This window comes from Lycium barbarum, chromosome 5 (genome assembly GCF_019175385.1).
Source record: "Lycium barbarum isolate Lr01 chromosome 5, ASM1917538v2, whole genome shotgun sequence".
Classification (NCBI taxonomy): domain Eukaryota; kingdom Viridiplantae; phylum Streptophyta; class Magnoliopsida; order Solanales; family Solanaceae; genus Lycium; species Lycium barbarum.
In genome coordinates this window covers 130,901,476-130,973,564 of record NC_083341.1, presented here as the reverse complement: position 1 = coordinate 130,973,564, position 72,089 = coordinate 130,901,476, and the positions used below count along the sequence as shown (strand labels likewise).

At 36.7% G+C, this 72,089-nt stretch overlaps 1 long non-coding RNA gene and 4 pseudogenes across 1 annotated transcript; 3 read left to right on the top strand and 2 right to left on the bottom strand.

The window, feature by feature from the left end:
- Positions 1 to 1,941: 1,941 nt before the first annotated feature.
- On the top strand, positions 1,942 to 14,773 carry LOC132641581 (F-box protein CPR1-like; annotated as a pseudogene).
- A 4,919-nt stretch (positions 14,774 to 19,692) lies between these two features.
- LOC132639822 (F-box/kelch-repeat protein At3g23880-like) lies at positions 19,693 to 20,946 on the top strand (annotated as a pseudogene).
- A 3,703-nt stretch (positions 20,947 to 24,649) lies between these two features.
- LOC132642736 (uncharacterized) lies at positions 24,650 to 27,571 on the bottom strand. The gene is made up of 3 exons (XR_009583315.1): positions 27,053 to 27,571; positions 25,879 to 25,946; positions 24,650 to 24,961 (listed from the first exon to the last, which is right to left on the bottom strand). It is a non-coding gene; the product is annotated as an uncharacterized LOC132642736 (long non-coding RNA).
- A 601-nt stretch (positions 27,572 to 28,172) lies between these two features.
- On the top strand, positions 28,173 to 29,366 carry LOC132641585 (F-box/kelch-repeat protein At3g23880-like; annotated as a pseudogene).
- A 93-nt stretch (positions 29,367 to 29,459) lies between these two features.
- Positions 29,460 to 34,190, bottom strand: LOC132639821 (F-box/kelch-repeat protein At3g06240-like; annotated as a pseudogene).
- Positions 34,191 to 72,089: the final 37,899 nt, after the last annotated feature.

The window sequence follows — 72,089 nt, the reverse complement described above, 5'->3', positions numbered from 1 at the left end:
TCAGATATCAGCAAATGATGGCACATACAAACTGATTTTTGGCAAAAACAGAGGCAGAAAGGTGACGGACTAAATACTTGATTTGAACACAAATCCGAAACAGCAACTATAATGACTGAGCTAAATTACAACGGTAAGCTAAACACCCGAACCAAACATGGATCGCAAATACAACCAACGCACTCAACACACACGAACCAAAGAACTGCTGAACATAAATGCTAGGACAACGTTTACATAAACAGTACCAAACACTTAAAGGACTACTGAAACCACTTCGCAAAATAGCTAATCACCACGTCGAATCAAAATCATACTAAATTAAGCGAATTTAAATACATCAATTTACATAGAACAGAACTAAAATAAAAAAACAGAGTGGGAAGGAGGATTTCTGACCTGTTTTGCGTACAGTGAAATGGGGCGTCGACGGTCACGAATCTAATCCCTCTTCTCAAGAATGAATTCGAAATTAGAGTTGGGTGAGTCGAGTATCTTTTCGCGGCTAAAGTTCATCGGAAAATGGAAACAAGATTTGGAAGACAGTTCGGTATTTCTAAAAAAATGCTGAGTAACGGTTTTTCGAAAAACGTTGAGCAATAGTTCCCCCCCTAAAAACGCTGAGTAATTCCCGGCTAAAGTTCATCGGAAAGGAGAAATCAAGTTTTAGATTGTTTGTGTCCCTCCAAAAACTGAATCATTCCTCTAAATACTCAAAATCCCTCCTTTCGGCTGAATTTCAAAAAAAATAATTTTAAACACGGTTGATGAAAACTGTCCGTTTCTCGGAAATTTGAGGTGGTTAAAACTTGTGTTTTGTAGGGAGATTTTATTTCCAGATCTTCCACTCTTTTTTCGATCTCCTTTGAAATTCAATTCGCCCCAGATTTATAGGGTTTCGTTTGGTTTAAGAAAATAGAGAGAGGAGCGTATGAGAGAGAAGAGCGGGGGACAGAGGAAGTGGAAGAGATAGGCATGGGGGACAAGAGGAAGTGGAGAGGAGCGTGAGGAGAAGAGAGAGGGGCGGCTGAGAAGGGATTGAGGAGAAAGAGAGAAAGGAAGGGGAGAGGGAAAGATTAGGGTAAAGGAGAAAATAAGAGGTTGGGCCAGTCGGGTCATGCGGTGTGGGCTGGACCGAATGGAAATGGTAGTGGGCTGATCTGTTGAGATATGGGCTGGTCTAATTAATTAAAGTATGGGATGGTTGGGTTGAAAATATTGTGTTTGTATTTTGGGCCATTAATTTGGCTGAAAAATATTAGTCCTTCCGCCTTTATTTAATTATTCTTTGGGCTTTTAACTTAATAACTAGTACAATGTATACTATGATAATTAGTGATAATATGTAAAAAATAAAAAACTTGATAAAGTATAATTAATTTAACGAGTACAAAGTCCAAAAATAAAATGATGACGAGCCATTTAAAATTTGTGATAAAGTAATACTAGTAATGTTGATAGTAAAATAGTGAAAATAAAGTGTTTAGCTCGTCAGTAAGTTTAGAAGCTCAAAGAAATAAATTGAAATAAAGGAGGGACAAAATTGGGTGTCAACAAGAGCATGTAAGGATCATATGAGAGGCATGTGACCTGGATAGAGACGTTACACTGGTCTTTTGCTCTTAGCAAGCTTGCAGCTGTGCTGCCGTGGTAAGGCCTGACAGAATAGTGCCACAGCTTTACAGCTGTCATGTAACGTACAGTGCTCAGGGAACCTGATCAAGGACCAAGTTCTTGGCATGTTTATCAAATCATCAAAACTATGAAATGTCGTAACTCATCATTGAGAAAAGGACCCAAATCCTTGTTGGAGACCTAAAATTTTTTAAATAGTAATATTTTGACTTATATGATGCTAAGGTCTTCCACTCCTACAATATTCACTGAATCCCTGGTCTGATTTCTTACAACATCCCCATCTGAAATCAGCAGCTCAAATTAATGATCCCTATTCTTCCCGATGAAATCATCACAGAGATCGTCTTAAAGTTGCCCCCGAATTCGTTGTTGAAATTCACGTGTGTTTCAAAATCATGGCTTCAACTAATCTCCAACCCGGATTTTGTGAAGACCCATCTGAAATTAACAGCTAATGACAAAGGATGCATCCATCATAGAGTTTTGTTTCGAGGCCTCGAAACAAATTTCCAATTTTGTTGTCTCTGTCACGCCCCGAACCATGGCCTGGACGTAACACGGCACTCGGTGCCTGACTGCATGTGACCGAGCGAACCACATGGCTTGCTAAATCATCATGATACATAACATAAGCGGATTATAACGTGAATGCATGATGAGCCTTTATAAAACATGGTAAGTCATAATACTTAATAAAATACTCGTTTAAACATGAGTGAGCCAAAATGGCTATACGACTCCAAATGTCTAACATGACATAACTGACTTGTCTAGTCTATGAAACCTTTATCATGAGTCTGACTGGAAAACATACTTACTGGGACAAGGCCCCCAGCATACCTTTACATGCAAATCTAAATAAAGAAATACAATGTCTAAACCCCGAATGAGATGGGGCTCACCAATAAGCTGGTACGTGCAAATCCTAATGAGCAGAAGCGTCGTCCTGTAAATCCGTACCTGCATCGTGAAATGCAGGCCCCCGGGCAATAAAAGGGGACGTCAGCACATTGAATGTACTGGTATGTAAAGTAACCGAAAGAAACAACATGGAACATAGAATAACATGATAAGAACTGAAACTGAAAACCTGGACATGAACATGAGCATGTGTACATACGTATATATATAACATAAGTAAAAACATGATAAGTAGAGAGAGCATTTTATAAACCGACACATGATATCACCACGTGGATATGTGGAGTCTGGTACCTCGCCGGACCAGCATAGCCCCTATACCTTGCCAGGGTATAAGGTGGTAACGTACCTGATGGATCCATTCAGTGTAAAATTAAGGTATCGTCCTAACTAGGCGGAGCGATCCTTGTCCTATGGTGGCTACATAGTTTCAGGCTATCTGAGCCTTCTCGGTAATTCGTGCAACTCCCAAAAACATTAACATAATATAGTTGGCTAAGAAGCCCATGATTTTTGTGAATTAACTTGTACTTATCTTGTAATAATGATTTCACGAAATAACTTATAAACATGGTTTCATGAAATAGCTTGTAAACATATTCTTGATTCATGAGTAATAACAATAGTTCATAATCATATATGTGTAATTGACTTGAAAACATGGCTGTAACTTGCAAAATAAAATCATAAGTTTCATATGAACATAATGAGAACACATGAGGAAGAATTCATGATTCATGGATTAAGTTAGGATTCCTAATGTCACGCCCCGAACCATGGCCTGGACGTAACACGGCACTCGGTGCCTGACTACATGTGACCGAGCGAACCACATGACTTGCTGAATCATCATGATGCATAACATAAGCGGAATATAACGTGAATGCATGATGAGCCTTTATAAAACATAATAAGTCATAATACTTAATAAAGTACTTGTTTAAACATGAGTGAGCCAAAATGGCTATGCGACTTCGATTATCTGACATGACATAACTGTCTGTTCTAGTCTATGAAACCTCTATCATGAGTCTGACTGAAAAACATACTTACTGGGACAAGGCCCCCAGCATACCTTTAGATGCATAACTAATCATAAGATAAAAGTTGACTAAACCCCGAATGAGATGGGGCTCACAAATAAGCTGATACGAATGCTGTCCTACTGAGCAGATGTGTCATCCTGTATATCAGTACCTGCATCGTGAAATGCAGGCCCCCGGGCAATAAAAAGGGGACGTCAGCACATTGAATGTACTGGTATGTAAAGCAACCGGAAGAAACAACATGGAACATGGAATAACATAGTAAGAACTGAAACTGAAAACTTGGACATGAACATGAGCATGAGCATGAGTACAAAATCATGAAATTTAAAACTGAAACTGCGTACTGGAAGCATGAGGTAGTCTGTAGTAATCTGTAATAATCTGTAATAATCTGTAATAATCTGTAATACCGACATAAACCACCACGGGGAGGAGCGTGGAGTCTGATCTCTGCCCGATCAGCTAAGCCATCTCGTACCTTGTCGGGGCACGAGACATGAACATAACATGAATGGATCCAAATCCCTCAATGGGGAACATATAAAGGAATCGTCCTACTGGGCGGAGCGATTCTTATCCTACGTTGGCATACGTAGTTTCAGGCTATCTGAGCATTCTCGGTATTATTACAACTCCCGAACATGAAAATAATATAGTTGGCTAAGAAGCCCATGACTTTAGTGAATTAACTTGTACTTGTCTTGAAATCATGATTTCACGAAAGGACTTGTAAACATATTTTCATGAAATAACTTGTAAACTTGATCATGAGAAATACCATAATGCATAATCATACGTTTGTAGCTGACTTGAAAACATGCTTGTAATTTGTAAAATAACATTTTACAATTTCATATAAACATCATGAGAACACATGAGGAAGAATTCATGATTCATGGATTAAGCTAGGATTCCTAATGTCCGAAATGGAGGTTTAGGAACACAATAACGAACATATATACGGAATTCATGTACATACATACATACATAATTACGGGCTACCAATACATTGGGTTTAATGCCCTAGGAGTTGAACTTCATAGAATTTACTAAACGGATCATGGGGAAGAACATAGAAGTTCCCACATGTGGATGGAAGTTCTACATACCTTAACCTTCCGCTTTTGGGCGTATCACAATGTCCTTCACCCCCTTCAACTTCAATCTATAGCATACAAGTCATAGTGATTCTATATTAGCAACAATATCCATGTTTTGTTCATCTAAGCATTTTATCAAACACTTAGTGGGCATGAAGCTCTATAACCCCCATTAATGGTGTTTTCTTCACCAAATCCCCATTCTTTTACTTCTAACAATTTCTACAGTCTCAATTAGATGAAATTAACATCATTCTTCATAATCCATATGAATACAACAATCCCAAGTCATCAATCCAACAATTCTAACATAGTTCATATAATCATCTTCAACAAACCCAATTATTATACTCCCAAGAATTCATCAATTCATAACTATAAATGATTGGGGAGTAGAAATATTACCTTTTGGGTAGTCACCACGAAATCAACACCCCCAAGTCCGATCTTGGGCTTAAAATGACGACAACGACTTGTACTACACTTTTTCCTTCACGAGCTTTGGGATTCGGGGCCTTAAACTTGGTTGATTTTCTACTTTCTCTCTCTAATTTCCCTTCTCTCTCACTTCCTCTCTCTAAAATCTGAGTTTTGGAGGAAAACTGGGCTGTTAGGGTAATATTTTCTTTATATACCAAGGGGAAAATGGGTTGACCCAACTTGAAAACGGGTTGGGACCTATCTGTCTTAAAACGTTCATATCTTCTTATCCCGACGTCTCCTGTGAACCCACAACCTATGGTTGGACAGGTTTTTCAATTATCTACAACTTTCGTTCTTTGAGTTTTCCCAAATTCCCAAGTTATGATAGGGTTATGGCCTCCCGAAGTCAGGTGACCCGAAACGTATATACGGACCAAGATACGGTCACTGTTACGGTCCCGTAACACGAGATACGGACCGTAACTTGGTACCGTATCTTGGTGAAACTTTCCAGTGAGTTTCTGGAAATTTTCGGGACGTTACGGTCCACTGTTACGGACCGTAACACGAAATACGGCCCGTAACGTCGCCGTTACGCTGGCAGAATTTCCAGCGAACAGGCTTCAGTAAAATGGGCATAACTCTTTGTACAGATGTCCGTTTGACCCCCGTAAGATACCGTTGGAAAGATATTTCAAAGGGCTACAACTTTCATCAAGGAAGGTTTCTCAAATTCCCAACGGATTTTCATGAAATTGGACTGGAAGTCAGACGTATCAAAAACTTAGCCGATTCTATAGGATTTCAAGTGCCTTACTATTAGCCATATTGAGACGATCATATCTCCTTGCTCCGATCTCTGATTGGCTTGATCCTTATATCGTTAGAAAGGTATTTCTACATAGTACAACTTCATTGATAGTACCTTCCAAAATTCCAAACCGATCAAGGAGTTATCGCTGCCCGAAATAGGCCTATCAACCATTTTCGCAAAACGTTCAAACCTTCCATGTTTCCACTAGAACTCTAATGATATGAGCTTAAACTCAGTCCTAAAATGCGGGGTGTTACAATATCTCCCCCTTGGGATCATTCGTCCTCGAATGATGGGTCATGGTTAAGAATATGGCTAGACATGGCTTGATTACATGAACGTGAAGGAAACATGACATGAAACATGGAGACTGAATTAACATGACATGGTTACATGGAAACGTGAATACTGAGACATGAACATGGGCACTGGATAGCTGACATGAGCGTGGAACATGAGACATAGCATGACATGGGGCATGAAAACTGACATGACATAGTTTCTTGAAAACATCAGTGCCCAAACATGAGACATGAATAGCGAATACATGAACTCGAACATTAAACGTGAGGCAGGAATACATAAGGGACATTATAACTCCTCTCCAAAATGTCATTAAGCCATCATTATGTCGATACTCGTAATTCTTGCCCGACACACAACGTATACCTTGCTTTCCTTAACAACTTTCGTCTCCTACCTCAAATGTCTTTGAAATCTCATTTAGAATCATTAAATATTACTCCTTACTCATCAACATGTCGTATACGTCATACCCTTCGTGGGTCTATTCGCGGTATGCTAACGGAGAAATTTCCAAGGTGTAACATCCTCCCCCTCTGTTGGAACATACGTCCCCAAATGATAACATTCAGGATTCTACAAAAATTTCGCCAGAGTTTCCCCTGTAATATGGCACTACCAACCTGTCACAACAGCCCATAATATCATTGCCTCACAGGGCTACATCACAATAGCATTATAAATTGGCCACACACGACCAAAAGCATGAAAAGAAAGCTTACATACCTCCAATTCTTGGTGCTTCATCATAAATCTCTTCTGTCTCACATTTGTGTAAAATTTCTGGAAATTCTGCGTCATTTTCAAACGCTTTTGTATCAACTTGACTTTCTCTATAACTTGGTAAGCCAAATCTGATCTTAACAACTATGCTTCACCCACTTCTAACCAACCAATTGGTGATCTACACCTTCGCCCATACAGAGCTTCAAATAGAGCCATCCCAATACTAGCATGGTAGTTATTTTTGTAAGTAAACTCAATAAGAGGCAGGTGGTCATCCCAATTACCATCGAAATCAAGGACACATGGTTACTGAACTGAATGAATACGTGACTACTAAACTGCTGAGATACTAAATTGAATGTCTATTGAACTGACTGAAGACTGGCTGACTGAATACTGAGCTAACTGAATACTGGATTAGCTGAATACTGAGCTGGCATAAATACGTGAGTACTGGACTGATACCTGAGTACTAAGCTGACATAAATATCTGAGTATTGAACTAGCATAAATATCATAACATGAGATCTGAATAGCGTATCTGTCTGAACATTTGTCTGAGGATGAAAAGTTGTGCTAAGGTTCACCTTCGTACCCAAATCCTTTCTGAAAGGATTTTCAGAAGTTCGCTGTGACTGAGCACCAAAATCTGAAATAATGGACACTAGGGTCCCATACAATCCGGAAATTTCATTAACATATGACTTGGCATAATCTTCTTGTTCAATCTGTGGTCTTAACTGGCAAGAAGTGCGCTGACTTCGTAAGTCTGTCCACAATCACCGAAATTAAATCATACCTCCTAGCTGAACGAGGTGGACCTGATACAAAGCCCATATTGATCATTTCCCATTTCCATACAGGAATATCAGCATTCTGAGCCAAGCCACCAGGCCTCTGGTGTTCGGCTTTCACCTGTTGACAATTCGGGCACTTAGCTACAAAATCTGCCACATCCTTCTTCATATCGTTCCACCAGTAAATATCCTTAATATCATGATACACCTTAGTGGAACCTGGGTAAATGGAATACCTAGAGTTGTGAGCTTCTAACATGATTCGCTCTCTAAGCCCATCAACATCTGGAACGCATAATCTGCCTCGATATCTCAAGGTACCATTATCTCCCTCCTGTTCAAAAGCTAAGACTTTCTATTCGTGAATCCCCTCTTTCATCTGCAGCAAGTAGGAATAACCAAACTGCTTCTCTCTAACTTAAATGACCAAGCAGGAATGCCATGTTTTGGGCAATAACTCCACCCACTTCGGAGTCTGAAAGTCGAATTCCTAGCTTGGAGAAGTAGTGAAATTCTTTCACCTTAGTTCTCTTGTCTGCCTAAATCATGAGTGGTACTTCCCATACTTGATTTTTTTTATTTTTTTTTTTGAGATATTTCCTAAAATACTCATAGTACTGTTGTGTGCTAAGTCTTTCACTAGAACCTTAAAGATTAGAGTCTTGTGCAATGGCACTACCCTTTTGACATATAATTGGGCATGATCTTATAGCTTTTCTGTGATCGCCTAATCGATAGTGATTGAACTTGACACGATTCGTTCGACGATCATTCTACTCACTTCGGGTTTCCTCTAAGATGAGGCATATTCCTCATGGAGACTATCTCATTATGCCAACTTAACTGAACTGAGGTTCTTCATATCTCATACTAACCATTCAGGTCTTCAATTATCTCGCTGGACTTACTAGCGATTTATGCATCTCCCCCTTAGACCAAGGCTAACATCTTATACTTATAAATTCTTCTCTTCTGATGGGATTGCAATTAACATTTCTTATCTTCTGTAATTTCTTTGTATTCTACAACACTGACGATTTTTTTATTTTTTTTTGACTCACATCTGAGCAATTTCTCATGGGGAAAAACTAAATTTACTTACATGAACGGGTTGCTACTGTATTCATAACTGGCATACTCCATCTTAACGACTTAACTCTGCTCACACTGTAAATATTAGGACAACCCCTTTTTGACAACTCTTAAAGGCTATTCTTCTGTAGTTTGCTCTTTTACGGCTTAGCTGATTTCTTCTTCCACTAATCACTCTACTCTGAACTTAACTTAAGCCCTTGCTTTCTAACACACATTCGGATGTATTCGAACTGTCACCCACTCAAGGTGTTCATCTGAATAGGAAATCAAATTATATTTGTCAAGGTCAGCCGTACTCGTAACTTAGTCAAATCTTATCATTACTGTTGACATGGCTTTTCCAGACATATTATTAATTTATATCTTATTCTCCTTCTATTTCTAGGAAAACATTTGGCAGAGTTTCCTATGTATTTCTTACTATCCCAAAACCTGCACGCAGAAAATACCAACAATGCCTCACAAGGCCAACATATATACATATATCATATCATATCGTAGCCACACAGGGCTCCCAATTTCGACAACAGTATAGAAATGATGAACTTACCTCATATGTCCAACTCAAACTGTACCTGTTACACTTTCTTGTTTATTTTCCATTCTCCTTTTTCAAGAACATCATTATCATTCAACATACCATTCATTCCACTACACCCCTTCTCTAGCAACTTACCTTGTATTCAACTTTCAATAGCACTTGAAGTCTCATTCGTTACCAGTAAGTACTGCACAATTGTACCCCTATGGGTAAACATCCTTACTTGGACCTTGAATTTTCTGTTCATCTCCTGCGCATTCGAAACTTACGTAATTCGAGAGGAAGAGAAGTTTCTTATTGCTCTAAGCTTCATGGCACGATCTAGAGTAGAAAGAAATGAGACAATCCTGAATGTCTTGGTGGTCAACTGTTTATATGTGTGGCGCGCACACACATATAAAAGTGACCCCACTAGACACGGTTTCATAGACTCCCTAAGACACTTGAACCTAGGCTCTGATACCAAGCTTTGTCACGCCCCGAACCATGGCCTAGACGTAACACGGCACTCGGTGCCTGACTACATGTGACCGAGCGAACCACATGACTTGCTGAATCATCATGAAGCATAACATAAGCGGAATATAATGTGAATGCATGATGAGCCTTTATAAAACATAATAAGTCATAATACTTAATAAAGTACTTGTTTAAACATGAGTGAGCCAAAATGGCTATGCGACTTCGATTATCTGACATGACATAACTGTCTGTTCTAGTCTATGAAACCTCTATCATGAGTCTGACTGAAAAACATACTTACTGGGACAAGGCCCCCAGCATACCTTTAGATGCATAACTAATCATAAGATAAAAGTTGACTAAACCCCGAATGAGATGGGGCTCACAAATAAGCTGATACGAATGCTGTCCTACTGAGCAGATGTGTCATCCTGTATATCAGTACCTGCATCGTGAAATGCAGGCCCCCGGGCAATAAAAAGGGGACGTCAGCACATTGAATGTACTGGTATGTAAAGCAACCGGAAGAAACAACATGGAACATGGAATAACATAGTAAGAACTGAAACTGAAAACTTGGACATGAACATGAGCATGAGCATGAGTACAAAATCATGAAATTTAAAACTGAAACTGCGTACTGGAAGCATGAGGTAGTCTGTAGTAATCTGTAATAATCTGTAATAATCTGTAATAATCTGTAATACCGACATAAACCACCACGGGGAGGAGCGTGGAGTCTGATCTCTGCCCGATCAGCTAAGCCATCTCGTACCTTGTCGGGGCACGAGACATGAACATAACATGAATGGATCCAAATCCCTCAATGGGGAACATATAAAGGAATCGTCCTACTGGGCGGAGCGATTCTTATCCTACGTTGGCATACGTAGTTTCAGGCTATCTGAGCATTCTCGGTATTATTACAACTCCCGAACATGAAAATAATATAGTTGGCTAAGAAGCCCATGACTTTAGTGAATTAACTTGTACTTGTCTTGAAATCATGATTTCACGAAAGGACTTGTAAACATATTTTCATGAAATAACTTGTAAACTTGATCATGAGAAATACCATAATGCATAATCATACGTTTGTAGCTGACTTGAAAACATGCTTGTAATTTGTAAAATAACATTTTACAATTTCATATAAACATCATGAGAACACATGAGGAAGAATTCATGATTCATGGATTAAGCTAGGATTCCTAATGTCCGAAATGGAGGTTTAGGAACACAATAACGAACATATATACGGAATTCATGTACATACATACATACATAATTACGGGCTACCAATACATTGGGTTTAATGCCCTAGGAGTTGAACTTCATAGAATTTACTAAACGGATCATGGGGAAGAACATAGAAGTTCCCACATGTGGATGGAAGTTCTACATACCTTAACCTTCCGCTTTTGGGCGTATCACAATGTCCTTCACCCCCTTCAACTTCAATCTATAGCATACAAGTCATAGTGATTCTATATTAGCAACAATATCCATGTTTTGTTCATCTAAGCATTTTATCAAACACTTAGTGGGCATGAAGCTCTATAACCCCCATTAATGGTGTTTTCTTCACCAAATCCCCATTCTTTTACTTCTAACAATTTCTACAGTCTCAATTAGATGAAATTAACATCAATCTTCATAATCCATATGAATACAACAATCCCAAGTCATCAATCCAACAATTCTAACATAGTTCATATAATCATCTTCAACAAACCCAATTATTATACTCCCAAGAATTCATCAATTCATAACTATAAATGATTGGGGAGTAGAAATATTATCTTTTGGGTAGTCACCACGAAATCAACACCCCCAAGTCCGATCTTGGGCTTAAAATGACGACAACGACTTGTACTACACTTTTTCCTTCACGAGCTTTGGGATTCGGGGCCTTAAACTTGGTTGATTTTCTACTTTCTCTCTCTAATTTCCCTTCTCTCTCACTTCCTCTCTCTAAAATCTGAGTTTTGGAGGAAAACTGGGCTGTTAGGGTAATATTTTCTTTATATACCAAGGGGAAAATGGGTTGACCCAACTTGAAAACGGGTTGGGACCTATCTGTCTTAAAACGTCCATATCTTCTTATCCCGACGTCTCCTGTGAACCCACAACCTATGGTTGGACAGGTTTTTCAATTATCTACAACTTTCGTTCTTTGAGTTTTCCCAAATTCCCAAGTTATGATAGGGTTATGGCCTCCCGAAGTCAGGTGACCCGAAACGTATATACGGACCAAGATACGGTCACTGTTACGGTCCCGTAACACGAGATACGGACCGTAACTTGGTACCGTATCTTGGTGAAACTTTCCAGTGAGTTTCTGGAAATTTTCGGGACGTTACGGTCCACTGTTACGGACCGTAACACGAAATACGGCCCGTAACGTCGCCGTTACGCTGGCAGAATTTCCAGCGAACAGGCTTCAGTAAAATGGGCATAACTCTTTGTACAGATGTCCGTTTGACCCCCGTAAGATACCGTTGGAAAGCTATTTCAAAGGGCTACAACTTTCATCCAGGAAGGTTTCTCAAATTCCCAACGGATTTTCATGAAATTTGACTGGAAGTCAGACGTATCAAAAACTTAGCCGATTCTATAGGATTTCAAGTGCCTTACTATTAGCCATATTGAGACGATCATATCTCCTTGCTCCGATCTCTGATTGGCTTGATCCTTATATCGTTAGAAAGGTATTTCTACATACTACAACTTCATTGATAGTACCTTCCAAAATTCCAAACCGATCAAGGAGTTATCGCTGCCCGAAATAGGCCTATCAACCATTTTCGCAAAACGTTCAAACCTTCCATGTTTCCACTAGAACTCTAATGATATGAGCTTAAACTCAGTCCTAAAATGTGGGGTGTTACACCTAATATCCGTAATGGAAGAGTAGGAATACAATAACGAACATAGATACAAAATTCACGTACATACATACATAATTTCGGGCTACTAATATGTTGGGTTTAATGCCCTAGGATTCGAACTTCATGGATTTTACGAAATGGATCATGGGGAAGAACGTAGAGATTCCCACATGTGGATGGAAGTTCTACATACATTAACTTCCCGCTTTTGAGCGTATCACAATGTCCTTCAATCCCTTCAACTTCAATCTATAGCAATACAGGTCATAGGGATTCTATATTAGCAACAATATCCATGCTTTGTTCATCTAAGCATTTTATCAAACACATGGTGGGTATGAAGCTCTATAACCCTCATTAATGGTGTTTTCTTCACCCAATCCCCATTCTATTACTTCTAACTACTTCTACAATCTAAATTAGATGTAATTAACATCATTCTTCATCACCCATATGAATACAACAATCCCAAGTCAACAATCCAACAACTCTAGCATAGTTCATATAATTCTCTCTATCAAACCCATTTATTTTTCTTCCAAGAATTCATCAATTCACAACTATAAATGATTAGGGAGTAGAAACATTACCTTTTATGAGTAGTCACCACGAAATCAACATCCCCAAGTTCGATCTTTAGCTTAGAATGACGGCAACAACTGGTGAGAGACGTCTCCTTAGGGAGAACAAAAGGGGAGAGGTCACAGGTTCGATACCAGCCGCTGCAGCGTATATCGAATCGTCTGTATCTCTTGCTCATACAATACCCAAGTATGTCATGTCATGTCAAGCATGCATGTGTGTCCAGTCGCAAGTGGCTGGCACAGGGGGTTCACAGTTGCATGTATGTGTTAACACCTGCTGTGGGTCCTCACAGTCTCCCTTCCTTGTTTTGTAAATAAAAGAGCACTGAGCTATTTGACATGGATTCTCCCGTGGAAAACCCTACTTTTCTTACTTGGATTGTGGGTTCCTCCAATGGATTGATTTTTTTGTTCAATCAGACACTGGAAGCATTTCTATAGAACCCCACAATTAGGAAGTCAAAGGAATTACCTACGCTACAAGTCTCTTCATTCTATAGCAGACATGGTTTTGGATATGATGAGTCTCGTGACGATTATAAAGTAGTAGTTATCGATTATAATGGTAATTCTTCGTATGATAGTCTGTTCAACATTTCCAGTGTGGTCAACATTTACAGTTTGAGGACTGGTTCTTGGTGAACAGTGCATGAGCTTCAGGACATCTTTCTAGTAAATTCTTTGGGTAAATTTGTCAATGGGAAGCTTTATTGGGTTTCCTCTACTGGGTTTGGTAACTACAAAGTGTGCGACATCATTTCTTTTGATTTAGCAGACGAGACGTGGGGAAGGTTGAAGCTTCCTAGTTGTGGAGAAGTCGATTCTCATTTCATACTAGGAGTTGTAGGAAGTGATCTTTCTCTGCTTTATACTTGCCGTCTAGATACTACTACTTATGATGTGTGGATTATGAAGGATTGTGGAGTTGACATATCTTGGACAAAATTGTTCATCATCAAACATACTCAAAATGCTTGGTTGTACATGTGTTCACCCATTCACACATTCTCTATACATGTTCGAGAGTCAAATAAGGGTAAAATTTTACTTTTGGCTCCCATTTAACATGATATATGTTGGTTCAACCAGACAACTAGAGCTTGCTGATGATGTTAAGGGATACTTTGCTGCAAAAATCTATGTAGAGAGCCTTGTTAATCCCCTATCGATATCTGACTGGGAACGTTGTAACCATGAAACCTGACAGTCACTTAGTTTAGCTGGTATGCTCTTTTTGCACTTTTTTTTTTTTTTTGTCAAATATAGGACAAGGCATTGAATATGTGTTTCCTGATAAGGTGACAAAATATTGAGTCTATATGAATCCATACATCACATTTGCTTGTATAGCTTGTAGTTCTTAGCAATTTCTCCTTTTTTATCCTGTCGTAATTCACAAAAGAAAAAGTTATTAGGTGGTCGTATATTGTTTTTCAATATAAGATACAGCAATATGGATATAAAATTTGTTGTCTTGCACAGCGTTTTAGGAATGAAATCAGCAATAATAATGAGAGAGTGAGATTACCATATCAGAGGTTTGGATCCTTGTCATAATGTAATTAATATATACGTTTTTATTAACACGTGAATATACAAGAAATATCTTAATAATGTCTAATGTTAGATGGTATATTTTGGTAGTGATGGTATATATATGGTGAAGGTGTTGGTGATTTTGGATAGTGGTGGAAGAAGAAGGGCTGGTGTGGTGAGTTGGCATGCCGTTTAGCTAAAATGGATGGGGTTAATGGAGGAAGGGCCAATGTGAGCAACTTTTATAACTTTAAGGGTAATATATAAACCCATAGAATAACATTAAGGGCATATATTGACTGATAGTTTAACAGAGGCAATATTAAACTTTTTTCAATAATAGAGGGGCAAATATTTCTATGATTATTTGTAGTTATAAAATCAGATTTACGTAATTTCAAATCCTTTATTTGTTATAATGCTCCTTTTGAATCTTTCGTCGTAACCCAAATGTATGAACTTGTGTATGCATTAACCCAAATGTATGTTGTTATGACCATTTTCTTTCTCATATTGTCGATCATTTTGTAGGTTTTACTAATTCGTTTATAATCGCACGAAGCGCAAACATATTCACTAGTTTTCAAATATTGTCCGTGCATCCCGCGGGTTAATACTAATAGACCAAAAATGAAAAGAGTATCATATGGAATGGAACAAAGGAAATAGAAAATAAGCTAGTAAGGAAATTGACGCCAGTACGTGGTTGTGGGAAGAAGATATATCCTTATGCAGTCCTAATAGATATGACCTTTGGCTATGAGGCTGTCGTAGCCGCTAAGAAATCTTCAGGGAAATTGTTGTGAGAACTGGATTTTGAGAGAGCATATGAATGTCTAAAGTGATACATTCTGAACTATATGCACAACAGAATGAGATTTGGAGATCTGTAGGTTATGGAAAAAATCTTGTAAGCTTTTTCAAAAGGCGTCCAGATGATGAAAATCTGTACATTATTCATGATATACTTTTGACTTATACCCAAAAATAGAACAGAACTGATGTGTTTATCACGGTGAGTTAGAGTTGTAGTAGGTTTGAAGTTTCAACATAGTGCTGCTTAGATGTCAGTTAAGGATTTTAGCTGAATGTATCTGTTCAGTTTCATTGCTAACCAGTTGATTGAACATCCTTTTACATTGAGAAATGATTCGCTTGCGTGTATATTGTTGCTTTTGCTTAAACTAGATGGCTATTTTTGTAGTGCTTACTACTGTTGTTTACCTTAACTTTTGTCAGATGTAATCTTAACTTGCTTTGTACTATTGAATTTCAGGAAGTGGAAGCTAGTGTTGAACACTAATCCGTACTTGCAGACTGGATGGATCGAAACGATGAAGCCTTGACATTTACTGTTTTTGATGTTTATTATGATACATTACTTATCTTTCTTGTTTGTCGAAGTTGAACAATAATCGTTTTTGCTTTCTCCATCATGTCTGTTATATTTGGTATCAGACTTGTAGTTCTATGTTGTTACCAGAATTACAATCGTCTGCATAAACCCGAATCCTGATAACAATTGCGTTAAGAACTTGGTTTGGTATAAGTCTTTTTATGTATAATTAGATATGAATATGTCTAGAATGTGACGAGAACTTGATATTGTTGAGTATCAGAATGAAACAGGTCCAGATGAAGTAAAATGTATATCAAGGATTCATATAACTGATTCCGACTAACTTGTACACAAACATCCGCACTGAAGACCAACAGAGTATAACCTGATTATTAAGAAATGAACAGAGGCTTCCTTGTGTATTCTTCCCCTGCTTTTCAGGGGGAAAGAGTATTATTAGCTCTTCTGGTAAACTAAGCAATTCGGCATTGGGAAAAAAATATATATATATAATAACTTCTCACATTCCATACAAGCTGTATTGTTTCCCTGATATCATAATCATACCCTTGGGTAGTTGGTGAACCAATGTAGCTATCTGCTCTTTTCTAGATAATGAGGCTGATCTGATTGTGACAGTGGTGGAGCCATACCTTTGGTGAATTATTCATGATATACTTTTAACAAAATCGTATTTCTATATATGGAAATTTCGGTGAGTTAAGAGTTGATACATTTAGACTTTGCTCGCTTACTATAACAATGCTCAAAATCTAATTATTGATATTTGGAACTTGAAAGAGTATGTTTGCACACTTAAATTAGATCTAGAATTTGATACACGAGTTTTTCGTCTAATATGAGATATTGAATGTTTCTAGGTATGGAGATTGAAGTTTCATATAACCAAAGCTAAATAGATATCGAGGATTCATATAACTAATTTCGAATAATGTGTATACGTTAGAAAAAATTTATGTACTAAAAAACGTATATTAGATTTTTAAGAAATGAGCAAAGGTTTCGTTGTGGCTTCTTCCCCTGGTTGACCCTTTTTTTTGTCATTATTTTGGTCTATTTGGTTTTTTTTTCCGTCATTTAGGTTCCGGACTCAATTATTTGTTGCAATTATGTCCAAAAGGGAACCCAATAAATCAATAAACAAGATCCTTTTACATAGCATAAATATATCCAAATTTCAACAGTCCCATCACAATACAAAATTACCAAAACTAGAAAGTGGACAAGATAATAGTAGTTAATTTCCAAATATTTTGTCTAGATAAGCCATTTCAGAGAAAATGATAAAAGTGGTCCCTCGTCTTTGGTAGTAAGTTCAAATTAATCCTTTAAGTATCACTTGAGCATTTTTGGTCCTTTAAGTTAGTGAAAACACTTTTAATCTCTGACATATATTTACCTAACTCTAGTTGTTAAATCAATTGAAAATGTGAATAAAATAATTTAACCATAAACACCAGAAATTCTTATCAAAACTCAAAATACCACAACATATTATTTAATTAGTGCGATACTCCCCATTGTACTTGTTTTTTTGGAATTATTTTCTTATTAATCTGTTCCAAAAAGGTATGTCACGACAAGCTTTTTCAGCTACATAAATGATATGATATATTTCAGACCATAAGTTCCAACGCCACAAGAATGTTATGATTGGAGTATTTAATTACAAATTTTAAAAATATTTGTTTCTTTATTAAACTTTTATCAAGTCAAACTATGAATTGAAACCGGTGCTACCTTGAAAATTGCTGCATAACAAAGCTTAGTTGTCAATTGATGCATCACCGGACTTTCATAAAATCTCTTTTAAATCAACATTTTTCATAAATAGTAGGACATTGAAGAAGAACTTATCGACCACAAAAAAAAAAAAAAAAAAAAAAAAAAAAACCGATATATCTATTGAAAGGTCCCTACACTCCAAATTAAATATAATTGAAAATATTGTTTATATAGTTATAAACATAAGGAGGCATACCTAAAATGCCACTAATCAATTTAACCATGGAACATAAAGCCTCGTCAGATATAAATTGTACTCCCTTCGGTTCAAAAAGAGTGTCCACTTACTGAATCAAGAAAAAATTAATCTTATTTTTTTCAAATTTACCCTTATTAAGTGTTAAGTGATCAAATCACAATACCTATTTAATTAAGGGTAGCTTCGTCAAATTACTTATTTTTATTTAGGAGTTAATATTTTTAAGGGATGTGCAAATAGTTAAGTGGACACTCTTTTTAAACCGAGGAAGTATTATTATAAGAAAAGAAGTCCTCGAATTAAGTGAAAAAGATGGAGTGCCAAAAATATGAGAAAAAGACCCAAATCCTTGTTGGACTTAAGTCCTAGAATTAGTACATTTTTTTGCACGGATCGCCCTTCAAAGGCGCTGGTCATTAGTTTCTGCCTCTCAAATTGCTGGTTTTTAATTTTTGCCCTTCGCTTAAAAAAGTCATCGAAAATACCTCGAGATTTTGGGTTCAAATCCCCGCTCAGTATAAAAAAATAATTTTGCAAGGCAAGGCTTAGTCTGCCTTATAAGACCAAATTTTAAGGCACATTCTGCCTTAGGGAAAAAGTTTATCTTGCAAAATTTTACAAGGTAGAATTGTTTTTTACTCTGCTCGAATTGTACAAAAGTTAGGCCTTAAGGCCTAATTTTGCTACGAAAGTTTTCCTTGCGATTTTTTTTTTTTTTTGACTGAGCCAAAGGTTGAACCTAGAACTTCGGGGTATTTTAGGTGAAAGGAAAAGATTAAAGGCCAGCAATTTGAGAGGCAAAAATTAAAGACCACCCCCGAATAAGGGCAATCGTGCAAATTAATAACTTTTCGGACATCCTATGATGTTTTGCTTTCATTCTTTTCTGGATTTACATGCTTTTAACATCATTCTCTCCTACACAATTCTTTCATGGTATCACAAGATTTTAAAAAAAATCTTTCTTGATTGAATTTTGTATCAAGTTAAACTATAAACGGAAAAGAGTGCTAGCTTGAAAATAGCTGCATAACGAAGCTTAGCTGTCAATTGAAGCCTGACTGCGCTTTCATAAATTCTCTCTTAAATCAGCATTTCGTATTAATAGTAGGACATTGAAGTAGAACTTATTGACCATAAACAAACGATATTCCTATTGGAAGCTCCTTGACGCTCCAAATTAAATAAAATTGAAAATACCGTTTATATAGTTATAAACAACGCGGAATACCAAAAATGCCGCTAATCAATTTAGTCATGGTAGTTCATCAAATATAAATATCACTATTATTTTTTCTAAAATAATGTCCTATAATTAAGTGAAACAGATGGACTGATGGAGTAGCAAGAAGTTTGAGAAAAAGACCCAAATCCACTGCGTGTCTGCTATCACTGAGAGTGTCTGCTATCTCTTACAACATAGCACAGACATCGGAACTGAACTCAGCTCTGATATTCCTATGAGATATCTCTTACAAAATATCTCTTACAACATATCAGGCTTTTAACATCATTCACTCCTACACAATTCTTTCATGCTATCACAAGATTTGCACTCCAACGTCCTTTACTACATTAATGGCTGATTCGATTTCGATAATCCCTGTTCTTCCCAGTGAGATCATCAAAGAGATTCTTTTAAAGCTGCCCCCGAATTCGTTGTTGAGATGCATGTGCGTTTCAAAATCTTGGCTTCAACTAATCTCTAGCCCTCATTTTGTAAAGACCCATCTGAAATTAACAGCTAATGACAAAGGATGCAGCTATCATAGAGTTTTATTTCGAGGCCTCGAAGGAAATTTTAAGTTTTGTTGTCTCCCTTCCTTGTTTTACAAAGAACAAAGCTATGAGCTACTTGACATGGATTCTCCCGTGGAAAACCCTACTTTTTCTGCTTACATTGTCGGTTCTACTAATGGATTGATTTGTCTGTTCAAGCAGAAGAGGGAGACATTTCTATGGAACCCCACCATTAGAAAGTCAAAGGAATTACCTAAGTTACAAGGTGATTTGACGTTGGGTTGCTCTTACTATTGCAAACATGGTTTTGGATATGATGAGTTACATGACGATTATAAAGTAGTATATATCGATTATTATGGTAATTCTTCCTATATCAACATTTACGACTGATTCTTGGAGAACAGTCAATGCGCTTCAAGACATCTTTCTAGTAAATTCTTCGGGTAAATTTGTCAATGGGAAGCTTTATTGGGCTTCATCTACTGGTATTGGTATTAACAATGTGTGCAACATCATTTCTCTTGATTTAGCAGACGAGACATGGGGAAAGTTGGAGCTTCCCAGTTGTGGAGAAGTCAATTCTCATGTCATACTGGGAGTTGTGGGCAGTGATCTTTCTCTGATTTATACTAGTCGTCTAGGCACTACTACTTCTGATGTGTGGATTATGAAGGATTGTGGAGTTAATGGATCTTGGACAAAATTGTTCACCATCAAATATCCTCAATCTGATGGGCTATATATGTGTTCACCCATTTTCACATTTTCTATACATTTTCACGAGTCAAATAAGGGTGAATTTTTACTTTTTCTTCCCCCATTAATCATGATATATGATTGTTCAACCGGACAACTAGAGCACGCTGATGATGTTAAGGGATGCCCTGCAAAAATCTATGTAGAAAGCCTTGTTAATCCCCTAACGATATCTGGCCAGGGACGTCGTAGCCTTGAAGCCTCACAATCACTTAGCAGATAACTTGTAAGAGTTCTGCTTAGTTTAGCTGGTATGCTCTTTTTGCATTTCTTTTTTTTTCAACATAGGACAAGACATTGAATATATTTTTTCCTGATACGCTAACAAAACATTATATATATATATATGAAAATCCATTCATCATAGTTGCTTGTATAGCTTGTAGTTCTTGTAAGTGTTTCTCCTTTTTATTAGATCATAGTTCATGAAACAAAAATTTATTAGAATATAAAATTTTGTGGACCAAAGGTCGTGCTATACTCATCGCCGCTAAGTGTTGCAGTTCGTGCTATACTCATTAGCTGCTAAGTGTTGCAGTTAGAGCCCTTTTTGTACCTTTTATCCCATGCCTTTCTGTGTCAAATCAATGGCTAAATCCCTTTTTACACAATAAATTTTTTAAGTCTCAAAAAATAAAAAGATTTGTGGAGCATCACAACTTTAGCAGAAAGTTAAAGCTGTGATGGTGCTGAAATTTGTCCTCCTCAACAGTTTGGACATTGTAAATCATTTCAAGGATCCTTGAAAATTACTCTTGATACTCCAGCTCTTCCTTGTTCTGTTCATAGTGCCTCTTTGTTTTCGGCCTGATAATCTTGTTCTCTTCCACTGTCTGATGATGCTTTTCACTCACTAGAGTAAGAGTCTCTTAAAAAGCTTTAGCTTTCTTTTGGCTCGTAGCTGCTTCGTTCTCGAACCATAAGAGCTGTCGGTTATCCTCCGACATCTGCATCGCCAGATTCCCAACAGTTTAATTATACGACGTCATCTCGAATTTCAACCTTGATTTCCCATGTAAATGCTGGTTGAAGTTGTCTGTGTATCATTTCTCTGCCATGTAACCATAAAGCTTAAATATCCCCCCAGGATAAATGTGAACCGCATTGCGTTCCAACGCGTCTCTCTCTTCCTTTTTGAGAAAAATGCTCACTGATGCCACAATGGCCTCATGGACCATATGAATGTCAAACAGCCTGACAGCAGCATAATAGCTGAAATAGTCGTGCAGCTCCTGATTTCCCATTCCAATCAACTTGTCATTAACATTTTTCTCTTTGTATAATTTAACCCTTGATCCACCTTTCGTTTTTGTGTCGAACACCAATGAGTGCAACCCTGTAAACCACAGAATTGCACCCGGACCACCTTTGCAGGCAGGGCAGTGCCACTGTCTTTTAGGATCATTAATCTCAATAACAGTCAAACTGTCGAGACATTCAAAAAGTTTCTTGAACCAACAAATTTTCTTTCGCGCCTCGCTAACTCATTTCATTCACATCTGAGTGATCATCACAGTCGTCATCACTCTGATATTCATCTTCATCACTGTCATCATCAGGCAAATCCAATTCATCAGACTCGCATGCCTTAACATCATCTGTGACGGGGGAATTAGAGGAGTATTGTTGCTCAATCCCAATTTCCGAACTATGACCCAAGTACTATTCTTGTTTCTACAAGATTCTGAAATGGGATTCTGAGGAACCCATTGCTTCTTCCCAGCACCTAAAAATATCTGGATGACAGTCCAAGTAAAGGAAAAAGCTTCCAAAACTGCGTTTCTAAAATACCCAGTTACAACACCTACACATGCCTGATTGATATTTCTCAATCTCCAACACCTACATTTATCTCATCAACAGTACTTGTTTCAGAGATAGCTTTTTGCTTTGTTGATTTATTATAAAACTTTCCAATCCCTTTATTGCTGGAACTCATATTTGGATGAAATCAAAATGACGGTACAAATCAGCCTTGCTGGTCTCACTACTTCCTCTTATATAACTCTTTGGGTGTATCACTCTTAAACAAATTAACTAATCCCCTCAACTACTTGAAAACTTAATTCACAAGACCACAAATAGTAAATTATGTAGAATTAAGAAAGGGAATGTTATAAGATTTTGTAAACCTAAAGCTAGCGTTTAGTCTACTCTATGTTTTCATAACGATAATATACGGATCAGAGGCAAAAAAAAAGAAAACAATATATGTATAATACATTAGAAAGGATTCCCATAAAACATTAGTCTTTTAATTGATTTTTTCTTTTCATGACGCACAAATTATGTAAACTTTTAAAATTTCCTTTTTATTTTCTCACTTCTTTGACTCCTATAAAAGTAACCTATTTTCACCGAATTAAGATTTATTTTTGTTCAACAACCATATCTGTTGAGAAATATTGTATTATCTCGCTTTCATATTTAGTGTAAATCTATGTGAATTCCATTTTCTTTTCTTTAGAGTTTTACCTGATGTATTAGTTCACATCTTCCTAATTAATTTAGTTCAAGAAAGATTAGTGATTATAGTGTCGTGAATACAATAGAGACAATAACAACTTTGATTCGGTTTCAATCTTAAACAATGGTAATTGAAAAGAAAAAATGTACAACAACAACATACCCAGTGTAATCCCACAAGTGGGATTGGGAAGGTAGAGTGTGTGCAGACCTTACCCCTACCTTTGTGGGGTCGAGAGATTGTTTCCGATAGACCTTCGGCTCAAAAGAAGTGTAGTCAAAACAGGATTGAAAGGAAAATAATGACAACAGAACATCAAAATAAACAGAACAAATGAAGCAACAAGAGTAGTAAAAATTGAAGAACAAGATAATACACGAATATTAAATAATACTACCAAACCCGAGGAAAATGAGAAGAGGAGACTAGCCTCTGCCTCCCCACATAAAAGTAGCTCAACACTCGACTACCTACTACACTTATACCCTAATCTTCGACCTCCATACCTTCCTATCTAGGGCCATATCCTCAGTAAGCTGAAGATAAGTCATGTCCCGTTTATCTGCTTTTGACTAACTTTTCTTGATTGTTCAATGCGGCTACATGAAGAGCATTTTGGCCGCTGCTGTTATGCATTTCCCAGAAATCTTGGCAGTGCGTTAATAGCTCATTTATCATGTTTTCATCACCTTCACTGGCTGCAATGTGAATTGCAGTCGTCCAGTCATTTTCACTGCCTGCTGGAAGGTAGGCTAAGAATTTCTTCCACATAACAATATTAAGGTAGGGTATGGGGATTTAACCGAGTAGGGATAAATATGATTTTATTTAGAGTACAGGGGTAAATATGACCCTAAAGATGGATGACAAGGGCAAATATGTTGAAAAAATATAACGAAGGGCAAATATAACTTATTTGTGTGAGTACAAAGGCAAATCTGACTCTTTCCGTATTTATTGCACTTTAAAATAGTTTGAAGGGGTGGGGGGAAGGGGTAATAGAACTTTCGAAAAGGAAAGGTGTGTTCCTCTAACTTCAGGTATAGCTGAGCGGTACTTACGCCTTTTTCTTTAAAAAGATGATATTTCTGTTGCAAAGTCCCCGACGCTCCAAGTTAAATAGAACTGAAAATACCGTTTATATAGTTATAAGAAAAGTGGCATACCAAAAAGGTTGCTAATCAATTTAATCATGGAATTGTCACGACCCAACCCCGTAGGCCGTGACTAGTGCCCGATCTGGGCACCCGAACCCATCTATCAAATATTATCTCAAATTCTATCAACTCATTCTAGTATATGGCGGAAGCCGACAAGGCTTTATTTCAAATTTAGGTAATTTCCAGAAAAATTTCGGCAGAGTTTCCTTTGTTTTACGGACTATCCAATATACCGTGCACGTAGAAAATACCAACAAAAGCCACACAGGGCTAACCAAGCAATATATAAACATATGCGGACCGGCCGCCTCGGCGTATAGGATCGCCCAAACAACATATGCGGACCGGCCGCCTCGGCGTATGGGATCGCCCAAACGACATGTACATACATCCATACAGAAAGACCCTAACCCACAAACATGTCCACAGACCTCTAAACAGACCGACAGAATCATATGACGGGACAGGGCCCCGCCGTACCCATGAACGAATATATACAAATGCACTAATAAATATATATACCAAAAGTATAAGCTCCGGAAAGAGAGGAGCACTCCGCATAGCAGAAAGGGTGTCCTAAACAGGTGGATCACCAGGCTGTGCGTCTGTACCTGCGGGCATGAAACGCAGCCCCCGGAGAAGAGGGTCAGTACGAAATATGTACTGAGTATGCAAAGCAGAAGGTACAGAAATAAATCTGAATAATAATCGAATCAGATATATAGAAAATAATACATATCAAAATGTTTATTTCCAAAGTATAAATTATACATAGGGCACTGGAAAATGTGGTCGCCCGCCTGTCGATGGCGCCACAACACAGCATAACACCAGAAAGTTTCAAATCTCCGAATCCCCGTCACACATCACAACACAGCATAACGCCAAACACAGCATAACGCCAAACATAAGTGGAACCCGGCCCTCGAGCGAGGAGCACGGTGAACCATAAACACAACATAACACCAGAATGTATCAAAAAGCGCACGACAACAGAACCGGCCCGGGAACCGGCGAACGATATCATAGTAGGCACGAGCGGAGTAGTGAGGAATCATATGCATAAAATCATTATTATAAATCCGAAGGATAAGTAAAAAAGTCATATTCGAAATCGGAATGATAATTATCACTTTTTGATTCAAAGTTGTCGAATTTACATAAAGGGCGTCGCGGGACCCACGGACGAGTATAGACCCGAACTGAGCCCGCCTATGAAAAACAGACCCATTATACATCAAGCAAACTCCTATAAAAATTATTGGAGCGATCCGAGCCTCTATGCGAAAAATATGGCATTCAGAGATTACAAAATTCCTTAAAGTGAACATTTTCTATGCGAATTTCGGAAAGCGATTACTTCAAATACATCATGGTTCATATTTCATAAAAACATACATAAGAGTGCCAAAGAATATATATATGGATCATAACATGCTCGGATCTCGAATTTGGAATTCCCTTAAAGCTCTAATCTAGCCTATGTGAAACTAAGGCATGCCAAAAGAAGGAAGGTTGCTTTACATACCTCGTACGCACTTCCAAAATAGCCAATCTAAAGTAAATTTCCAATCCACGCCTCGGGCTCCCCAAGGTCTACAAATACGCCAACGAATACCAAACATTAGTTAAGGGCACTTGAGCCATTCTTTCCAACTAATCATTAAATTCTACAGAAAATTCGGCAGCACTTCCCCTATAAATAGGCCATCCCGAGAATTTATCTCGCTCAAAATCAACAACAACAACCACAATAACCAACCTAGCAACATCAATAATCAATTCGAAAGGCAAAACAACAGTAATAGCTCTCTTTTACATCTTTCAACAACTTTCCAAATATTCGTTTCAACGGCTTACTTTCAAGCCACAATATCGTTCGTACATTCGATTATTAACCCAAATCCATACTAACAACATTCAAGAACATTCTAAACAATTCACATAATTTTTCCAACAAGCCAAGAATTTTTCTCTATGTTGCCCGAAAACAGTCCCCTTAGCCGAGCAACCCCTTTTTTTTCACTTTCCTCATTTTCAAGTCATGTTTTGTATCACAATCCACAATAGAACGATATGATTTTCATAAAATATACAACTTACGTCAAACGCACAACTAACCTCAAAACAGCCCACAAATTCTCAACATCAATCTTGAGTTATTAATTGCTCATTTCCAACTAAAATTCATAACAACGACAACTAAAACGTTAAGCGATACTAATGCGATCTTCGACATATTATACGACCCACATTCGTCCACACTACACATACATACATATTAATGGTTCTCATATATAAGGATTGCATTCAATGCACAAAGTTCTCCAAATCAGTCCGCACATTTACCATATCAATTTCGGGGTATTTAACTCTCATTTCCAACACAAAAGTCATCACAACAACCATTTCGACGCTAAGCGATATTAATTCATTCTTTGCTACAAATTGGAGGCCATATACATGGCTACATACCCACCTATATACATACATCGATAGTTCTCATTCATTTCTTCACCCTACAACAATCAACATACTAAATAGAGTTAATTCTTCACTTAGTCACAACACCCATTTACACAACTTCACACACCATACACGACCCAACTTCCAACATACTACATTTCATGATTTTTCATCCATATTGACATACTATAATATGCATACAACATTTATAACTCAAAAACAAGATTAGATCTCACCTTTCTTCTTCAATCCACCAATAGGCTAGGGTTTGCAAATCTCTTAAATGAAAGACTTGATCACTCCAACAATGCTTCCAAGTTACTTAGGGACCTCTAATTAGTTGATTTGTACCCAAGAAATATTTTTAGAGGGGCTTGATTTGGATTTGGTTTTCCATGGTCTTGGCCGTGAGCCATGGTTTTGGTTCCTCAACTTCTTGCTTTATTTTCTAAGTGTGGGAATGTGAAATGAGAGAAAGATGACTAAGTGGTCATCTTTTAAGTCCCCTTAAAATATCTCTTATTGTCTTTGGGCCCACACATGTGTTGGACCAATTAAAATTGGCCACAACAATGTGTGGGGACCACTTCAATCCACACATCTTCCTTTTTTTTTTTTTTTTTTTATGCAAGAGTTTTAATTTCCAAATTTATGAATTATGGTCCCAATTTTTCCTAAGTGTTCAAGCTAACAATTTCATACACAACTTATGTCTCAAAATAAAATCAAAGGTCAAAAGTCCTGACTTCAAATCCCGGAATAGTCTTGGCCTTAATTTATCATAGTTAATCCGGGTTGTCCCAATGTATAAAAATACGGGACGTAACAGGAATACTCAAAAAGCCTCATCAAATAACAAAATTATTACTAGTCCCTCTGTCCCAATTTATCTGATACACTTTTATTTTTATTCTGTACCAAAAAAAATAATATATTTCTATATTTAGAAATAATTTAACTTAAAACTTCTCCTTTTACCCTTAATGAAATTATTTACAACCACACAAATATCTATAACTTGTTTTAGACCACAAGTTTCAAAAATCTTCCTTTGTTTCTTAAACTTCGTGTGGGACGGAGGGAGTAGTATTTAACAAAAATATCCTAGAATTAATAAGTGAAACCGACGGAATACCAAAAATTTGAGAAAAGGACCCAAATCCTTGTTGGACACATACCTGACTTAACCTGATACTTGGAATGCGGTCCCTATATTGAGAAAAGAACATTCATTCGGTGTCTGCTCTCTTACAACAATTTCAGAGACATCGGAACTGAACCTTTGGATATTCCTATTATTTTTTCCTTTAGTTCTTTTGAGGATTGGGTTAATCAGACTTTTAACTCCTTTCATGCTATCACAAGATTTTCACTCCAACAAGTGATTCGATAGTCCTTGTTCTTCCCAGGGAAATCATCACAGAAATCCTCTTAAAGCTTCCCCCCAAGTCGTTGTTGAAATTCATGTGTGTTTCAAAATCATGGCTTCAACATATCTCTAGCCCTGAATTTGTGAAAACCCATCTGAAATTAAACGAAAGATGTAGCCATCATAAAGTTCTATTTCGTGGCCTCGAAAGAAATTTCAAGCTTTGTAGTCTCCCTTCCTTGTTTTACAAAGAACAAAGCACTGAGCTACTGGACATGGATTCTCCCATTGAAAACCCCTCTTTTTATAATTGTATTGTTGGTTTCACCAATGGATTGACTTGTCTGGTAATCAGAAATTGGAGACATTTTTATGAAACCCAACATATAGAAATTTAAAGGAATTTCCTAATTTAGAAGTTAAGTTGACGTGGGAATCTTCCTCTTTCTGTAGCAGATATGGTTTTGGATATCATGAGTCACGTGACGATTATAAACTAGTAGTTATCGATTATAAAAGTAAAATTTTCAGTCTGAGGACCGTGGTCTACATTTACAGTTTGAGGACTGATTCTTGGAGAACAGTGGATGAGCTTCAGGGCATCTTTCTAGCAAATTATTCAGGTAAATTTATCAATGGAAAGCTTTATTAGGTTTCTTCTATTGTTATTGGTAACTACATTGTCTGCAACGTCATTTCTTTTGATTTAGCAGACGAGACATGGGGAAAGTTGGAGCTTCCTAGTTGTGGAGAAGTTGATTCTTATTTTAAACTGGGAGTTGTGGGAAGTGATCTTTATCTGCTTTATACCAGGCGTCTAGGTGCTACTGCCTCTAATGTGTGGATTCTAAAGGATCGTGTACTTAATGTATCTTCGTGGACTTAATGTATCTTGGACAAAGATGTTCTCCATTGAATATCCTCTAAATTTTGCGCTACATGTGTGTTCTCCACCCCTTCATACATTCTCTATACATATTTTAGTGTCAAATAATGGTGAAATTTTACTTTTGCTTCCCCAAGTTACCATGATATGTGATGGTTCAACCAGACAACTAGCGGCTGCAGATCAATTTGAGGAATGCACTGCTGTAGAAATCTATGTAGGAAGCCTAGTTGATCCTCCATTGATAGCTGACCAGGGATGTCGTAACCACGAAACCTCACAATCACTTCGATGATAACTTGTAAGAGTTTTGCTTATTTTAACTGGTATGCTCTTTTTGCACATCTTCTATTTTTTGTCAAATATAGGACAAGATATTGACTATAATTTAACGCAGCCTTAGAGGATATTTGATGGAGAACATCTTTGTCCAAGATACATTAACTCCACAATCCTTCATAATCCACACATCAGAGGTAGTAGTACCTAGACAACTAGTATAAAGCAGAGAAAGATCACTTCCCACGACTCACAATTTGAAATGAGAATCAACTTCTCCACAACTGTGAAGCTCCAACTTTCCCCATGTCTCGTATGTTAAATCAAAAGAAGTGACATTGCACACAATGTAGTTACCAATATCAATAGACGAAACCCAATAAAGCTTCCCATTTGATAAATTTACCTGAATAATTTGCTAGAAAGATGCCCTGAAGCTCATCTATTGTTCTCCAAGAATCAGTCCTCAAACTGTAAATGTTGACCACGATCCTCAGACTGAAAAATTTACCTTTATAATCGATAACTACTAGTTTATAATCATCATGTGACCCATCATATCCAAAACCATATCTGCTACAGAAAGAAGAAGAATCCCATGTCAACTTAACTTTCTATATGTTGGGTCCCATAAAAATGTCTCCAATTTCTGATCTACCAGACAAATTAATCCATTGGCGGAACCAACAATACAATTATAAAAGGAGGGATTTTCAATGGGAGAATCCGTGTCAAGTAGCTCAGTGCTTTGTTCTTTGTAAAACAAGGAAGGGAAACGATAAAGCTTGAAATTTCTTTTGAGGCCTCGAAATAGAACGTTATGACGGCTGCATTCTTCGTTTAATTTCAGATGGGTTTTCATAAATTCAGGGCTTGATATTAGTTGAAGCCATGATTTTTGAACACACATGAATTTCAATAACGAATTCAGGGGAAGCTCTAAGAGGATTTCACTGGGAAGAGCAGTGCATCTTTGTTTTCAGCCTAATAATCTCGTTCTCTTCCATTGTCTGACGGTGCTTTTCACTCACCAGAGTGAGAGCCTCTTCAAGAGCTTTATCTTTCTTTTGGTTCTTAGCTGCTTTGTTCTTGAACAATACGAGCTGTTGATTATCCTCTGACATCTGCATTGCCTGATTCCAAGCAGTTTCATTATACGACGTCAACCTTGATTTCCCATGTGAATGCCAATTGAAGTTGTTCATGTCTCATTTCTCTGCCATGTAACCACACGTCTCTATCTCTTCCTTTTTCAGAAAATTGCTCACTGAGAAGCAGAGCCTCCATGTATCCCCCGACAGTGGCCTCAAAAACCAATACAATGATGCCACGATGGCCTTGTGGACCATATGAATGTCGAACAGCCTTCACAGCAGCATAAGAGCTGAAATAAATTAATCCCCTCAACTACTTCAAATTTAGTTCACAAGACCACAGATTAATTATGTAGAATTAAGAAAAGGAAGGTTATAAGATTTTGTAATTCTAAAGCCAACGTTTAGTGTACGCTGCGTTTTCATGACGGTAATATACAGTTCAGAGGCAAAAAAGAAAACAATATGTATAATAAAATAGAAAGGATTCCATAAAACATTAGTCTTTTAATTGATTTTTTCCTTTCACGACGCACAAATTATGTAAACTTTTAAGATTTTATTTTAATTTTCTCACTTCTTTGACTCCTATAAAAGTAACATATTTTCACCTAATAAAAATTTATATTTTCCTTCAACAACCATATCTATTAAGAAATATTGTATTATCATATATTTACTTTCCTATTTAGTGTAAATCTATGTGAATTCCATTATGTTTTCTTTAGGGGTCATTTGATGGGGAAACAAGTTATCCCAAGATCACTTATCCTGGGGTTAGTTATAGCGAAATTAGTTAATCTACCCTCCCACAGGGATAAAATAACATTACAATCCCGAGATAACTAATCCTGGGATTAGTTATACCACGACTTTATCCTAACCAAACGTGGATAAACTCATCTCAAATTTAATCCCAGGATTATTTCTCCCTTATCACTCGTACCAAACGAGCCCTTAGAATTTTACCTTATGTGTTATTATTATTATTATTATTATTATTATTATTATTATTATTATTATTATTATTATTTTGGTTCAAGCAAATCCACTAAGCGAGGTGCCTAGGGCTAGTTTTTTTTATATATATAATAAAAGCAAAACGCAAAGGAAAAGTACAAGAAAGGGGGTTAAGCCTTACCTTACTAATCCTATTGAGGCGTAAAAAAACTCTACTAAGTAACATGCATGTAAAAAATAAGAAGAAGAAAGCAAAAAAAATACTATGATAATCACAAAGTTTATAACACATTCTATGACGATATTACAACTGATAATACTTAAATAGTGAAATATTAAAATAAGCAAGAATATAGAATCAGACCCTTGTCTTTTTGGAATTGTGAATTCTTCAAGGAGATGTAGCTCGATAAAATCTGATTCTTCACCTTGTCTTCTTCTTCCAACAGCTTCAAAATCTCTTGATGCTTCATCAGATCTTCTTGGATCTATTGGACCTTGTCGATGTAGTTTAACCTTGTCTCCTTCTGTTTTGCCACTCTCATTGGCAGTTGCCTTAGAACAACCTCCTTAGACATTTTACCATCTCAACTATGTTTTCTTCCATGAGTCTTCTTTGTCTTGAATCCACTCCTTTGTTGCCTATGTGAAAGATCTCCATCCCTAGCCACCTTAGCAAAGCATTCATATAATATTTCATTATCGATCTTCTTCATCAAATGTGTCAAAGCCCAAAGCACCATCAAAAGCTTCCAAAGGATCTTCCAATAAAGCCTGATGTATTAGTTCACATCTTCGTAATTGGTTTACTTCAAGAGACATTAGTGATTACAGTGCCACGAATACAACAAAGACAATAACAACTTTTATTCAACTTCAATCTTAAACATTGGTAATTGAAACAAGCAAATTTATACGACAATATACCTAGTGTAATCCCACAAGTGGGATCTGGGGAGGGTAGTGTGTATACCTTATCCCTACCTTTGTGGGGTAGATGAGTTGTTTCGGATAGACCATTGGCTCAAAAGACTATAGTCAAAGCAGGATTGAAAGGAAATTAACAACAACAGAATAGCAAAATAAACACAACAAAAGAAGCAACAAGAGTAGTAAGAATTGAAGAACAAGATAATACCTGATTACTAAATAATACTACCAAACACAGGAAAATGAGAAGAGGAGACTAGCCCCTGCCTCTCCCACATAAAAGTAGGGCAACACTTGGCTACCTATTACTCTTCTACCCTAATCTTCGACCTCCATATCTTCCTATCTAGGGTCACGTCCTCAATAAGCTGAAGATGAGCCACGTCCTGTCTATCTGCTTTTGTCTAGATAGTTGGGCTGATTTGATTGTGATAGTGGTGGAGCCATACCTTTGGTGAATTATTATGATATACTTTTAACTTATACCCAATTGAAAAGAACATAATTGTTTTTGTATATATGGAAATGTCGGTGAACTAAGAGTTGATATAGCTAGAGTTTACTCGCCTTACTATGAAAAATCCCCAAATATAATTACTGAGTAAGAAAAGGAAAGTAACGGAGAGGAAAAACGAATGTAGAGAGATGTTATAAGCGGAATGTTCGAGAGAAAATTATAGGGCAAAACAAAGCCTATATTGTCCTTAAATGGGTTGAGTGGACATGGCCCACAACTTTAATTTCCTTTTTGTCCATCAAATGTATTTTGTGGCCGCAATCCGTTAAGGTCCCTAGTCTTGGATCGAGTCGTTGGACGGTTAACTGGAAATTCAGGCCCAACACTTAGGTCTAAGCCCTTGTTCTTGTTCCTTAACTTGCCTATGATAGTTGATTTTTGAAATTCATTCAGGGAATTGCAGATCTGGGAACTTGTTTGAGAAAGTTCCGAATCTGTGTGACTTGATAAAATCCAACTGAATCCTACACTGCTAGGCATACTCTTGACAACGTCTTGGCGGAATTATTATTTTTTCTTTATCAAATAAGCTTTTATCAAAAGGCATCCAGAGGATGAAAATCTGTACATTATTCATGATATACTTTTGACTTATAACTAGAAAAAGAACAAAACTGAGGTGTATAAATGGAAATTGTGGTGAGTTAGAGTTGATACAACTAGAGCTGGCTTGCCGTACTATGACCATGCTCCAAATCTAATAACTACCCATGTGGAGGCTCATAATTAATTGTGTGTGGTTTAGCTTTATAATTGCCTGCTGTTTACTTTTGTTGTTTATTTGCCTTTAGTTTTTGTTTCATAATAAACGTAATGCTGCTTAGAATTTAGAAGTGGGTTAAGGACTTGAGCTGAATGTATCTGTTTGTTTTCTTTGCTAACCACTTTATTAAAACATCCTTTGACATTGAGAAATGATTCACTAGCATCTGCGCTGTTGCTTTTGTTTAAGCTAGGTGGCTATTTTTGTAGGTGGATAGAATGTGAAGAGGACCCGATAGTGTTGATTATTTGAATAAAACATGTCTAAATGAAGTAAATAGAAATCAAGGATTCATATAACCAATCCCGACTAACTTGTAAACAAGGATACCTCAGAGGAAACAGGTCCACTGAAAACCTACAAATAGTATATTCGATTCTTAAGAAATGAACAGAGGCTTCCTTGTGGATTCTTCCCCCCATTTTCAGAGGGAACGAGTATTATTAGCTCTTCCTGTAAATTAAGCTCCATGCCTTTGTCAGATTCGTCCAGAGAATTACCATGCCTCGGTAAAGAATTGCTTGTATTGTTTCCCTGATAGTTGGGCTGATTTGATTGTGAAAGTGGTGGAGCCATACCTTTGGTGAATTATTCATGATATACTTTTAAGAAAACAGGAGTTGATACAGCTAGAGTTTTCTTGCCTTACTAAGAAAAAGCTCCAGATCTAACAACTACCAATGTGGAGCCTCATAATAAATTTTTTGTCGTTTATTTTTGTTTTTTATTTATTTGCTTTTAGTTTTTCCTTCATAACAACCCACTACAAGTAGAACTGAAGTTTTAACCTCATAGTCTTTAGATGTCAGTTAAGGACATGAGGTGAATGTATTTGTTCATTTTCATCGCATACAAGTTGATTAAAACATCCTTTGACATTGGGTTTGCGCTTTTGCTTTTGCTTTTGCTTTAACTAGGTGGCTCTTTTGTAATGCTATACTGTATTTGCTTTTCATGTGAAAAATTGGTGAGATGCAATCTCAACTCGATCGTTTTGTGCTGTTCAATTTCAGGAAGTGGAAGTTAATACTAAACACCAATCCGTACTTGCTGACTGCATGGATTTGAAACAATGAAGCCTTGCCATTTCTGTGTTTTTGATTTTCTATTGTGATAGATACATTAATGTTCTTTCGTTGTATACCGATGTTGAACAATGTTCTGTTTCGTTTGGTCCATCACATCTGTTATGTTTAGTATCAGACTGATATTTCCGTCTGCTTACTACATTTACCATCATCATCTTTGCTATAAACCTGAATCCTGACTAGCATGTACCAAATTTTCATCTTTGTCCCAGTTGGATCGAGTCCTGACTGGATGGCTCCGGATTCCTCCTTATCTTTATTTCACCGTCTTTCTTACTTTCAGACAACTTATGATGTATTAGACTCTTATTACTCTCAGTTGGTCCTTATATTATGGCAACATTTGATTTTGGAGGTTTAATTGTAATTTATTAAGACTTATGAAATGACTTGTATGCTTTATTTCTGCACTTAGATTTCATTTTAATTATGGCTATGTTGGCTTACTAGTACGGTAGGACTAGTGCCATCATGACTTGAGATTTTGGGTCTTGACATATACAGATCGAATTACAATAGCAAGTCCTAAAAAATTACAAATAGCAAAAATCCTATAAAACTGAAATAAATTTTATGCAAATTTTTAAATAAATTTAGATCATAGTCAATAGACTCAAAAGTGAAGTGAAGAATTTATTTTCAAGTTTTAAATTAGGAGACAAATAAAAATTCAACGAATGTGGTAATGGAACCTTCACGGTGACAAAAAAAAAAAAAAAAAATCACGTGAAGAGATTCTAACGTGTATCCGGTTACATATTTTTATTCACATGTTTCCTATAGCATTTCTAGATATATCTTTTAAAAAAAAAAAAATCTTTTGGCTTAATTCTTTGTATTGATGTTATTGGTTTAATGTGGAGACGAATAGCTGAAATTATGCATGGAAGAATGCTATATACACACACCCACACACAATTGGTGAAAGGATTAGTAGACCACATCAATTTATATACAAATCTGGACCAGTCTCCGACTGGAAAAAATATCTTTGTACATTTTTTTGCAATTAGTAATTCAAACAAATACTTTTTGAACATGATTGTTAAAGATTATTGCTTTTGAATACAAATATTAAAATAATTGATGATAGAGGACTACGTGCAACGCACGTCTAGAAACTAGTACTACCAAACACGGGGAAAATGAGAAGAGACTAGCCTCTGCCTCCCTCACATAAAAGTAGGGCAACACTTGACTACTTACTATCCTTCTATCCTAATCTTCGACCTCCATACCTTCCTATCTAGGGTCATGTCCTCAGTAAGTCGAAGATGAGTCATGTTCCGTTTATCTGCTTTTGTCTAGATAGTTGGGCTGATTTGATTGTGACAGTGGTGGATGGATCTTTGGTGAATTATTCATGATATACTTTTATTTATAACCAATATTAAAAAGAACAAAATTGTATTTGTATATACAGAATTGTCGGTGAGTTATGATTTGATACAGCTAGAGTTTACTCGCCTTACTATGAAAATGCCCCAATCTGATTATTGAGCAAGAAAAGCAAAGTAACAAAGAGGAAAAACGAATGTAGAGAGATCTTAACGGAAAATTCGAGAGAGAAAATTCTAGGGGAAAACAAAGCCTATATTGTCCTTAAATGGGTTGAGTGGACTTGGCCCACAAATTTAATTTCCTTTTTAAGTCCATCAAATGTATTTCGTGGCTGCAACCTGTTAAGGTCCCTAATCTTGGATCGAGTCGCTTGACGGTTATCTGGAAAGAACCCAACACTTTGGTCTAAGCCCTTGTTCTTGTTCCTTCACTTGTCTATGATTGCTGAATTTTGCATTTCATTCGGGGAATTGTAGATCTGGGAACTTGTTTGATAAAGTTCCAAATCTTTGTGACTTGATAAAATCAAACTTATTTTACGAATAATGTCAACTCTATTATATAGATCGAGTTACAGTAGCAAGTCCTAACAAATTAGAAATAGGAAAAATCCTACAAAACTGAAATAAATTTTATGTAAAATTTTAAATAAATTTGGATCTTATTCAACAGACTCAAAAGTGGAGTGATGGATTTGTTTTCAAGTTTTAAATTAGGAAACAAATAAAAATTCAACGAATATGGTAATGGAATCTTCATAGTGACAGAAAACGCGTGAAGAGATTCTACCTCCTAAGAATCAATATTTGTTCAAATACTAAGGAAATTACCGCTCTGACATATATCCGATTACATATTTTTATTCACATGTTTCCTATAGTGTTTCTAGATAAATCTTCTTCTTTTTTAAATCTTTTGGCTTAGTTCCTTGTATTGATGTTATTTGGTTTAATGTGGAGATGGATAGCTGAAATTATGCATGGAAGAATGCTACATACACACACTCACACACAATGGGTGAAAGGTGTAGGAGATCACATTAATTTATATACAAATCTGGAACTGTCTGTCGACTGAAAAAAAAAATCTTTTTACATTTTTGTGCAATTAATAATTCAAACAAATACTTTTTGAACATGATTGTTAAAGATTACTGCTTTTGAATACAAATATTATAATAATTAACGATGGAGGACTATGTGCAACGCACGTACCCAGAAACTAGTACTACCAAACACGGGGAAAATGAGAAGAGGAGACTAGCCTCTGCCTCTCCCACATAAAAGTAGAGCAACACTCGACTATCTACTATCCTTCTACCCTAATCTTCGACCGCCATACATTCCTATCTAGGGTCATGTCCTCATCAAGCTGAAGCCGAGCCATATCCCGTTTATCTGCTTTTGTCTAGATAGTTGGGCTGATTTGATTGTGACAGGGGTGGATCCATACCTTGGGTGAATTATTCATGATATACTTTTACTTATACCCAATTAAAAAGAACAAAATTGTATTTGTATATATGGAAATGTCGGTGAGTTAAGAGTTGATAGCTAGAGTTTACTCGCCTAACTATGAAAATGCCCCAATCTTATTAAAGAGCAAGACAAGGAAAGTAACAGAGAGGAAAAACGAATGTAGAGGGATGTTAGCGGAAAGTTCGAGAGAGAAAATTCTAGGGGAAACAAAGCCTATATAGTCCTTATATTGGTTGAGTGAACTTGGCCCACAAAATTAGTTTCTTTTTGAAGTCCATCAAATGTATTTCGTGGCTGCAACCTGTTAAGGTCTCTAATCTTGGATCGAATCGTTGGACGGTTAACTGGAAAGTCAGGCCCAACACTTAGGTCTAAGACCTTTTTCTTGTTGCTTCACCTGCCTATGATTGGTGAATTTTGCAATTCATTCCGGGAATTGAAGATCTAGGAACTTTTTGAGAAAGTTTCAAATATTTGTGACTTGATAAAATCCAATTCATCTATATTATATTAAAAGTGTGAAGGGCCTTAGAAATGTTGATTGAACTTTTTGCCCTTCATTAAAAGACGTCGCAATAGACAAAATTGTCATTTACTATTTTCGTCAAATTAATATACTTAAACATTAATAATATATATTTCCTTTCAAAAAAAACAACTGCAATAAAACATGTGTTATCTTTGGCAAAACAAATTTCCACCGTTATAGCCTAAACAGTTTGGTAAAAGAATCCTAACCTAAAGTAGATTCTGCACCAAAACAAGGAAACAACACAATATAAGTAAAGTCCTGCTTACATGCAAAAGTTTTAGTTTCTTTCAAATACTAAATATAAGTAAGTAATACATATACATACGGCGTCAAAAATATTAATTCCCTATACGTTCAGACGTTTAGTATTACTAGTTTTTAAACACGTGCTTAGCACGTGTATACTTAGCTCCATCATTATTCAACTTTGTAGCAAATAATATTATGTTAGCTACATACACATTCTCAAGTATTTGGGTTTAAAACAAATATATGGTATACAAAAAGTTGATATTGTATCTAATTTAACATCTTTAACTTCTTAATCCTTTTCCCTAAGATCAACACATGATTGGAAGTAATTTGTTTATAAACACTGTATGAAGAAAACAGGAAAGGAAAATTTAGTTAACCCTGCTACGGAGGCTTTCAGAGATTTTTTCTTGAAATTTCCATAGGCATTTTGATTTTCTTTCGAGACCAATATCTACCGACTGGTAAAAACATTAATACTACTCTGATTTTGTGGTGTTCACAGTCCTAATAAAACTCATAAAACTAAAGATCTATTAAACCTTAATAAAAATGGAAAGCACTGACATTTTCTACATAGAAGCAGTCGAAACGACCGAGATATTATTGATACTCCCTCAAAAATTGCACATACAACACCATTTCTTTGACCATAAATAGTTATATGATGAATAGTATATATATTTTTTTTATTTAAAAAAATAATAATCTTAATACACTATAAAGAATGAATAAATTAATGGTGATCTCCTAAAATCAGCTTTAAGGAGGAATCAACCCTCTCCTTTCCATAGCTCACAAATCTCAGCTAGTGCCACAGGTGGAGATGACGGTCTTCGTCATCTTTGAAATTTAAAGATAATGAAAGTTGAATTTGACGATTATTCGATTCCAACATCCATTAACTCTAAATATTTCCAACGGATTTTTCTTTAAAGGAAATGAAAGGAGGGGAAAAAACAAAGAAAACAAAAAGAAAGATTAAAAGTAATATATGCTCAACCAAATAGCGTTCCTGAGGGGAATTGAAAATCAGTTGTTGTCTTTATATAGTTGTTTCTTGATGGATGTTCTTTGGGTTTTTCTTTTACGTATTTATTAACTAGTTAGCCTGCATTTAATTGTTTAATAGACTCTTCAAAGTCTATACGTTTTTTGTATTAACAAAAAGGTTGGCTAAGTTAATGATTAATGAAAAAATAAGTTACCATTTCATATTTAATGAACAGTACACGTTCCTACGTTATGGAAGCTTTAATATTATGTATTTGGTTTAATAAAAAATCTGCTGAAACCTCTATTTAGAAAGAAAAAGCATACTGGTCGGTTGAGCTACATGAGCATAGCTTATCCTTTCGTTCTCCCCTTTTTTTTTAATGTAAATTATTAGCCCAAAGAAGCCCAAAGAATTATACTGTATAAATGTTTGGCTTTAAAGACCATGATACAATTACATGCACAGATTGATCACTCTTAATTTCTTCTTTAAAAATGGTACATTAAGATTTTTAATCGTAACAAACGTAATGGTTCCTAATACGTCATTTAGCAGGTTTGTCTTCTTCATCTTTTAATTGAATTAATTGACAATAATTGGGGGACTTAAATTGAAGGGCAAAACTGTCAAACAATTTTTAATGGGCTTTTTCGTAATTCAACTTTGGACATAGAAGCTTTTCACTTTTAGTATAATATGATTTTATCCTTTTATAGAAGATGGTTTTCCCCAATTTTGAAGTTATCAATAAATATCTGTATTGACAATTAATTGCATTGTCTTTCTACTAATATTCATAACAAAATAATAGTAGAAAGAATTGGAAAAATTAAAAGAACACCCATATATGAAGAGACTTATTGTATAGTACTACTTTTGTGCATGGTAATACAAATAATGTACTGCCAACTTTCTGGGTTTAAAAAAATATCCCTCTCTCTATATATAGACGTATTGACGTGGGCAAGAGACGAAGAGGATCATAGCTTGGAGACTTTCAACATGGAACGAATTCTCAAATAATTGAGTGATTTTGGTGGCATACCGCATATATATGCTTTTATAATAATATAGTCTCTTCTTCTATATCTCCTTCTTAGTTACGATATATGATATTTATAATCATCCGAGGGGTGTCCAACTGAGGGGGTCATTCTATGTTTGGAATAATTCATTGCAAAAGTGATGAAGATATTGAGGAAGTTGCTCAGAAATTGCAAAAGCTCACGAAGAATAACAATATCATGAATGTTTATCAAGTAAGTTCTATTGATTTGAGTGATAATGTGCTTTCATGTATTACTTAACCAAAAAAAAAAAAAAAACTCACTTTCGATTTTAGTGACAAAATTCTAACTTTGTGTTCTAATTTTGTTTTCTATTTATCAGTGTAAACTGAATTATCCAGCAGGTGAGTTCTCAATTTCTCATGATGCTCTTTAAGCTTTTTTGTTCTTTTGACCTTTGGTTCTTCTTCCTTGCTTATGATATATTATGTGATTTTAGTGCGTTTTTGGGATTTGATTTTGCACGTTCTTTCAACATGTCTGCAGGTTTTAGCTTTTTATCTTATTAATTAAGCATAGGTTTTAGATTAAGATATGAAATATGCTCTAGGCAGATCTATTTTATTGTCTATTTTGTTAGCGATTAACAACAATTTCTTTTTTTTTCCTAAGGTTCATCATCTTTTTTTGCCTCTTTTAATTGTAAATCTTCTGTGTGTCTACAATTTGCAATTTTTTGTATGTTTTTAATTTAATTTATAAATAAATGTTGTAAAGTTATTCATGTATTAAAAGATCACTACTTTTTAATATAACTTTCTAATCGCTAAGGTAGTGAATATATTATGTATTAAATTTTTCTTCTCGGAAATCAATCATTTTGTAACTTATAATTGCTTATTAGTATTAGTATTCTTAATGCAAAATTTCCTACTCTCTAGGCCAATATTTCGTGTAATTTTTTTACTTTTGGTGGTGAAAACGGGTCGGCGACGTGTTTGGGTTTAGAATTTGAGTGGGTTTTTATTCTTCTAAATTAAAACGCGGTACCAATTACAAAATGTCATGTGGCTTTTTAAACAATCAAATTCGATATGTTAGTTTGATGGTATATTTGAGCCCAAAAACAAACCTTAAGGGTATTTTTAGACCCAAAAGTGGAAGGAGAATATTTATGAGCTTTCTTCCATAGATTAGGGATATTTATGAGCCTTTTTCGTTAATTTACTAATTTAGTATTTGAACTAAATATAAGTAAATAATGAATTCATCAATGAAAACAGTTCACGACTAAGCATAGGACGTCTCTATTTTTGTAATAATAAAATAGATATAAATATGTAAATAAAATCAAACTCTTGGTAGGTAGTGAAATACGCATGTTGCCAAGAGTATTTTCACAATTTTTTTATTTATTTAAAATCTATTTCATTTTGTTTATTTTTTTTTTATTCCAAAATATAACGAAAATATCACTTTGTAATTTGAAAAATGAAAAGGCCATTGTTATTGTTCTTATATGAACTTGAAAAAGAATTGGAGTTGTTGAACATGTTTTTTTTTTTTTAAGCATTGGAGGTGTTGAACATATTCGAAGGTTGTTGAAGTTTTAAAGTTGAGACTCAAGTGCTAAAGTCATTTTAGATCCTTAGTTGCTTTTGAGATTTGAAAATGGAGAAAGAATTTCGAATCTACCATTGTTGAACCTTGAAAAAACTTGAAGAATAAAAAATGAGTTTATCGAAATTCTTGGTTGTTTGCCAAATTGATTATTGGAGTTTGGTGATGATGTTGTTGTGAAGTTGTAGTTAAAATTTAAGCTTGACTGGTGCGGATTTGATTGAATTTTTGTTGAATTTTGAAACCCAAAATGAAGAAGATGAAGTGTGTCCCTCAAACTTTGGATATGGTTCTGGATAGTTTTTATGTCTTATCCCTAAATCTTACACTAAAGTTATAACTAAATAACACCAAATCTTTATGTCATATAAGTTGTCTCTAATTACAGAGTGTTTAGCTCAGAAGAAATCGCTCGCATGTGCTAGATTTTAGGTGAACAATTGTGTTATTAACAAAATAAAATATAAAGAAAAATAGACAAAATTAAAGAAAGAGGACGCATTTTACTCTGTCCATTATTCCAACTCGGCAATCATAAATATTTACTCTAATTAATAGTTAACCTTAAGAATCAATAAATCAAAGTGAAAATGTATATCTAACCATGATTAGGTATTAAAAATGTATATGCAAGACATGTCTTATATTAAAAATATTTATCGCTGGTAATTTCCATTTAAATTATATGAGTAGTCACCAGACTCCACTTTGTGGGATTTCACTAGATATGTTGTTGTTTATTAGAATATATGAGTAGTCATGTGAGATGATCCACTGGCTAATTCATTTTATTCTTCGATCATTATTTTAGTCAGATATAAATATTGATATAGATTTGAAAACGTAAGTAAAACAAATAATTATAAAAATATTTAATAATATAAAAGAGGGGGAGAGAGAGAGAGAGAGAGAGAGAGAGAAGTGATTGGCAAAAGTCAATAATATCAATATTTTGACAAACACAAACTACCAATTTATTTTGCAATCATTTTTCAAGTTGACACAAATCGTAGATTACAGGAATTTGTTTTCATAAAAATATCGTCGGTGATGAAAGAAATTAGAAAATAGAGCAAAATCGATTATAGTATAATATTACGAATTAAATTGATTAAAATACGAACTTGAAAATGAGGATGAAATAGTGGAAACAAAATATATCCATAAAGAGATGTAGGGTGAGATACAACTTAACGTGTGTATTATATTTTGTGTTATAAAATAGTATAATTACAAATAATGTACAACCAATTTAACTAAATTCATCATTTTTGCATTTTTACAAGATATTGAATCCAACTATTGTGTCAATGTAATATCATTTGTTTTTATCATAATCAAATTGTTTACCCTCAAAAAGAGTACAGTTAAATTTATTTGTGGTCTAAAGAATACGTGATTTGATTTGTTATAAAAAGACAATAATGACTAGAGAAATCGAATCAATAAATTAGTAAAGTATTGTAAAACAATAATTAATTAAATAAGCCTGGACTTTGTTGATCCTTGGAGAGAATCCTTTGATAGATTTTCCTCAAGTGGAGCAACTATGTGCTACGACCTTGCTAAATTAATGGTAACCCGGTACAAAAGAATGATAAAATAAAACTAATTGCTTAAAATTGAATAGGATGAATGTGTGTAAGTTACTATTGTTCGATGATCCTTTTGAGAGGCCTTCAGGCTCCTTTTATAGTACAAATACATTAGCACTTAAGCTGTGATTAAATTCTAATAATGAGCAATAATAGACAATAAATGTTGTTTAATTCTAAATCGGTCTGCTTCGAACCCGGACCGGTAACGCAATGTTTATATTTAATTAATGACCCGAAACAACTGACTTGGCAAGTTTGCTCTAGGGTTAACTGGGGTCTCTCCTCCCTACCAAGTTTAACAACTAAGCAGCGTTTCGTCTTCAACTGCCACATGTTCTTTTCTCGTCATCCCAAGTGTCAAGCTATGTTTTATCATGTATACAAAAATGTTGTAATGATTTTTTACATTAATTGTTATTTCTTTTTATATAATTTTAGCTGGTTGACGGAATACACACATGCAACGCACGTACCCTAAACTAGTTTTATTAATAATTTCAACTCTCTTATATAGAGTTGTAGTAGCAAGTCCTACCAAATTAGAAACAGAAAAATCCTATAAAATTGAAATAAATTTTATGTAAAATTTTAAATAAATTTAGATCTTATTCAATAGACTCAAAAGTGGTGATGGATTTATTTTGAAGTTTTAAATTAGGAAACAAATAAAAATTCAACGAATATGGTAATGGAATCTTCACAGTCTACCTCCTAAGAATCAATATTTGTTCAAATAGTAAGGAGATACCACTATGACAAGTATCCGGTTACATATTTTTATTCACATTTTTCCTATAGGGTTTCTAGATATATCTTGTTTTATATTAAAAAAAAAAAAAAAAACTTTTAGCTAAATTCTTTGTATTGATGTTATTTGGTTTAATGTGAAGATGGATAGCTGAAACTATACATGGAAGAATGTTATATTCACACTCACACACAATTGGTGAAAGGTGTGGTGACCACATCAATTTATATACAAATCTGGATCTGTCACTAAATGAAAAAAAATATCTTTGTACATTTTTGTGCAATTAATAATTCAAACAAATACTTTTTGAACATGATTGTTAAAGATCATTGCTTTTGAATACACATATTATAATAATTGACGATAGAGGACTACGTGCAATGCACGTGCCCAGAAACTAGTACTACCAAACACGGGGAAAATGAGAAGAGGAAACTAGCATCTGCCTGGTGATCTACACTTGCGCCCATATAAAGCCTCATACGGGGCCATTTGGATGCTGGAATGATCACTGTTGTTATAAGCGAATTCAATAAGCTGTAACTGATCATCCAAACTACCTCCGAAGTCTAACACACATGCTCGTAGCATATCCTCAAGAGTCTGAATGGTGCGCTCAGCTTGTCTTTTAGTCTGTGGATGAAATGTTATACTAAGACTTACTTGAGTCCTAAACCTTCTTGGAAAGACTTCTAGAAATTAACTGTAAACTGGGTTCCTGTATCAGAAATAATAATGGACGCTGGAACACCATGGAGTCGTACTATCTCTTTGATATAAAACTTTGCATAATCTTCAGCTGAGTATGTAGTTCTGACAGGCAGGAAATGAGCTAACTTCGTAAGTCTATCCACAATTACCCATATAGAATCATGCTTACGCTGAGAACGAGGAAAGCCTTCAACGAAATCCATATTAATGACTTCCCATTTCCAAGTCAGAATTTCCATGACTTGCAATAATCAACCGGGCTTCTGATGCTCAATTTTTACCTGCTGACAGTTAGGACATTGAGCTACGAACTTTGCTATGTCTTTCTTCATTCCGTCCCACCAATATATGGATTTAAGATCATGATACATTTTTGTCGCTCCCGGATGAACAGAATAACGGGAACAATGAGCTTCTTCCAAAATCTGATGACGTAATCCTACAACATCAGGAACATACAATCTATCTCAACATCTGAGAACTCCATCTGCAGAGATCTCAAAAGATAACTTTTTCTTCTAGGGAAGTGTAGTTCTGTAATGAACTAATATGGGATCTTCATACTGGCATTCTTTCACCTCAACCACGAAGGACGAAACAGCTGGATTCTGAATGGTAACTCCCATATTGCCCAAGTCCATTAACCGAACTCCTAAGCTAGCTAGCTGCTGACGCTGACGAGTTAACTCTCTTTTCTCTGGCTGAATACCACATAAGCTACCCATAGATCTACGGCTAAGAGCATCAGCTACAACGTTCGCTTTCCCTGGATGATACAGAATGCTAACATCATAATCTTTCGACAGCTCCAACCATCGCCTTTGTCGTAAGTTCAACTCTTTCTGCTTGAAAATATACTGAAGACTCTTATGATCTGTATAAATATCAACGTGAATGCCATACAAATAATGCCTCCACATCTTCAATGCATGAATTACAGCAACTAACTCTAGATCATGGTTGGGGTAGTTTTTCTCGTGTTTCCGCAACTACCTTGAAGTATAAGCAATAACTTTACCGTGATGCATCAACACAGAACCCAAACCAACACCTGAGGCATCACAATAAAAAACATATCCCTCTGACCCTTCTGGAAGTGTCAGAACCGGGGCCGAAGTCAATCTATCTTTCAGCTCCTGAAAACTGCACTCACAAGCATCCGTCCATTGAAATTTAGCTGATTTCTGAGTCAGCTTTGTCAATGGTGCGAAATAGAAGAAAAACCTTCTACAAATATTCTGTAATAACCTGCCAAGCCTAGAAAATTACGAACCTCTGTAGGTGTTGTTGGTCTCGGCCAAGTCTTTACAGCTTCAATCTTCTGCGTATCCACCCGAATACCATCAGCTGAAATAATATGCCCTAGAAAAGTCATAGAATTCAACCAAAACTCACATTTTGAAAATTTTGCAAATAGCTCCCGAGCCTGAAGAACTCTAATGACAACACATAAGTGATCTGCATGTTCTGCCTCGGATCGAGAGTATGCTAGGATATCGTCGATAAACGCAATCACAAATGAATCTAGAAAAGGCCTGAACACACTATTCATCAAATCCATGAACACCGCTGGTGCATTAGTTAATCCAAACGACATTACCCGAAACTCAAAATGACCATATCTAGTTCTGAAAGCTGTCTTCGGAATGTCTTTCTCCCTGACTCTCACCTGGTGATACCCCGATCTCATGTCTATTTTTGAGAACCATTTGGCACCCTGCAACTGATCAAACAAATCATCAATTCTTGGGAGCGGATATTTATTCTTGATCATCACCTTGTTCAGTTGTCTATAATCAATACACATTCGTAAGGAGCCATCTTTCTTTCTTACAAATAACACAGGTGCGCCCCACGACGACGAACTAGGCCTAATAAAGCCTTTCTTAAGCAAATCCTTCAATTGCTCCTTCAACTCTGTAGGAGTCATTCTATAAGGAGGAATAGATATGGGCTTATTATCCGGTAGCACATCAATAACGAAGTCAATCTCTCGTTCGGGTGGAAGGCCTGGAAGCTCATTTGGAAACACATCTGGAAACTCATTCACTACAGGGACAGATTTAAGAGTTGACGACCTTGCTTCTGTATCTTGGACATAGACTAGATGATAAATACAACCTTGAGCAATCATCTTTCTTGCCTTGAGATAGGAAATAAACCTACCTCTCAGAGACGCGGTGTTTCCCTTCCATTCTAGAACTAGTTCTCCCGAAAATTGGAAACGAACCATTTTCGTTTTGCAATCAATATTGGCATAACAGGAGGCCAACCAATCCATACCCAAAATGACATCAAAATCTACTATTTTCAGCTCAATCAAATCATCCATAGTATGGCGGTTGCAAACTATAACCACACAGTTTCTATATACACGTCTAGCTATCACTGGGTCTCCCACATAAAAGTAGGGCAACACTCGACTACCTACTACCTTTCTATCCTAATCTTCGGCCTCCATACCTTCCTATCTAGGGTCATGTCCTCAGTAAGCTAAAGATTAGTCATGTCCCATTTATCTGCTTTTGTCTAGATAGTTGAGCTGATTTGATGCTGACAGTGGTGGAGCCATACCTTCGGTGAGTTATTCATGATATAATTTTACTTATACCCAATTAAAAAGAACAAAATTGTATTTGTATATATGTCACGATCCAATTTCACTAAGTCGTGCGGGCACCTACCTTTCCCACCTCGGTAGGCCAACCCTTAACTCAACATTCACAAATAATAGAAAATAGCAGAAGAAATTAAAATAACGTAAGTCTCACAATCTAAAATAAATAAGTGCGGAAGTAAATGAAATCCACCCCAGTATCTGGTCTAGTCATACAAGAGCATCTAAATCGAAATATTACAAGTCTGAATAATAATATATATTAGTGGTCTCAACATCATGTCTCATAATGGAAAGCAAGACATAATAATAGGAAGAGTCTTCAGGCAGCGAACGTTCTCATGCTCACCCTGAAGAGACTCAAATCAGCAATCCTCGGATATCAGCCACGAGGGGTAGAAAGGGATCCAACCTGGTACTCAGCAATCATAAAAGAATGCAGCAAGTGTGGGTCAGTACAAACAACAAGTACTGGTAGGTCTCATAGGCCGACTAAGACTAGCTAACTTATATAAAGACAACACAGCAAGATAAATACGTAAAACAACAAGGTACAAGTCAACACGAATTTGTATCCATGGTACAAGTCATCACCTATGTTATAGCATCTAAACCTAACTGTGCCAAGTCTCATTATAGCCAATCCGAACCAGTACATCATAATCATATTACAACAAGTCATCACCTATGTTATAGCATTTAAACCCAACTGTGCCAAGTCTCAGTATAGCCAATTCGAACCAGTACATCACAATCATATCACAACAAGTCATCCCTATTTTATAGCATCGAAACCCAACCGTGCCAAATCTCAGTTTTATCAATCCGAACCAGTACATCACAATCATATCACAACAATATCACATGAAACCAAAAGGTACAATGCAATGTAATAATATATGTATGATGAATGCAATGCATATGCACTATACACATGTACTCCGATCGATGGAACATCACATCTCGGCAGCACAACCCTTGGAGGACCCACGAAGTTCATGTACCACTCGTCTCGGCAACAACCTTGGCGACGAGCACTCTCTCAATCCCGGCAAGAGACCTCGGGCTTCGAGCATTCATTCTTTCCCGGCAAGAGACCTCGGGCAACGGATACTCATTTCGTTCCGGTAAATGACCTCGGATCACAAACTCTCATCTCTCTTTTACGCTCTCCGACAAATACCTCGGAGGCTACACTCTCTCACTTATCATCATCAGTACCATAACAATGCAATATCAACGTATCATAGAAATGAGTATGAATACGATTCAAATGAACTAATTCATGAAGTATATGCTGGACATCTGTCATACCCCATTTTAACCGGGTTAAATTAGAAGTACGACATATTGGAGATCCTATTTTTTGTTTGTTTATGTTAAGGAGTCGCCACCTAATTATTTGCGGTGAATTAGGACACCTAAGTTTATTAAAGTTATTCTCTAAAGTTAGCTCTGTTTAAGGTCTGCGAAACTTAAGATTCTAGGTAAGGGTTCAATTAGTCTAAAGGGAAGGTATTAGGCATCCTTTAAAACCCATTAACAATGGTTAACCGACCGGACTTGCGATTAGTTAGGCTAAGTGTAAATAAAGTATTATTAAAAAGAACCTAGCTTTGTAAATAAGGCTAAAGTTATAGATAGACATGTAAGAATGTTATTTAAAATAGAACTTGTAGAAAAATGATAATTTGTATAAAAGAGTACTTCTAATGCTATTTTGAAAATACGACTTATAAATATTGTTAAGGTTTTAAACGAAAGTATAATAGTGTTGTTTAAAATAATACTTGTAGAGGAGATTCAACAAACGTGAACTTTAGATAAAAATATTGTATGAATATGTCGATGTAGAAAAAAAAGTTTAGACTTGTTTTATAAATACGATGTAAAAGAGGTGAGTTTTCTTTCTCTTTCATTAGCTTATTTAACTAAAATATGCATAATTCTTGAAAATGTATTCATAAAATTACTCGAATTCGCATTTGGGTGTTAGTGAATATTATAAATCGTTTAGAACGTAAATAGGTAATGAAACCCACAGAACTAATTGTTGGTTCTCCCTAAGTTAACTAACCATGACTTCTAAAACTATCCATACTAATTCCTACAATTCTTTTAAGCTAAGGAAAAACAACAACAAATAAAACAAAAAAAAAAAAAAAAAAAAAAAGAATGTTAGTCAAATAATACAAGTTAGGCATAAAATAAAGCTGAAGCACAAAATAAAATTAAATGGGTTTAACCCATTTTTTCATGGACTGCTGCTACAGTCTGTTTTGCTGGTGGGCTTTGGCCCAAATTTCATGTATTGCCGTTGTTCGCTACTGTAGGGGGCTGACTCGATAGAGAAAGTGCGTTGGGCTTTTAGCCCAACATCGAATGCGGGAGATGACGAGTCGCTTGGACTCGTGTGTGAGATGTCATGCATAAAATGAAAAGAAACGGATTAGTATATGATCAATGAATAAAGCTAGGCATACATAAGATAAACTCAAAGGAAGACAGATTAAAATTCATATACGTAGTATGTATATCTAATATATTTTTTATTCGTAGGGAACATAGAAGAGATCTGTTAATTGCTCAAAACCCTTAGTTAATCAGTGAAGTGCTCAAAGTTAGTATATTACGATTCCCAAGCTAGCAGTAAGAAAAGAGATTAACAAATGCATCCTTGAATAACAAAATGCAATCGAGAATATAACACTTTAATCCAACAATTGATTATAGCAGAAACAAGTTCAAAACACAGTAGCATGTGGCACAACTCGACAGATTTCAGACCAAAACAAGAGGGGCTGCTACGGAAACACTATGCAAGCAGGACAAGAAGGAAGAGGATCAATTTCATCGGTCAACAGACGACATTTAGTCTCATAATATTCGAAACCAAAATAACGGATTTTAACAGAGAACCAATTAAATTGTTTCTAGCAGGGAGAAGCTTGTTATCGTTTTTAAAGGTAGCATTTTTGTTTCTTAGCGAAGTATAACAACAGCCCATCATTAGCTTAGTTGACAGCATATGTTTAATGAAGGGCAGACCATTTATCAAGAATATATGTGAGATTCAAACCAACTTTGCAATCAGTGTTCCAAATTAATTTTCATGCAATGGCAGCTAAGTTTAAAAAGGAACTATTGCAGATCTGAACATTCAAAGACTTAGGCATGAGTCCTTATTATTCTCTTGCCAAAGGATTTAGATTAGCATAAATGAGGCAAAAATGCTAATTTTCTAGACATAGTCAGTTTAGCAGGGCAAAATAACATAGAAGAAAACAGACAGGGATATAACAGGATTGGATAATCCACAAAGCAACAATCACACATAAACATAGGTATCCAGTTGCATGGATTGAATTAATATGAGCTTGATTGAAGAATACATCGATTTTAGGCATGAAATCATCCTAACTGAGAACTAGCAGATGACTGCATTAATCCAACAGGTTTAAGAAGTGTGACCATATCGAATTAGAAAACCAAATACGTTATTTAGAACAAATAGAGCGAAGAAGGACAGTGATGAATATCAAAAGGGATGCAACAAATTTCTCGATATAGCTCGATGATCGGCAGATGTAGAAGTTCTCTTAATATTCTAAATCAGAAACCATGATCCTTTAGTAAGGCATCAACTAGTTTATAACCAAAAGAAAACTTAACCCCTAGGATCAGTATTTAGCTTTAAGAGGAATGGAATTCAATTATGCAACAAGAATGCATCCACTTTTAAACTAAAATAGTTTTAGACTTGATTTCCCTAGTGCAAGTTAGTATCTCAAATTAGAATTCCAACCCCACAGTGAACAATCGCAACACAGGAGTTAAACAGAGATTTATGGTTTACGATGAAGAAAGCTATTAAATAGTTAAATTAGATATAGAAACCAGGCTCACTCTGCGACTGGACAAAGGATAAACCAGTGGCAACCAAATTGAAAAGAGTAATACAAAGCTAAGTTCATATGGTAAAATGGATATAGAATGGACTCTGGAAAACATGCAGCAAACAAACAAACTAAACTTGATCAAAGTTCGTGGAAGGAAACTACTATCTATTCTAAGTTTGAGATCGCGCTCATACCCTGATTCTGCAAATCTTACTTCACTCGTTTAACATGTGGGGCTTATGTGTTACTATCTGTTTTAATCATATATACGATATACCTGAGAGATATATGCCATGATGGGTATATCAGATGTATATCGACTGCATACCCTCCTCTTACCTTGACAAACCACTGTATATCCTATGTATATTTGAACTCAAATAGATTCTAAGCCCTGGATATTTAGTCTAAACATCCAAACTACAGTATACGACTTTCAAATTCATTTTTTAGCAATTATCATCCTATCCTAACAGCTCTCAAACATCAAAGAAACAAAACGACGACGACAAAGAAACTACATAATCACTAAAATATATAGCAGAATAAACTAAAATCTTAACCAAAACAGAAACTAAAGACTATGAGTGATAAATGTATCGAAGTTTACCTCTTTTATATGCAATGAACTGAGGCGTCGGAGTCTCGAATCTATGCTCGAACTCGAATGAACCCGAATCTCACACAAATGAGTTCGAATATCTCTGTCGTGGCCGAAGTCCACCAAGATAGGATGAATATTCAAACAGTCTTAAAGTTTAGAATGGTAATCCAAAGATAGGAAGTTGTAAAAATATGCTAAAGATTCCTGATTAAAAATGTTCAAGACCAGATTTAAAAGAGGAAAACCTCAAGACTTTTGTGAGAGAAAAATTCGTGTATCACCAATAATTCCCACCAATCCGTGTTGAAAAAAAATTCCCCCCAAAACGATTCAACTTGGATTACCTTTATAGGGTTTCGTTGGTATTAGAGTAAAGAGAGGAGCGTGGGAGAGAGACGAAGGAGCGGCAGAGAATGTGGGGAACAGGAGAGTGTGGAGGTGGCAGAGGCGTGGGGGACAGGAGTAAGTGGAGCAGGCGTGGGGAGCGGGTGGAACGTGAGGGGGTGAAAGGGAGAGGGGTGAGCGGCGGATGAAGAAGGAGAAAGGAAAGGGAAAAGGGTTTTAGGTTGAAGGGATTAGGTTAAGGAGGAAGAGGTGGGCTGGACCGGGTCGGGTAATGGGCTGGTCCGAATGGAAATGGTAATGGGCTGGTCCGTTTTGTATTTTAGTTGGGTTAAAATGTGGGTTGGGTATTAAATGTTGGGTTGTTTATTTGGGTAGGGAAATAATATTGCATTTGTATTTTGGGCCATTGATTTGGCTGAAAATTGTTGATCCTTCCTCCTCTATTTAATTATTTTTGGGTTTCTAATTTAATAGCTAGTACAGTACATGTTATATAAAGACAATTAATAATTAATATGTAGAAGATAAGGATTTTACAAAGTGTAGTCTTGTAATTAATTTAATGATTCCAAACCCGAAAATGAAACGATGACGAACATTTAAAATTTGTGATAAAGTAATACTAGTAATATTGATAGTAAAGTAATGAAAATGAAAGTACTGATATTAATTATAGTAAAATAAAGTGTTTGGCTTATCAATGAATTTAGAAGCCCGAGTAAATAAAATTAAATAAGGAGGGACAAAATTGGGTGTCAACAGATGCCCCTCTTCGACCGTAGACGATGTAAGAGTCTTCGGGCGAAGAAGTTGACGTAGTAGTCAATTTTGTTCCGACCGACAAATACGAAATTGAGAAAATATTATGGTCGAACCTGTTGAGCGAATGTTATTTATGGATTTATCACTTTGCAAGGGTTGTGGACAGGTGACGAGAACGTTCAAGAATTGAGCATATACTTATAGCCTCCTAATTATAAATGTGGCGCGCAACACACCTTTAAGTAGGACTCTACTAGACACGATGTAAATTCTCTAAAATGCCCCAGTACTGAGTTATGGAGATACTGGGATATAGAAAGGATGTGAGATTGTGATAAGAGTTGATTGAGTAGAGTTTTAGCGGCGGATATGAAAGAAGATTTTTGGATAACCTACGTATCATATGTTTGTAGATGTGGGCGGAGTCGAGTTCGAGAGTAGATTCGTGCCCTTTGCTTGGGAGTTTGATATTCCTCTTCAGCATGTTTGCCCCAGTTCACTGCGTAAGATAAAGTTCCACGTTGCGCTGTGTCTCTGCACGTACATTGTATTTTCTGTCAAAGCTGAAATTTATGTCACAATTAGTAATAAAGTCTGGATAAAGTTGAAAGTACGAAATTTATAAAGAGTGTAAAAATGATAGTAAATATGAGTGTGGGAATGAAAATGAAGCCGTTGTTGACACCCAATTTTGTCCCTCTTTTATTTAATTTACTCGGGCTTCTAAATTTACTGACGAGCTAAATACTTTATTTTTTTTACAATATTTTATTGCCACTACTATTAATATCATTACTTTTATTTTCAACATTACAAGTATTACTTTACTACAAATTTTAGATGATTCGTCATCATTTCATTTTTTTCAGGTTTGGACTCGTTAAATTAATTACAAGACAATACTTTGTAAAATCTTTACTTTCCATATACTAATTACTATTTATCTTTACATAATAAATATTGTACTGGTTACTAAATTAGAAGCCCGAAAATAATTAAAATAGCGGAGGAAGGACCAATATTTTTCAGCCAAATTATCAGGCCATACTCTAATTAATTCAACCAACCCACATTATTCCCTACCCAAAACAATTCAGTCCACATTAGTTCCCTACCCAGCCCATTACCTAATTATACCCGGTCCAACTCAAAAACTACCCGACCCGGCCCACTTATTTTTTTCCTAAACCCTACCTCTCTTCCTCTTTCTCTTTCTTTCCGCCTCCCTCTCTCTCTTTAACCTCATTCCCTCTCCTCCTTTTTCTTTTCCTCTCCGCCGCTCACCGCCGCACACCACGTCCCCACCTCGCCTCAAAAAGCCATACGACTTTACTTCCAACCTTATCTTTTAAATTATTTTTATCACAATAATTTTATGACTTTATATACCTGTTTTTGTAGGTTGACGAGATTGAAGGCGAATTAAATCAAGATTACGTGTCCTGAATTTGGCCTGTCACGATACCATCAACATCATGAGCCAGACGACCATTCCACCACTTTACTCCATACTTTATCAATTATTTTATCATATACTTTACCAGCTTTAACCATTTTACTCTGAACTTTGCAGGAATCATTGTTAAGTTTCCAAAGACAACTGAAGGCATCTCCCAAGACCGCTGGAGGCATCAATATCACACCCCGAGGATAACTATACATTTTAGGCTCGTCCGCCTTTAATAGGACATCATTTTTTCAAAAACACCGGTATTGCATTATTACTTTCAAATGCCCGACAAAGGGACAACATCATTGTTCGCAAACGCACAACACTTTAGGATTGTCCGCCTTTAATAGGACAGTTTAGGCTCGTCCGCCTTTAATAGGACACTTTAGGATTGTCCGCCTTTAATAGGACACTTTAGGCTCGTCCGCCTTTAATAAGACACTTTAGGATTGTCCGCCTTTAATAGGACACTTTAGGCTCGTCCGCCTTTAATAGGATATCATTTCTTTAAATTCCTCACACGGCATATGCATCATGTCCTCGAAAACAACCGGAGACATACTTGGGTTCGTCCACCCTAAAATAGGACATATCGGGTTCTTCCACCCTAAAATAGGATACTTGGGTTCGTCCACCCTAAAATAGGACATATCGGGTTCTTCCACCCTAAAAAAGGATACTTGGGTTCGTCCACCCTAAAATAGGATACATTGGGTTCGTCCGCCCTAAAATAGGACATATTGGGTTCTTCCACCCTAAAATAGGATATCGGGTTTTTCCACCCTAAAATAGGATACATTGGGTTCGTCCACCCTAAAATAGGACATATTGGGTTCTTCCACCCTAAAATAGGACGTATTGGATTCTTCCACCCTAAAATAGGACGTATTGGGTTCTTCCACCCTAAAATAGGACATATCGGGTTCTTCCACCCTAAAATAGGATACTTGGGTTCGTCCACCCTAAAATAGGATACATTGGGTTCGTCCACCCTAAAATAGGACATATTGGGTCATTCTACCCTAAAATAAGAATTCACATATTTATCTTGAATTTTACAGGATTGGCATCGAGTCTCTGAAGACAACCTGGGGCATCATTCGGCTATACAGTCTCACATGCATAAGCCAGACGACTACACTATGACATTACCCTCTACTTTATCATTTATTTTACCCATTTTTGACAACTTTATCCTGAACTTTACAGGAATTATCATCAAGTCCCCGAAAACAACCGGAGACATAGCATCAAGTCCCCGAAAACAACCGGAGACGTAGCATCAAGTGCCCGAAAACAACCGGAGATATAGCATCAAGTCCCCGAAAATAACCGGAGACGTAGCATCAAGTCCCCGAAAACAACCGGAGACGTAGCATCAAGTCCCCGAAAACAACCGGAGACGTAGCATCAAGTCCCCGAAAACAACCGGAGACGTAGCATCAAGTCCCCGAAAACAACCGGAGACGTAGCATCAAGTCCCCGAAAACAACCGGAGACGTAGCATCAAGTCCCCGAAAACAACCGGAGACATAGCATCAAGTCCCCGAAGACAACCGGAGACATAGCATCAAGTCCCCGAAGACAACCGGAGACGTATCATTAAGCCTCCGAAAACAACCGGAGACATAGCATCAAGTCCCCGAAAACAACCGGAGACATCGCATGGCTACACGGCCTCACCTGCATAAAGCCAAACGGCTATACACTTATTTTTACTCCTTACTTCATTCCTTTATTTCATCATCTACCTTACCACTTTAATAAATTTACCTTAAAAGTCGCAGATATCATTTATCATCGAGTCCCGGAAGACAGCCGGAGACCTTATCACTATCATCTTCCAATGCAACTAGAGATATTATCACATCCCCAGCAGAGTCGCCAAGCTGTCATACCCCTTTTTAATCAGGGCTTCGATTTTGTTTTTAAACCCATAGCAATCTTCAATGCCGTGCCCAGTTGATACTTTTAAAGATCTGCAGCTTATAAGGCACATTCTACGGGGAAAAGGAAGTACTTCACTAGTTATTAACTAAAGTGGGATAGTCTAAATGATTAAACAACCTATGTTGACTGTAAGTTTATCCTACAATCCCAAACTGGGATAAACCAAACACAAGTAAACCAGCAATTATATTTAAAAGGGGAAACAATGAAGATGGCATGACTGGTAAAGAGAAGGTTGCCATGGAAGGTCCCGAGCGAATTTTGCTCATTCCTCTTGGTAGATTCGATGTATTTAAGAGATGTCGACTCCATGCCCGGGTATGGTGGTTAGTCTTGTACCAAGACTCGATCTCGCTCCAAGTGCATATGCAAACAAAGAAAAAGAAAAAGAAGAAAGAAAAAGAAAAATAAAAAAAGGAAATTAGAGGAATAGACGTAGCTCTCACAAAAGAATGAGATTCACAAAACAAGAATAGCACTGATTTATTGACTTTGTAGCCTAATGGACACTCAAGATACTTTTATATAACATCAAACACAAGAGCATTAAGGCTTGCTATCAGGTACAACAAACCAGATTTCAAAAACAATACAATGTTGTTCCCATTTTTAATCTATGAGCGGACAAAAAATATGTTTCACCTCCATCTAACGTCACCTTAGATTAATAACAAATAGAGACACTTATTAACATAAGTGTGCATTTGGTTGGTCACAATCTGTTTTCTTATGAGATATTTGAAATCCTACGAACATGATTTCTAAATGAGGGTAAAATATAAAAGATAAGGATATTACTTTCATAAAGTAAACACTCTTTGCTCTGTTAAACGTTTTGACACACAAAAGCTTCAGAGGACATAACTCATTTACTTTAACCATTGGGTTGACCTAATTAAAAAAAAAAAATTGCTCGCGAGAACATGAATACATCAGAAATTTAGAACTGAAGTAAAAGAAAATACGCTGACCTTTTGTTGGTGCAGTGAAATGGGGTGTCGAGGTCTCGAATCTACTCTCGTATTGACAGATTCGAAACTCGAGTCAAAAATTAAAGCACCTCTGTCGTAGTTAAAGTTCTTGCGGAGCAACGATGAAAGTTAATCGACTACTCAAGAATTTAATCTTTCGTCACAATTCTCATGTTTCAACAAAAAGTGTTTTCCTGATTTTTAAAGTTCAAAACCAGATTAAAACAAAGGGAAGCTAAAGACTGTATTGAGATAAAATATTCGTGTCTCCCCTCCCTCCTAAAGTTTAATTAATTAGAGCAACTAGTCAATATTTAGGCACAATTATCCTTCAAACATGCACATAAAGTATGATTGGAGTCACTCGGGGTCGTGAACCCACTTGGACGTTTGGGTAAAGTCGTCTAATAGGTTTAATACACCAAGGGTATTAAACCTCCTAGGCCATGAAATGTATGCTCCTAATAAAGGTGTTGGTTTAGCTCTATCTTAGGTTGACTAAGAGTGGGTTTACTAGACGCAAGGTTCCCGAGCGGACTACTCGAGTGAGAAGGCTACGCGGTCCCCGTTACTCGGGCACCCCGCGCATACGCCAACTCTCCTAAAATTTGGATTCTACGAAAGAAATTTGCGGGTGCGCAAAACACACCTCGCGTGTACGTGTGATAGTGTGAGTTTTCCAGAAGTGGAAGAAATATGAACGGAATGACAATTTATCAAAGCAGTAACACATAAACAGTTTATATCAAATAAAACAGTTTATATCAAGCAAACAATTAATAACATGTAAAAACAGTTAACAAATGATAAAGTAATTTCAAATAAGCACACAAAGCCTATTTAAACTATGTCCGTTATGGTTAGAACCTAAGTAATCCCCAGTGGAGTCGCCAAGCTGTCATACCCCTTTTTAACCGGAGTTAAAGTAGAAGTACGACATATTGGAGATTCCTATTTTTTGTTTATTTTTAAGGAGTCGCCACCTAATTATTTATGGTGAATTAGGACACCTAAAGTTTATTAAAGTTATTTTAAAGTTAACTCTGTTTAAAAAGTCTGCGAAACTTAAGATTCTAGGTAAGAGTTCAATTAGTTTAAAGGGAAGGTATTAGGCACCCTTTAAGACCCATTAACAATGGTTAACCGACCGGACTTAGGTTAATTAATCAAGGCCTAAAAATGCAAATATAACATTTTAAATATTTAGGAAAATAGTTTGTAAATATTGTCGAAGTTTCAAAAATAGAGAATATAAGGCGGCTTTTTAAATTAAATGAGGAAGTAATTTATAGAAAAGACTTTAGCCATGTTATACTAGAAAATGTGATGTATTAGTCAATATACTAATATGCCTTTGAAATAATTAAATGATAAAGTGTCAATTGATTTAAATTGCTAAGATTATTAAGTGATCAAATAAGATAGGTAATTGTGCAAATTAGCTAATGTAAATTTGAAAAGTAACTTTATAAGCAATATCTTTCTTTGTTAAAAAAAGTAACTTGGCGAGAAAAGAGGCTTCCAAAACATTGTAAACTTGTTTTTTTTTTTTTTGAGATGCACCAAAACACTTTGTGAAAAAGTCCTTTTTCATTGTTCACTTCTAGCCGTGCCCAGTTGATACTTTTAAAGATCTGCAGCTTATTATGGCACATTTTACCCTTCAAATAACGTTAGGCCCACCTCTGGCACAAAGAGGTCACATGCATATTAGGACGCGTTATTTGTTTTGATATAATCGTTTACATTTGTTTGACAACTTGTTTGACTCTATTTGATGAATTATTTGCTACATGCCTTGCTCGACTTTACGCGACCATGACTTTACCTATATAAAATTAACATCGTTTATACTGTATGTTTATTTTATCTTATTCCCAAACAGAGAGTTGATTCGTGTTGACACTCAATGGCCGACCATCCTTACGTCACGAGATCAAAGACATCATCGTTACCTGAACGTAGTTGGGTTGTCCAAGGAAATGAAATTACTATGTCTGATCCGGCCACATCTATTCCAACTGGTGTAGAAAACATCGTGATCTCAAGCGATCCGCCCGAGACTTCCGAACACGGAACTACTATTCAACGGGATGAACATATCGCCCGCCTGACTTAAGAAATTGAGAATCTACGTGGAGAACTAAATCGGGTTAGGGACTTGACCAATTTATCCATCACACTCCAAAATTCACCTGTTGAACCTAGCAATACTGCACCAGAACCACCTCGTTTCCCATCACTCGAATCCCCAGTTCATGAGCATTTTCCTCCCCAAAACAATGCACCTACCAACAACAACTTACCTCCGATCACCCCCGCAAATCCACCAAATCCATCATCCGCCTATACTCCCCCGCAAAGTCAACCGCCCACTTACACTAACTATACTCTCCCACAAAGTCAACCACCCACTTACACTAGCTATACTCCTCCATAAAATCAACCACCCACCTACACTACCTATGCTACTCATAATCCACCACCCGTCAACCTACCAAGTCAATCGCCAGTTCGCACTCCCTATGCTCCTTTACCCACCAACACCAATCCACTACCCACAACCATTCATCTAAACCCACCAAATCAACCACCTATAAACACTACTTATAACACACCACCTCCGGTCCAGAACACCCCCATCGCCCAAACTTATCCAACCCGGCATATACACGAGGCACACTTTGTCACCCCTAATGCACAATATGTTCCTCCAGTATACGCCGCAGAAACACAAGCCTTTACCAATCCAGTAACGGTCAGGTTCCAACCCGAAGTAGATCAGTACGAAGAAATGGAAAAGGATGCAAAGGCAGGGGCAGATAACATGTTGCTAAAAGAGATCCACAGTATCAAAGAAGCAATGAGAAACCTTCAAGTTGCTAGGGGAACTAAGAGTGTAGAGTATGAAGATCTTTGTGTTCAACCTGACGTCGATTTACCCGTAGGCTACAAACCGTCAAAATTTGATACATTCAATGGAACAGGCGACCCTCATACACACTTAAGGGCTTATTGTGACAAACTGGTTGGAGTGGGCAGAGACCAGAGCATAAGGATGAAGCTCTTCATAAGAAGCTTATCTGGCGAAACACTTACTTGGTATACACAACAGGATGTTCGTAAATGGCGTGGTTGGAGTGACATGGCACAAGACTTTATGGACAAGTTCAGTTTTAACACTGATATCACGCCAGATAGAGTTTACATGACTAAGTTAACCAGGAAGTCAACTGAGACATTCCGCGAATATGCGTTACGTTAGAGGTCAGAGGCGGCCAGGGTTCAACCTCCGATGAATGATAGGGAAATGACTGCTACCTTCATTGAATGCCAGGCTGGCATATTTTACGAGAAAATGATAGGTATGATGGGACAAAAATTCACAGAAGTTGTTCGAATGGGAGAAGCCTTGGAAGAAGGAATCAAATCGGGGAAAATTCAGGATCTTATTGCTTTACAAGCAATGAACAGAGCTATACAATCTGGTTCTATCAACGGGATTAAAAAGAAGAAGGAAGATGTTGCTGCAGTCATGAACGCCCAAAGACATGAGCCGAGCCAAGCCATTCCATACTTTAACCACCCACAACAACCTTTCTACCCTTACCTCTACCCTGAACCCTACCAAGCTCCACTATCTCCTCACCCTGTCTACAACACCCAAGCTAACTACTACCAACCCCGAGCACCTCCACATCAAAACTCACGTCCATATCAACCCGTCCAAGCTCCAACTTACCAAAGTCGACCACATGCTGCACCTAGAGCTCGTCCAAACCTTGATACCAAAAACACCCGTAACTACACTCTGATCGCTGAACCCTTGGCTCAATTGTTACTTCCTTTTCCCCGTAGAATGTGCCTTATAAGCTGCAGATCTTTAAAAGTATCAACTGGGCACGGCAAGAAGTGAACAATGAAAAAGGACTTTTTCACAAAGTGTTTTGGTGCATCTCAAAAAAAAAAAACAAGTTTACAATGTTTTGGAAGCCTCTTTTCTCGCCAAGTTACTTTTTTTAACAAAGAAAGATATTGCTTATAAAGTTACTTTTCAAATTTACATTAGCTAATTTGCACAATTACCTATCTTATTTGATCACTTAATAATCTTAGCAATTTAAATCAATTGACACTTTATCATTTAATTATTTCAAAGGCATATTAGTATATTGACTAATACATCACATTTTCTAGTATAACATGGCTAAAGTCTTTTCTATAAATTACTTCCTCATTTAATTTAAAAAGCCGCCTTATATTCTCTATTTTTGAAACTTCGACAATATTTACAAAATATTTTCCTAAATATTTAAAATGTTATATTTGCATTTTTAGGCCTTGATTAATTAACCTAAGTCCGGTCGGTTAACCATTGTTAATGGGTCTTAAAGGGTGCCTAATACCTTCCCTTTAAACTAATTGAACTCTTACCTAGAATCTTAAGTTTCGCAGACTTTTAAAACAGAGTTAACTTTAAAATAACTTTAATAAACTTTAGGTGTCCTAATTCACCATAAATAATTAGGTGGCGACTCCTTAAAAATAAACAAAAAATAGGAATCTCCAATATGTCGTACTTCTACTTTAACTCCGGTTAAAAAGGGGTATGACAGCCGTGTGGCCAATGTTGTCTCTAGTTGTCTTCAGGGACTTGAATGAGTGTGTGACATGTATGCCGCGGATGTAATAATATCTCCAGTTGTATTTGGAGATTTTAATGACAGTAATAAGGCATCCGTCTGTCTTCTGGGACTTGATGATAAATGATGTCTGCGAAATTTAAGGTAAAGTCGTTAAAGTAGGTAAAGTGGATGATGAAGTAAAGTAATAAAGTAGGGAGTAAAGTAAATGTATAGCCGTTTGGCTTATGCTGGTGAGGCTGTGTAGCCATGTGATGTCTCTGGTTGTTGTCGGGACTTGATGATATGACATCTCCGGTTGTCTTCGGAGATTTGATGAAGATTCCCGTACAGTCTAGGGTAAAGTGGTAAAGTGGATGATGTCTCCGGTTGTCTTCGGCAGCTTAATGATAATTCCTGTAAAGTTCAGGGTAAAGTTGTTAAAGTTGGTAAAGTAAATGATAAAGTAGAGGGTAAAGTCGTAGTGTAGCCGTCTAGCTTATGCGTGTGAGGCTGTATAGCCGAATGATGCCTCCGGTTGTCTTCAGAGATTTAATGATGATCCCTGCAAAGTTCAGGATAAAGTCGTTAAAGTTGGTAAAGTAAATGATAAAGTGATGGGTAAAGTAGAGTGACAGTGTAGCCGTCTGACTTATGCATATAAGGCTGTATAGCCGGATGATGCCCCCGGTTGTCTTCGGGGACTTGATGGTATCTCTCCGGTTGTCTTCAGAGATTTGATGATGATTCCCGTAAAGTCCAGGGTAGAGTTGTAAAGTGGATGATGTCTCCGGTTGTCTTCGGAGGCTCAATGATAATTCCTGTAAAGTTCAGGGTAAAGTTGTTAAAGTCGGTAGAGTAAATGATAAAGTAGGGAGTAAAGTAAGAGTGTAGCCGTTTGGCTGATGATGTTGACGGTATTGTGACAGGCTGAATTAATGACGCGTAATCCTGATTTGATTCGTCTTTAACCTACAAAACAGGTATATTTGTTAATGAAGTCATAAAGTTGTTGTGATAAAATAAATATAAAGATAGAGTTAGAAATAAAGCCGTTTGGCTTTTGAGGCGAGGCCATAATGAGCCAAATGATGATTTCGGCCCTGATTGATAGATTTGACTGTTAATCTCGTGGTCTTCTAATTCCTGCACTCGAAGAAAAATTCTTAGTTTGGGAGGGGGAAGTTGATTCGTGTCGACTCGAAGCTTGACGTTGTTGGCACTCCGTTCGTCTTGTTTATTTGAATCTTGTGATCTCCGTTCAAACTTTGGTAGATGAACAGTAGTGAAACGATTGAAAGAAAGTGTTTCATTTGAAAGGTAGGTCTGTAAGTATAGGTATAAGGAAAGATATATACGCAAGTATATGTATATAAGAAAAGATATATATATAAATGTATATATACGTAAATTATAAAATATTCTGCCAACTTTAGACTGTGACACTTCCAAATTCATTGGTTTATAATACTTCCTGTCTGATAGCCTTAATCTGGTCGATGCACAACTGTTCTTTTGTCTATATCTTTTCAAAATATGCCCCAGCTTTGGGTTCAGAAGAGTCTGCTAAATTTATGTTGTGGTGTGACCGAACCTTGTATAGGTTGCCTACGTATCCCACCAAAGGAATCAGGTCAGAACGTAGTTCATAAGGTACATAGAAATGGTTTGAAATTTTCTGATAAAGGGACCGAACCCGATGTGGATTTCCTACGTATCCCACCAAGGGAATCAGGTCAGCGTAGTTCTGTTATATAAATGGTAAAAGATTTGTTGGATTTTTATCTAGGTGTGACGGACCTGTATGTTGATAGTCTACGAATCCCGCCGAGGGAATCAGGCTATATGTAGTTCTCCTTGTATAAGGATTTTTTGGATTTTCTATTATAATACAACCGAACCCTATATAGGCTGCCTACGTATCCCACCTCGGGAATCAGGTCGGAACGTAGTTCGTACACAAATGGAAAAAATTCTAACCTAGTATGACCGAGTCCCTGTATGGGCCGCCTACGTATCCACCGAGGAATCAGGTCAAGCGTAGTTCGTAACTGGTTGTTAAAGGAAAGGTTGCGAACTAGGTTGTCTTACCTAATGTCGTCCTTTGATTTCTTCTTGGATTGTTAGCTTTCAGGCTTATGTCATCACCTATCGGCTATTTCAATTCCTTTCGAGTGGAATCTTGTCTTGTCCCCTAGTTTCTTTGCTACTCTCTCGGGATGTATGTTGTCTATTCGTACATTTCATGTCACAATCATAGAGTTGACAGATTTGATAATTATAGTAAAAACAAAAACAATAATAGATGATTAAGGAAAATCAGAAATGCATTCATAGTTATCACGATTAAGCTTCCAAAAGATGAAGCAAAGCAAACAAAAGTTTTGAGCATGATTCAAGCCTTTAAAAATAAAAGTTCACTACATGTTCAGTCTACCAAGACTCCTGGTTCGGCACCTCGTATTGTCAGTGCCTTGGTGTTGTGAGTAGTTGTAGCAGTAATCTTCATGTGTGTTTGTCTTCGGATTGTTCCCACGAGAGCGACAAAAGTTGATGACATGTCCCTTTTCCACCCTCCGATCGACACACATATGGCCTCTTTCAAATCTTGGCATCTTCGTGAGTAGGTAAAGGATTGTTGACCACACTGGGCTTAGCTTCAGCGAGCTGGACTACTCCTTCCTTAATCAGGGCTTCGATTTTGTTTTTAAGCCCATAGCAATCTTCAGTGGCGTGCCCAGCAACTCCAGAATGGTATGCATAGCGCTTGGAACCATCAAACCATTTTGGGATAGGATAGGGAATTTTTCCTTCAATCGGTTGTATTACGCCTGCTGCTTTCATTCTTTCAAACAATTGAGCCAAGGGTTCAGCGATCCGAGTGTAATTACGGGTGTTTTTGGTGTCATGGTTTGGACAGGCTCTGGGTATAGCATGTGGTCGATTTTGGTAAGTTGGGGCTTGGACGGGTTGATATGGACGTGGGTTTTGATGCGGAGGTGCTCGGGGTTGGTAGTAGTTTGCTTGGGCGTGGTAGACAGGGTAAGGAGATAGTGGAGCTTGGTAGGGTTCAGGGTAGTGGTAAGGGTAGAAAGGTTGTTATGGGTGGTTAAAGTAAGTAATGGCTTGGCTCGGCTTATGCCCTTGGACATTCATGACTGTAGCGACGTCTTCCTTCTTCTTTTTAACCCCGTTGATAGAACCAGATTGAACAGCTTTGTTTATTGCTTGTAAAGCAATAAGATCCTGAATTTTCCCCGATTTGATTCCTTCTTCTAAGGCTTCTCCCATTCGGACAACTTCTGTGAATTTTTGTCCCATCATACCTATAATTTTCTCGTAAAATATGCCAGCCTGGCATTCAATGAAGGTAGCAGTCATTTCTCTATCATTCATCGGAGGTTGAACCCTGGCCGCTTCTGACCTCCAACGTAACGCATACTCGCGGAATGTCTCAGCTGCTTTCTTGGTTAACTTAGTCATGTAGACTCTATCCAGCGTGATATCGGTGTTAAAACTGAATTTGTCCATAAAGTCTTGCGCCATGTCACTCCAACCACACCATTTGCGGACGTCCTGTTGTGTATACCAAGTAAGAGCTTCGCCAGATAAGCTTCTTATGAAGAGCTTCATCCTTTTGTTCTGGTCTCTTCCTACTCCAACCAGTTTGTCGCAATAAGCCCTTAAGTGTGTATGAGGATCGCCTGTTCCATTGAATGTATCAAATTTCGGCGGCTTGTAGCCTACGGGCAAATCGACGTTAGGCTGAACACACAGACCTTCGTATTCTACACTTTTGCTTCCCCTGGCGACTTGAAGGTTTCTCATCGCTTCTTTGAGACTGTGGATCTCTTTTAGCAATATGTTATCTGCCCCTGCTTTTGCATCCTTTTCCATTTCCTCGTATTGATCCACCTCGGGTTGGAACTTGACCGTTACTGGGTTGGTAAAGGCCTGTGTTTCTGCTGCATATACCGGAGGCACATACAGTGTATTTGGAGTGACAAAATGTGCCCCTTGTAGATGCTGGGTTGGATAAGTTTGGACGGTCGGAGTGTTTTGGATAGGAGGTGGTATGTTATAAGTGGTATTTGTAGGTGGTTGATTTGACGGGTTTAGGGGAGTAGTCGTAGGTGGTGCATTAGTGTTGGTAGGCAAAGGAACATAAGGAGTGTGAACTAGTGATTGACTTGGTGGGTTGACGGGTGGTGGATTAGGAGTAGCATAGGTAGTGTAGGGGGGTGGTTGGTTTTGTGGGGGAGTATAGTTACTGTAGGTCGGTGGTTGACTTTGTGGAGAAGTATAGTTAGTGTAAGTGGGTGGTTGATTTTGTGGGGGAGTATAGGCGGATGACGGATTTGGTGGATTTGCGGGGGTGATTGGAGGTAAGTTGTCGTTGGTTGGTGCGTTGTTTTGGGAAGGAAAATGCTCAGGAACTGGAGATTCAAGTGAGGGGAAACGAGGTGGGTCTGGTGTAGTATTTCTAGGTTCAGGAGGTGAATTTTGGAGTGTGATGGATAAATTGGTCAAGTCCCTAACCCGATTTAGTTCTCCACGTAGATTCTCAATTTCTTGAGTCAGGCGGGCGATATGTTCATCCCGTTGAATAGTAGTTCCGTGTTCGGAAGTCTCGGGCGGATCGCTAGAGATCACGATATTTTCCACACCAGTTGAAATAGCTGCGGCCGGATCAGACATAGTAATTTCATTTCCTTGAACAACCCAACTACGTTCAGGTAACAATGACGTCTTTGACCTTGTGATGTAAGGATGGTCGGCCATCGAGTGTCAACACGAATCAACTCTCTTTTGTGGGAATAAAATAAGAGAAACATAAAATGTAAATGATGTTAGTCTAGGTAAAGTTATGATCATGTAAAGTCAAGTAAGTCATGTAACAAATAATTCGTCAAATAAAGTCAAACAAGTTGTCAAACAAATGTAAACGATTATATCAAACGATAATAACGCATCCTAATATGCATGTGACCTCGTTGTGCCAGAGGTAGGCCTAACGTTTGTTTGAAGGTAAAGTGTGTCATAATATGTAATCCCGTTGCTTTGATTAATTAAACAAATTCTATTTCCCCAAAATAAAGTGCAAAAGTAGTGTAATATTTTTTTACATGTCAAATGAATAAAACATAAAGTGTTTCTTAATCTAAGTAAAGTAAATACAATTTCCTATGTCTAAATATCAGCTCCGTTTTGTGATGTCATTGATCTTCGTCATTCATTGTACTCCAATGCAAATCCATACATGTCATAGAAACGTTAGTCATTCCCTCCCTCCTAAAGTTTAATTAATTAGAGCAAATAGTTAATATTTAGGCACAGTTATCCTTCAAACATGCACATAAAGTATGATTAGTGTCACTCGGGGTTGTAAACCCGCTTGGACGTTTGGGTAAAGTCATCTAATGAATTTAATACACCAAGGGTATTAAACCTCCTAGGTCATGAAATGTATGCTCTTAATAAAGGGTGTCGGTTTAGCTCTATCTTAGGCTGACTAAGAGTTGTTTTCCTATGACACAAGGTTCTCCCAAGTGGACAACTTGGGAGTGGAAAGTCCGTGGCCGTCGACTGCACCGCCGATCGACTAAATCCACAAGATCGATCCAACTAAAGAGTGATTTTGTAGTGTACGGCCGCGAACCGCGAAACCGCTTTAAGTGTGTGAATATGTGTGAGTTTTCCAGGAGTAGAAGAAATATGAACGGAATGACAGTTTTATCAAAGCAGTAACATTTAAACAATTTATATCAAACAAACAGTTTATATCAAACAAACAATTAATAGCATGTAAAAAACCGTTAACAAATAAATAAAGTAATTAAAATAAGCACACAAAGCCTATTTAAACTAAGTCTGTTATGGTTAGAACCTAATTGTCCCCAGCAGAGTCGCCAAGCTGTCATACCCCATTTTAACCGGGTTAAATTAGAAGTACGACATATTGGAGATTCCTATTTTTTGTTTGTTTATGTTAAGGAGTCGCCACCTAATTATTTACGGTGAATTAGGACACCTAAGTTTATTAAAGTTATTCTCTAAAGTTAGCTCTGTTTAAGGTCTGCGAAACTTAAGATTCTAGGTAAGGGTTCAATTAGTCTAAAAGGAAGGTATTAGGCATCCTTTAAAACCCATTAACAATGGTTAACCAACCGGACTTGCGATTAGTTAGGCTAAGTGTAAATAAAGTATTATTAAAAAGAACCTAGCTTTGTAAATAAGGCTAAAGTTATAGATAGACATGTAAGAATGTTATTTAAAATAGGACTTGTAGAAAAATGATAATTTGTATAAAAGAGTACTTCTAATGCTATTTTGAAAATACGACTTATAAATATTGTTAAGGTTTTAAACGAAAGTATAATAGTGTTGTTTAAAATAATACTTGTAGAGGAGATTCAACAAACGTGAACTTTAGATAAAAATATTGTATGAATATGGCGATGTAGAAAAAAAAGTTTAAACTTGTTTTATAAATACGATGTAAAAGAGGTGAGTTTTCTTTCTCTTTCATTAGCTTATTTAACTAAAATATGCATAATTCTTGAAAATGTATTCATAAAATTACTCGAATTCGCATTTGGGTGTTAGTGAATATTATAAATCGTTTAGAACGTAAATAGGTAATGAAACCCACGGAACTAATTGTTGGTTCTCCCTAAGTTAACTAACCATGACTTCTAAAACTATACATACTAATTCCTACAATTCTTTTAAGCTAAGGAAAAACAACAACAAATAAAAAAAAAAAAAAAAAAAAAAAAAAGAATGTTAGTCAAATAATACAAGTTAGGCATAAAATAAAGTTGAAGCACAAAATTAAATTAAATGGGTTTAACCCATTTTTTCATGGACTGCTGCTACAGTCTGTTTTGCTGGTGGGCTTTGGCCCAAATTTCATGTATTGCCGTTGTTCGCTACTGTAGGGGGCTGACTCGATAGAGAAAGTGTGTTGGGCTTTTAGCCCAACATCGAATGCGGGAGATGACGAGTCGCTTGGACTCGTGTGTGAGATGTCATGCATAAAATGAAAAGAAACGGATTAGTATATGATCAATGAATAAAGCTAGGCATACATAAGATAAACTCAAAGGAAGACAGATTAAAATTCATATACGTAGTATGTATATCTAATATATTTTTTATTCGTAGGGAACATAGAAGAGATCTGTTAAATGCATCCTTGAATAACAAAATGCAATCGAGAATATAACACTTTAATCCAACAATTGATTATAGCAGAAACAGGTTCAAAACACAGTAGCATGTGGCACAACTCGACAGATTTCAGACCAAAACAAGAGGGGCTGCTACGGAAACACTATGCAAGCAGGACAAGAAGGAAGAGGATCAATTTCATCGGTCAACAGACGACATTTAGTCTCATAATATTCGAAACCAAAATAACGGCTTTTAACAGAGAACCAATTAAATTGTTTCTAGCAGGGAGAAGCTTGTTATCTTTTTTAAAGGTAGCATTTTTGTTTCTTAGCGAAGTATAACAACAGCCCATCATTAGCTTAGTTGACAGCATATGTTTAATGAAGGGCAGACCATTTATCAAGAATATATGTGAGATTCAAACCAACTTTGCAATCAGTGTTCCAAATTAATTTTCATGCAATGGCAGCTAAGTTTAAAAAGGAACTATTGCAGACCTGAACATTCAAAGACTTAGGCATGAGTCCTTATTATTCTCTTGCCAAAGGATTTAGATTAGCATAAATGAGGCAAAAATGCTAATTTTCTAGACATAGTCAGTTTAGCAGGGCAAAATAACATAGAAGAAAACAGACAGGGATATAACAGGATTGGATAATCCACAAAGCAACAATCACACATAAACATAGGTATCCAGTTGCATGGATTGAATTAATATGAGCTTGATTGAAGAATACATCGATTTTAGGCATGAAATCATCCTAACTGAGAACTAGCAGATGACTGCATTAATCCAACAGGTTTAAGAAGTGTGACCATATCGAATTAGAAAACCAAATACGTTATTTAGAACAAATAGAGCGAAGAAGGACAGTGATGAATATCAAAAGGGATGCAGCAAATTTCTCGATATAGCTCGATGATCGGCAGATGTAGAAGTTCTCTTAATATTCTAAATCAGAAACCATGATCCTTTAGTAAGGCATCAACTAGTTTATAACCAGAAGAAAACTTAACCCCTAGGATCAGTATTTAGCTTTAAGAGGAATGGAATTCAATTATGCAACAAGAATGCATCCACTTTTAAACTAAAATAGTTTTAGACTTGATTTCCCTAGTGCAAGTTAGTATCTCAAATCAGAATTCCAACCCCACAGTGAACAATCGCAACACAGGAGTTAAACAGAGATTTATGGTTTACGATGAAGAAAGCTATTAAATAGTTAAATTAGATATAGAAACCAGGCCCACTCTGCGACTGGACAAAGGATAAACCAGTGGCAACCAAATTGAAAAGAGTAATACAAAGCTAAGTTCATATGGTAAAATGGATATAGAATGGACTCTGGAAAACATGCAGCAAACAAACAAACTAAACTTGATCAAAGTTCGTGGAAGGAAACTACTATCTATTCTAAGTTTGAGATCGCGCTCATACCCTGATTCTGCAAATCTTACTTCACTCGTTTAACATGTGGGGCTTATGTGTTACTATCTGTTTTAATCATATATACGATATACCTGAGAGATATATGCCATGATGGGTATATCAGATGTATATCGACTGCATACCTTCCTCTTACCTTGACAAACCACTGTATATCCTATGTATATTTGAACTCAAATAGATTCTAAGCCCTGGAAATTTAGTCTAAACATCCAAACTAAAATCTTAACCAAAACAGAAACTAAAGACTATGAGTGATAAATGTATCGAAGTTTAACTCTTTTATATGCAATGAACTGAGGCGTCAGAGTCTCGAATCTATGCTCGAACTCGAATGAACCCGAATCTCACACAAATGAGTTCGAATATCTCTGTCGTGGCCGAAGTCCACCAAGATAGGATGAATATTCAAACAGTCTTAAAGTTTAGAATGGTAATCCAAAGATAGGAAGTTGTAAAAATATGCTAAAGATTCCTGATTAAAAATGTTCAAGACCAGATTTAAAAGAGGAAAAACTCAAGACTTTTGTGAGAGAAAAATTCGTGTATCACCAATAATTCCCACCAATCTGTGTTGAAAAAAAAATCCCCCCAAAACGATTCAACTTGGATTACCTTTATAGGGTTTCGTTGGTATTAGAGTAAAGAGAGGAGCGTGGGAGAGAGACGAAGGAGCGGCAGAGAATGTGGGGAACAGGAGAGTGTGGAGGTGGTAGAGGCGTGGGGGACAGGAGTAAGTGGAGCAGGCGTGGGGAGCGGGTGGAACGTGAGGGGGTGAAAGGGAGAGGGGTGAGCGACAGATGAAGAAGGAGAAAGGAAAGGGAAAAGGGTTTTAGGTTGAAGGGATTAGGTTAAGGAGGAAGAGGTGGGCTGGACCGGGTCGGGTAATGGGCTGGTCCGAATGGAAATGGTAATGGACTGGTCCGTTTTGTATTTTAGTTGGGTTAAAATGTGGGTTGGGTATTAAATGTTGGGTTGTTTATTTGGGTAGGGAAATAATATTGCATTTGTATTTTGGGCCATCGATTTGGCTGAAAATTGTTGATTCTTCCTCCTCTATTTAATTATTTTTGGGTTTCTAATTTAATAGCTAGTACAGTACATGTTATATAAAGACAATTAATAATTAATACGTAGAAGATAAGGATTTTACAAAGTGTCGTCTTGTAATTAATTTAATGATTCCAAACCCGAAAATGAAACGATGACGAACATTTAAAATTTGTGATAAAGTAATACTAGTAATATTGATAGTAA